At 45.9% G+C, this 71199-nt stretch overlaps 4 protein-coding genes and 1 long non-coding RNA gene across 5 annotated transcripts in view; 3 read left to right on the top strand and 2 right to left on the bottom strand.

Moving 5' to 3' along the window:
- The first annotated feature begins 43169 nt into the window (after nt 1-43169).
- On the top strand, nt 43170-48026 carry LOC144125857 (cytochrome b-c1 complex subunit 10-like). The gene is made up of 3 exons (XM_077659606.1): nt 43170-43326; nt 43494-43622; nt 47935-48026. The coding sequence occupies exons 1-2, from the start codon at nt 43268-43270 to the stop codon at nt 43609-43611; spliced, it is 177 nt and encodes a 58-aa protein (XP_077515732.1). The 5' UTR covers nt 43170-43267; the 3' UTR covers nt 43612-43622; nt 47935-48026.
- LOC144125856 (uncharacterized) lies at nt 46938-48536 on the bottom strand. The gene is made up of 3 exons (XR_013313433.1): nt 48173-48536; nt 48043-48111; nt 46938-47075 (listed from the first exon to the last, which is right to left on the bottom strand). It is a non-coding gene; the product is annotated as an uncharacterized LOC144125856 (long non-coding RNA).
- Nucleotides 48537-49104: 568 nt separating this feature from the next.
- LOC144123578 (UPF0235 protein C15orf40 homolog) lies at nt 49105-49815 on the top strand. The gene is made up of 4 exons (XM_077656391.1): nt 49105-49269; nt 49330-49438; nt 49504-49631; nt 49699-49815. The coding sequence occupies exons 1-4, from the start codon at nt 49114-49116 to the stop codon at nt 49789-49791; spliced, it is 486 nt and encodes a 161-aa protein (XP_077512517.1). The 5' UTR covers nt 49105-49113; the 3' UTR covers nt 49792-49815.
- A 7254-nt stretch (nt 49816-57069) lies between these two features.
- Nucleotides 57070-62415, top strand: LOC144125855 (uncharacterized). The gene is made up of 2 exons (XM_077659605.1): nt 57070-58404; nt 60962-62415. Exons 1-2 carry the CDS (start codon nt 57147-57149, stop codon nt 62305-62307), a joined length of 2604 nt encoding a protein of 867 aa, XP_077515731.1. The 5' UTR covers nt 57070-57146; the 3' UTR covers nt 62308-62415.
- A 2057-nt stretch (nt 62416-64472) lies between these two features.
- ND-18 (NADH:ubiquinone oxidoreductase subunit 18) overlaps nt 64473-71199 on the bottom strand; it is an 8044-nt gene continuing 1317 nt past the window's right edge. The window contains exons 3-5 of the mRNA XM_077659604.1: nt 70614-70789; nt 64769-64842; nt 64473-64676 (exon numbers count right to left, since the gene is read on the bottom strand). Of these exons, the coding sequence (XP_077515730.1) occupies nt 64573-64676; nt 64769-64842; nt 70614-70789 (354 nt within the window). The 3' untranslated portion in view covers nt 64473-64572. The remainder of the gene's footprint in view (nt 64677-64768; nt 64843-70613; nt 70790-71199) is intronic.

The raw sequence follows: 71199 nt of genomic DNA, 5'->3' as shown, positions 1-71199 counted from the left end.
CCCGTCTGGCGTCAGTAGCCCAGGTGTTGCTGAAATTGGTATTACCTAGGGGTATGCGAATACTGCTTTTTCCAAACCGAATCGAATACGAATAGTGCAGCTTTTCTACCGAATCGAATACGAATCGAATGTTTTTTTACGAATACTCGCTATTTGTGCGAACATTCAACGAGCAATAGCGAAGAACAGCGAGCGCTGCTTTCGCTGTTATAGCTGTATCTGTTAAAAGACGCAACACTTATCTCCATTTGAGGGGTCGCAACACGATCTCAGTGTAATAATTGGCATCATCATCATCAGCCGGACTACACCCACTGCGGGGCAAGGGCCTCACCCACGTCTCTCCAATTAACCTTACCCGTATCCCTGCAAAGTTCTTAACCTCATCCGCCCACCTAACCTTAGTGCCGCCCCCTGCTACGCTTGCCTTCTCTTGGTATCCAGTCCGTTACCTTTAAGGGCCAGCGGTTATCTTGCCTTTATCCTTGTCGTATTGTGCTTATAGGAAATGTACCTTTTGCAGCTGATGATGGAATATAAAAGCCATGGCCACGCTTCAGCGCGAGACAGCCAAGAGCTTACGCATGAGGCATGGCCTCCGAGGTCAGACAAAAAATTTGCAGACGAATACGCTGGTGAGTAATGCGAAATTTCGGAGGAGCTCTTCACACGCCACCTGCCACCGCTGGCAGGTGGCGTGTTACGCTGCTAGCCACCCTCTGTGATCGTCCCGGCCCTGCCACGTCATCCCATCTCGGAGGCAATGTATGAGGATTAAGAACACCGCCACGCGAATGGACCGCACCGTGGCGCTGAACCCCCCATCGCGCGCGTATACCGACCGCGGCACGGTAACGCGGCGTGCATGGTCCCTGTTTTTGGAACAGTGATGAAAGAAAAAATACGACGGCTTTATTCGAACTTCACGTCAATTATTCGAAAAGTATTCAATGACTTCACAGCATATTCAATTGGTTTCGAATAATTTTGAACATATGCACTATTTGATTCGTACGAATAATCGAATACGAGGATAATCGATTCGGTATTCGAAATTTCCGAATATTCGCACACCCCTAGCATTACCATAAGGATAAACATGCGGCCTTTTAGAGCGACAGCTGTTTAGGGTCCTTTCCCTAGGTTTAGCGTGGAGTAGAGTGTGGTAACTACGTGGTTACCATGTTACCAGTAGGTGGTTGCCATGGCAAATATCCGGAGGGTGGTTACCATGGAAGGAGAGTGTGGCTTGAGCGAAGGAGTGCGCAACCGAACGGCAGTTACCATGGAAGGGCGAGGGTGTGGTGAGAATGGACGAATGTGCACGCTCCGTCTGAGGCGGCTGCTGCGAATGGCGCAGGCAGACGAGAAGGTCTGCGGCGGCGGCGTCGCGCGCCTATAGCAGCAGACTGGAGGGGAGCGCCATGTCGGAGAAGGGGTACGTGTACAAAACTAAAAATGGTGCTCAATTTTTGCGCTAATGGTGCCCTAACAGTGCTCATGTGTACATGTCGATCTCATATTCTTCACATTTGTGCATCGCGAAATGAATACACCTGTACAGCTGTCACTGAATCTCACGTTACGAACCTGCCGCCTCGGTGGCTCGATGGTTATGGCGCGCGGCTGCTGACCCGACAGATACGGGTTCGATCCCGACCGCGGAAATAACATGGAACGTGGAAATAGCCACCTCAACTATAGCTGTTAAGCTACACACGAGCGCAAAGGATCGCCGCGCAGCTACGGATCGGCCGCGAGGTTCGCAGCTACGCGGCTACTTTCGTTGGCGCACCACGTCGCTGGGTCGCCCTGTTGCGCGTTCTTGCCCTCAGCTCGAGTCGTTCCCCGCCGACGCGATGCTTTCTTTTTTGCCGCAGAAAGCAATTAAGGAAACCTAAAACGAGAGAGGCAGCTTTAAAGGCTCACGACCGAGGACCGGACAGAGTTGAACAAAGTTGAAGAACAAATAGGAAGGGAACGCAAGCAGTGGAGGCTGGTAGTTGCGCCAAAACACGAGACGAAGATTGAACGGCGACGCAAAATGAGTTTAGGAAACTGCGCGGTTTCCGTTTTCACTGCTTTGGACAGAAGGGAGTGGCTGGCCGCTTGCCCCTCGCGGGCCAATCAAAAGCGGAGCCATCGTTAGCCAGCGCTTCGCAGCAATCCCTTATTTCTGTTTTTTTCTTTTGCTCTTGCTTTTGTTTTGCTTTATTGTCTTGATTTTTTTTAGAACTTTTAAGCGCTTCACCTGCGTACTTAATCGCGCTTTTCTCCCCAGTGCTGATCCAGCATTCCCAGGGAGGAAGAAAAATAAAATTATATTGGTTGCTCTTTTATTTTCTTGCGGCCGCTGCAGCAGGTGGGAGGAGTGAGAGGTTTAAAGCGAGTTCTTATTGGCCCAGGCCTCGTTTCGGTCAACCTGCCACGTTGATTCACCTGGATGAATTCAACTCTCCCGAGAGGGTAATCGGTCTTCTTTCAAGTTTAATTTATTGTGCGGTTGTCCAGCTATGCGTGCATATTGCACGAGCCAGCAAATTTCTGGAAGTGCTTCTGTGTACCCGGCGGGGACCTTAACGGCGCCTTAAGCTTCTCTTTTTTTTTCGAAAAGCATTAATGCTGAGAATTTGTCCGGCACTAGTTTCAGGTGGCGGTAAATTTCAACGACACATTTTCTTGATTTGTGTTGTTTTGTTCTTTTCTCTATCGCTTACATCCATCCGTTAGACTCCATTTATTAAGGTTTGTGGAGAGACTGTATTCCTTCGAAATAACAGTAAATTTCTAAATTTCATTATGTTTATCAAACAAGGTCTAAAATAATAAGTGCTGCTTTTATCCAACGACTTCAAACGCTCAGCTTGAAAACGCTTGCTTCTCTACTGCGGAATTTAGGACACAAACGACGGAGCAGATTGCATGGTTCTCTGCATTAACTGCGGTCATTATACTTCGTTCAAACCACTTATGTTGATCCCGTTTCGAGTTTGCGAGAAGCATTTTATAAGAGAGTAACTCGTCGCTTCCTTGCTGGGGCTATAATGTTGTGCACAGCTGTGCAACTACACAGACACGCTGTGGTTATTTAACTTGAAACCACCATGTAGCAGAAGGCTAGAACAGTCCGCAATGCCCAACTGTCGCAACAGATCAGACTAAAAACCGTCGGCCATATTGCCACAGACAACTGCAATGATATCCTCCGGCGCTTTTAGACGCCTACCAAGAACGAATGCTCTGCACTCGCAGTTTCAGTCAGCAGAGCCCGAACGATGCGATTAGTTTTAATGGCTGCACAGAGCGGAGCCACTGCGGCGTAACTGTGTCTGGAACCAGCCTTACGCGCGCAGACTTGAAATGATTCTTCGCCTGGCGTGGTAATTTTGTCTACATCTCGGAAACGCACGTTAGATTAGCAATTTATACACTGTTCTAACTTCTTCTAATTGCCTAGTTCATTTGTTATTCTGCCTTTAACTGAAAATGTTGGCAGCGCTATAGTCTTGAATGTGTCAGCTTTATCTTCCCGTCTTTTCGCTTACGGAGGGGTGATTTGTTCATGTTCTAACGCAAATCGTGAAACACGCTTGTACTTGACACCTACCTGCTGGTGGCAATCAAGCACAAATGTTACTGATGTCGGTCATATTATTTAAATGTTCGTAAGCAACAAAACAATGCCGCAACCACAGCGATTAAATCCTCCTTTTGCCAAACGTCGCGACACCCAATAATTAATTAAAACACAGCACAGGTCCAGGGTCCCTGCCTTATTCCAAATGCTCGAATTATATAAAACAAATTACCACAGTCATCTTCGTGTGGAGGGTCACCAACTTAACATTAAAAAAAATAAAACTGGGAAATAGGCCAGCTTCGTGTATAAAGCGACTCCCTGCGATACGTTTAACTTCGTGAAATGTAGAAGCGTCGATGTTTTTTATAGGTTTCGTGCTAAGCACTCTCATATTTCGACATTAATCCCATCACTGTCTATTTTCCCGAAGTAATCGCTGATAGAACAGCTCCTTACGACCTTGTCTTTCTGGTATAGCTACGCTCGGCCCCCGCAAGGCCCGAATGATTGATCGGCGCGCTGAGCCAAGCGCGCTCATCTGAAAGGCCCGTTCAAGAGTGAATTACCCAACTGCTCGGAATGTATGGACCTCGTATAGCGACACTCTTGAATGGAGCTCTCGTTTTTGCTTGCACTTGCCGAAGCCTTTTCTCTGGGGGCGCTGATGGCGCCAATATGGTAATGTTCAAGGACACAAGCCGCTGTCGGTCTCTTGTGCGTGCAATAATAAAATTATTTAAAATAAAGGAAACAAAGAAAGAAACTGCTCTTTTTTCAGGGAAGTAAATTCAAGCTGACGAGCTAGGTTTTAACGTTCAGAGAAGCCGTTAAATTCAGCATTTGTATTTGGGGTATGCACAGGGGGAAAAAAAACACGTTTTTCTTCGGAACCCTGCTTCGGCGTTACGTCTTAAAGTGAGCAGACAACGAGCTTGAAGAGAGCTTAGTGATACTTCTATTAAGGAATGAGCTTGCGCACTGGCATTAATAAAAACACTTCGACAGAAAGGCAAACTTTTCCGGCAGTCTACGAATTCAGTTGGGCCTTTCGAGAAAATTCGACACTTAACTCTGTATGGATGGAGGAACGCGAAATGAGGCAAACGACAAAGGAAGAGTGAATACGCAGACAAGCGCTCGTTTCTGTCATCATCATCATCGTCGTCAGTGCTCGTCTGCGTGTGCCTTTTTCCTTTGCAGTTCTTTTCGTTTCGCGCTATTCCATCCACGGTGAACTGTTACAAACTTATCGAACTTGCCCACCCGTCTACACTTATCTCCTTCTCAAGTGGCAGTGCGGAAGTGGAGCAAGCAACTTGAATGCTGGATCTGTTTCGTACCTATTTATACTCTTTTTTATTCTTTTTTGCTTTATTATTCACAACAAAATATTGACACTTTTTACAGTGAGGTTCCTCTGTTGAAGTGAAGCCCGCAGCGCAAGCAAGGAGCCTGCGCCCTCCAGAAGCAACCCACCAGCCACCTCAGCACCGCACTCCCATTAGCTAGGGGACTGCCCACCCGCCCACCCCACCCTCGATCCAGCCCCCCCCCCCCCCCCCCCCTACTTCCACCCACCTTCATACTGTCGCTTTGAGTAAAATAGCAATTGTTCTTAGACATCGACCTTGAAAAACGCTGTGACTTCGTTAACCCAGCGCTGTAGAAGCCATTGTAAGCACAACGTTAAAACACTGCTATGCACGAACGTATACAAAGTGCAGATATCTGTGCCACTTTCGAAAAATATTATTTGTGCGACGGGACTCCCATTATAGCACACGTCTAGCCACAAAGTGTTCTTATACTTTCGGATTTGTTATCTCGTCTGCGTGCAGGCCAAACACTGCCGGTTTTCAGTCTAATATATCCCGCAATTTCAGTAAAATTTTCTTCGCGTTGCGACGGTCGTATCTGTCGCAACAACGCAGTAATTTATAGTACGTTACCGCAATAATTTAGGTTATTTCGATACCCATGAGCGTCAGTCGTTCTATTCTTGGGTTTATAAAATGGGCCCATCGTCAATAGGGGCCAGCGCCAAACACTTCAGCTTTCGTTCAGAGGTGATAGGGAAGAATAATTACAAGAATCCTAAAAATGTAGTAGCAAGAATGAAAAAGATCGCCAAGTATAAAATGTTTGGAAAAACAACGTGAAAAAAAATTGATAGTTGCACCAGACCGAATGTTATGATTATACCTGATGTAGTATCAAGTCAGCTAAGGTGGCGAAACAGTGCTTGTCCCTTGTTTGTACCATGATTTCCTGTGGTATGAGTATTGTCGTCAGCGTTACGCCAATAGCTCTAACTGTGTCGAACAAGGCTAGCAGGTCGTATTTCTTAAGATAAGCTCGCCATGACGCGACGAATGCTCATCAACTAACTATTTTATGCAGCTTCAAGAGCTGCAATAACATAGATAGTCCTAAGAAACATTTGACAGCAACGTTTTGTTGGTGGGAATCGGTCATGTCATTATTTATCTTTGATCGACCAAGAACTTCCTATAATCGAAGCGTAATTCTGTTGTGGAATGCAAATGAGATATACGCAGCCCTGAGATAATACATAGTTCAATACACAGCTAGCGCACATTAAAAACAGAAGCCGCTCATTTTACATTGAACTCTTGCTACAACAAGATAGTTCAATACTTAGCTGCGCTATACCGAACTCAACTCAGCAGCGTTCAGGGCTCCACTCAAGCAGCGCTGTTTAAAATAATAAAAAGTCCTTCGAGAGGATTGTTAAAGCGAGACTTCAGGAAGCCGCGCTTTTCATGCATCACAAAGAGGTGCGCATAAAGTGAGCTCATGAGCGACAGCAACGGGAAATAAGTGAAACTGGAATATTTTATTCAAAAACACGCTCGATTGAAAAAAATTCCCAGAAACTGAGGTTGCGCCTCGGCTCTGGCTTCGAAATCTGAGCTTTTCAAAAGGAGGCTGTTCAGTCGCAATTTTTCTGCGAGTGCATGAGTATTAAGGTTCTTTTTTTTTCTCATTTTTCAGGTAAAGTTGCATAAAAAGCCTGTCATAATTTGTTCTGGCAATCAAAGGTGATACTTGGTATAGTTACAGAGTCAGCACAAAGAAACTTATCATGTTATCGCAGATAATGAGAACATTGCAACCACTTATCGAGAAAAAAAAAAACTCCGCTTGTAGGCTGCTCCAAACTCACCTGGCGGAGCAACGAGATAAATCAGCCTCGTTCAGAATAGCTTAGAAGCGGATAGTTAGGTTGCAGTAACGTAGGTATAATATAACTCGAACCCAATAAATGTAATTTTAAAGTTATTCGGATCAACTAGGCATTAAAACGGACTACATTTGCACAGACGGTTTCTAGGGCGAGGCATTAATTAGCGTATTGTGCATGAGTATCCTCATTATATCCTGAAACATCTATGCAAATAGGGGGTTTCTGTGCACGTAAAGGGCGAAACTTGTTCAGACACCGTTTCTCTCGCTCTCTTGTTCCCTCTCTCTCGTGAAGGCTGGATGGGCGCTCGACGACGCATCAGATGTTGCATGTTTTGTTTCTCCCACTCCTGCTTTCGTCTGTGTCGGGCCCCCCATCATTTAATCTGAAAGTTTAGGGAAAGATTAAGTTAGGTTTAATGAAGTTTCGCTGTATACCGTTCACGGTGTTGTCACATTTTCACAGCGATACGAATGGGCCAAGGCATTCACTGATGCGCTTTGACGTGTTTATATTAAAGCGGCAACGTAATTGGAGCCTTTTTCTCCCATTAAAGGTGATGTTGTCGCCGTCTTTTGTTATTACCAGAAACTCCGGCGTTCACATGCTGGCCATATAAAATGAAACCCAAGTGTGTGCTAGCGAGTTATGCCCTACGTAGCTGTGTGATCTACGTGTAATTGGAAGTTCTGGGCTTTTTAGGGGTCCAGATAGGAGAGTCAGGTGAAGGCCGCTGTAGAGGGTGTGCCATGTGTGATCATGTGATGCAGGTTCGTTTGGCTCATATGTGCTTTGAAGTGGGCCGGATAGTGTTACTATACAAATTCACTATCCAGACCCGGAACAGTGGGGCGGCTGTTGGGTCGGCAGACAAGCTACGACAAATTGCTTGCTTTTGTCGTCAAAGAATATTGGTTTTCCAAACTCTAGGTGATACTCAGAAAGGCACCGCTATTCGCATCTAACCAATGAAACTCCCTCTGCTTCAACTTTTTCGCTTAAACGACCTTTGGTGTCATGCATAAAAGCGAATACCCGATCCTTCGTGCTGCGTACATCCTATCACATCAGTTTCAAACTTATCCTTGTTAGTAAGTGCGTAACAAATAGGAGAAGTCAACTCTCGTACACTGAGCGTGTAAAGTTGGACATAGATGTGTCGACTACTGTACACGATGACCCTAAAGTTCTACACGTGGCCTTATAAAAGGAATCATGGGTGTAGGCTGTTTCACGTACATTGTACATTGTTTCACGTACATTGTATCGAAGCACGGCTGCAGTGCAATGTTTAGCCGTCGCGTCTGCTCGTCCCCGATATTCCACGCATGGCTACACAACGAATCACACGGAACGCCAAAAGAAAACCGGCGCATATATTCCATTCCAGCGTCAGTGGCTGCCGCAAATAACACTCCGTGCTACTTCATCAAAGGGAGGCTCACTTTGTCACCAAGCGTTGGGCGTCACCGACAACGTTTCCAAACTCCCCGAGGGACACAAAGACGTAGACACAAAATAGACCGCGCTGGTGCTTGGGCCGAGTGACAGGCGCAGCGACGACAGCCAGGCAAGCCGAGCTACAGCCAGGCCGCAAATCTCGACAGGTGTTTCGGCAACGAGCGAATAGTGCGTTATGAGACGTACACACGCGCACACGTTCCCGAAATACGCCGACAAAGTGGGAAAAGAGAGTCTGGTCACGGCGTAAGCGAATCCCACGCGCCTACCCTTACCTGGGTGCCAGAAACGCCAGAGAGGAGGAGAATTCGACTGCGGCATTGACGAAGGGGACATTCGTTTAGCGACATGCCTGTCACACAACGAACCGGCGCGTCACTTCAGGCAAATCGACAAACGGAAGGACAGGGGGGGGGGGGGGGGGGTAAGTGGGAGGCTAGAGAAAAGGGTTAGAAAGCAGGAGGAGCGGAAAAAAAATGGGTAATTGTAGAATTCAATCTAAACCGGGCCCGGTGCTGCTTATCTTGAGCGCTCAGCTGGAGCTGCAGCGGCCCACATCCGCTTTGTATACCGGGGCTTGTCGCGAGGGGTAAATTCACTCGATCTTTCAGGCATCTGCTATTTTTACCTGAAAGGTTGCTGGCCCAACAGTGGACTGCTTTCCACTGGGGGCGCGACAAAAGAACGCTGTTTTTCTTCAGTTTTATTTTATTGCACCATTTGTTTTATGGGTTTGCTCACTTTATGGCAGCCTTTTATTTTATGTCAACTGATGTGGCAAAAATTAGAGCACATTCCTCTTCGCAGTAAAGCAGCACAAGAGCGGTTGACAGTGAATTTAGGAGTAAGCTACAAAAACGAAAAACTCTGCGCCTACTTCGCATGCAGCTAACAATAAACACGGCAAGGAAATCCACACTAGAGCGTATTTGTGCTCTTTATTTTTTTCTGTCTAAACAGCACTTTATAAATGCACTTACAAGAACCTCGTTATAACGAAACGGTTTATAACGAAATAATGAATATAATGAAGGGATGACGATTCACCTTGAAAAATTAGTCATCATGGGCTATAGTAAAGCTATGGCTATAATGAAGTAATCTCCGGGCACATCCAACTTCCTTATAACGAGGTTCAACCCTACATGCACGCCAGAAATTCTGGAGGAGCAATTTTTTTTCAACGGGCAGTAGTTTATCAACGCGCTTTTTTCGCGTATCGTAAGACTGCACAATCACAATATACATCCGTAGTTACCTCCTCGGGACGCTTGTGGTTTTCTATCATTTATTCTCAGAAGCGCACCCCATTCGTTTCCTATGGCAGTCTTAGCGACTCGGTGCCAGCCCAGGACAACTTTAAACGCACAATTTTGCTACGCATAGGAATGTTAAACCTTTCCCATCAATGTATTCATAAAAGTGTCTTGCAATAGTCCTCAGTCGCCTCACAATTTAAAGTCATGCCCAAGAAGGCTGCAGGACTTCACTAATCTACTTCTTTTGCTTGCAAAGGCAATCGATAGTGCTTATCTTTATACTTAATCTGCCGCACGTATTTTAAAGCGATAGCGTTAAGGCTCCAGTCCCGCACAAACTCCGGAGCCGTCGGTGGCGGCGTTGTGAGCGAAGAGGCAGGTGCTGCACCTGCCACCTAGGTCACGTGACCTCGTGACATCATCACAACCTCCTCACTATGACAGGTGGCAACCTGCTCCAGTGGAGTTTGTGCAAAGCACTCACCGTTGCTGTTGGGAGTTAAATTAATAATCGGTCGCGAGAGGTTGCTCGGAAAGAGCAACCTGGGTCTCACAAGGTGGCTGTGTTTCAAACGGCCACCTCCCGCGGCAGTGGCGCGTCGCTCAGCTGCTGCGCCACTGTGCGAGGAGTGGCTTATGATAATAATAATTAATAATAATTGGTTTTGGGGGAAAGGAAATGGCACAGTATCTGTCTCATATATCGGCGGACACCTGAACCGCGCCGTATGGGAAGGGATAAGGGAGGGAGTGAAAGAAGAAAGAGGTTTATAATTGCAAAGTAGAGAATTGCCAATTCCGCAAACACGAATATGAGCATGTGGGCTGGCGAAGGAGACGGAGCATGTGAGCGCGCCGCCATTTGAATTTGCCTTCGCTTCATGCCGCTGTCAGTAGATGTCCATAGCTTGACAATATCAGCCAATCTCTTAGTACCATTGAAATTGAGCACATATGTATTGTCACGAAGTGGTGACTACAATCCGGGGAGCAGAAAGACAGGGAAACTGGCGTGTAAACAAAACTCTTTATTTGGGCTGACTTGCGCCCACAATAGACTGAAACATTCGGCGGCGGCGTAGCAAAAAGCGTGCTCGGCAGTCGTCGAACATTCTAGAATGCCCGCGGCTCTCGGCCGTGCTCAATTTAAAGCCGGCAGCGAACTTTCGAAATACGGCGTGCAAAGCTACTTCAACATTGTGGAACAACCTAGAATAGGCTCCGCCTGGGTGCGAACAATCGAGATAAATCTGGTCGCGTCTTGCATCGCAAACAAAGCGATAAAGCGGCATGCCGGCAGCTTTGAAGAATGAACAAACATTACAAAGATTCGCGTCATTACTTCCCCTCATAAATAAGCATCGACCCGATGCTTTAAACAAATAAGGCGGCTAGGAGCAAATAAAACAAATTGTGCAAAAATAAACACCGAGCGTGGAAACAGCGTCGTTTAGCGCGCGTAATAGGGTTTTAGACGGACGACATGGACAACTTCTGGTAGTACGCGGCGTCGCTGGGATGCAGTCATTTCACCAGGGACGTATTCATAGTCCAGTTCGCCTAGCCGACGAAGAACCTTGTACGGGCCGAAATAGCGCCGCAAGAGCTCTTCGCTCAATCCGCGTAAGCGAATGGGCGTCCAAACCAAGGCTCGAACTCCTGGCTTGTATTCAGCGTTGCGTCTTTGTAAATTGTAACGTCTGGCATCCGTCCGCTGTTGGTCTTTGATTCGCAATCGGGCAATTAGTCTTCGGGCTTCTTCTTCTTCTGCGCCTTGAAAATAGGCGGCGACGTCAACGTTATCTTCTTTGGTAACGTTGGGCAGCATGGCTTCTAGCGTACTCATGGCCTCCCTGCCATGGACGAGCCTAAAAGGTGTCATCTGGGTGGTCTCCTGCACTAAAGTGTTGTAGGCGAAGACGACGTAAGGTAGGATGACGTCCCAGGTCTTGTGCTCGGCATTTACATACATGGTGAGCATATCGGTGATGGTTTTGTTGAAGCGCTCGGCCAGTCAATTGGTCTGCGAATGGTATACAGTTGTCCTCCGGCGGCTGGTTTGGCTGTAACGCTGAATTGCTTGCATCAGATCCGCCGTGGATGTTGTTCTGTCCGTGATGAGCACATCGATCGGGGTTGCCATGTCGCAGAAGAATGCACTCCACGAACAATTTGGCGACTTCTGCTGCTGTTCCGTTCGGTAGGGCTTTTGCCTTGGCTCAGCGGGTCAGGTAGTTGGTCGCTATGATGATCCAGTCGTTTCCAGACGTTGACTTTGGGAAAGGACCAAGCAAGTCCATGCCGATCTGCTGAAAGGGCCTTGAGGGGAGGGTTTAATGGAGTTGAGAAATCCTGCCGGTCGGGTGGGAGAAGTCTTTCGTCGCTGACAATCTCGGCAGGTTTTCACATAATGTGCGACATCGGCAGACAGTCTGGGCCAGTAAAACTTGTCTTGAATGCGGCGGAGGGTATGAAGCCCGTAGAACTTCTTCGCGGAGACAAGCAGGTACAACAAGAAGGCAGGCTGTTTTGTTCGCTGCGAAGTTCTTCACGAGGACATCATTCTGTGCACAGAAGGAAGAAAGTCCTCGCTTGAATGAGGCGGGGGGCGAAGAAACTTTGCCTTCCAAGTACTCGATGAGACATTTTAGGTCGGGGTCCGAGCGCTGCTGCTGGTCAAAAGAGCTGGAGCTGATGGATCCCAGGAAGGCGTCCTCATCGTCGTCCGGCGGCGGCGCATCTACAGGGACTCGTGAGAGGCAATCGGCGACACAGTGTTTGCGTCCGAACTTGTAAACGACGGTGACGCCAAACTCCTGGAGGCGCAGACTCCATCTAGCGAGGCGGCCAGAGGGGTTCTTCAAATTGGCAAGCCAGCACAGCACGTGGTGATCGCTGACTAGCTTGAACGGTCGTCCGTACAGGTAGGGGCCGAATTTCGACGTAGCCCAGATGATGGCAAGGCACTCCTTCTCAGTCGTCGAGTAGTTAGCGTCGGCCTTGGAAAGGGAACGGCTAGCGTATGCAATTACTTTCTCGAGACCGTCAGTTTTCTGAAGGAGGACGGCACCTAGGCTCACGCTACTTGCGTCGGTTGAATGTCAGTCTCGGCATTTTCATAAAAATGCGCGAGGATCAGTGGGGACTGTAAACGACACTGAAGTTCCTTGAAGGCTTCTGCTTGCGGCGATTCCCATTGAACGGGACGTCTGCCCTTGTGAGTTGGGTCAGAGGCTCCGCGGTGCGCGAAAAGAACAGTCCGAGGAATCTGCGCACAGCTTTCTTATCGGCCAGCCTTGGAAACAGTGCGATAGCAGCTGCTTTCTGTGGGCCTGGGCGTATACTCCCTCCTTGCTAACGATGTGGCCTAGAAACAGCAGCTCTTCATAGGCAAAGTGGTACTTTTCTGCTTTCAAGGTTAAACCGGACGACTTGATAGTGTCTAGTACTGTTCGAAGCCTTTTCAGGTGCGTTTCAAAGTTCGAGCCGAAGACAGCGACGTTATCTAAATATACCGGACACATTTGTCACTCCAGCCCTGCCAGCACTGCCTCCATTACTCGCTGAAACATCGCTGGTGCGGAACAGAGACCAAATGGCATCACCTTGAGCTCGAAGAGCCCATCCGGAGTGATGAACGCGGTCTTCTCGCGATCTCTTTCATCGGCCTCAATTTGCCGGTAGCCGCTCTTGAGGTCCATTGATGAGAAATACTTGGCATTGCAAAGCCGGTCCAGTGTGTCGTCGATGCGGGGGAGGGGGTACACGTCCTCCTTTGTTATGTGGTTCAAGCGGCGGTAATCAATGCAGAATCTAAGTGCGCTGTCTTTATTCCTCACTAGAACGACTGGTGCCGCCCATGGGCGATTTGAAGGCTGGATCACGTCCTCGCGAAGCATTTCTTCCACTTGATCCCGGATGGTTTGTCGTTCTCGCGGCGACACACGGTACGGCTTTGGTAGAGGTCGATCGTGCTGGTTGGTTATAATGCGATGCTTGGCAATCGGCGTCTGTCGGACCTTCGGCGGTGACGAAAAACACTCGTTGTAGCTTCGAGGCAGATTGCGTATCTGAACTTGTCTGTTTCGGGGTAGGGCGGGGTTGATGTCAAAAGCGGGCAAGTTGTCTTGGTCAGGCGAATCTTTTGCGGATGGGTCGGAGAGTGCGAAAAAGTCTCGTACGTCGGATATTTCCCCGAAGAAAGCAATCGTCGTTCCCCTCTTAATGTGCCGGCATTCTTCGCTGAAGTTAGTCAGCAATACTTCGGCTTGACCATTGCGGAATTGTGCGATGCCGACTCCTCGCTCTAGAAACAACGCCGTGTTTCCCTCGATGAGAGCTTCAATGTTCTTAGCATCCGTGGCACCTACGGTGACCATGACGCTTGATCGAGGTGGTACGCTCACTTGCTCATCTGGGACACTTAGAGCAGCATTCTGCTCCATGGTCGTCATTGAAGAGATAGCTTCGTCCGTCGAAAGCGTGATGAGCTTGGAACGTAGGTCGATGATCGCCTGATGCTCATTAAGGAAATCGATGCCGAGTATCGCGTCGCGGGAACATTGCTGTAGTACTACGAAGGTCGCAGGATAGGTGTGTTCCTTGACGGTCACTCGCGCTATGCATCGCCCCGATGATGTAATGAATGGTGGTGGCCTCCGGCGGTGCGAATTTGTGGGCCGTCCCAGGCGGACGTAACTTTCCTCAATTGCGCGGCGAATGTTCCATTCATCACCGAGTAATCGGCGCCCGTGTCGTCTAGGGAAGTAACTTTCCGGCCGTCGATAGTCACTTCTAAGTCAGATGTCCTGGCTCTTGCATGCATTGCACGTCGCACACGGCGTCGGGGCAGGGCTTCGTCGCGTATGCGGATCGCGGGTGGGTTGTGTCGTCGAAGCTTTTCTGGGTGGCGGCGTCGTTTTGAAGGCAGTTCGCGTCCTGGTCGGGGTTATCATTTTTGCGGCGTCAGTGTAGCGAGTGTAGCGTCTTCGTGCGGCGTCGCGGGTGCAGTGTCTTCATGGGGCGTGGTCGGTGGAGGATCTTCGGCGTTTCGCTCGTGAGCAACCTCACCTCCAGAGGTTGCTATCTTTAGTTTCCCCTACGAGTGCTGGGAGACCGCCCTCGTACCGCGGCTGCGTAGCTGCGGCGTGGCGGCGCAAAGCGCGAGGTTGACGGCGATGGTGAGCGCGAAAGGCGGTTCGGCGTGTACTCCTCTCGACGCAGGTATACAGCCGTCCTGATTTTTAATAACATAGCGCGAGCGTCGACCAAACTGCTGGTCATCGCCTTATAACGGCGGTAAGCTTGCTACACGGCGAGAGTTCACGCACGCGCACGAAGGGAGAGCGTCGTCTGCTACGCTGTTCCTATCACGGGGACACACGCCCTGCCACAATACCTGCTCGCAAAGAACAGGCGGGCAGTAGAGCACATGTGCATGACTAAGATGAGACACTGAGACGTGCTCTTCCTTTTTTTTGTCCTACTACGGGAGGCCACGCTGACAAAGCAGAGTTGAGATAAGAAAAAAATAAAAAGAAGGAAATACAGCAGCACGTGGAAACCATTGCCTGGAATGCGAACCTTCTGATTTGAGCAGCCCTCTGTGAGGTGGTAACACTATAAAAGGGAATCCAACCAGCTCTTTAACCAGTATTTCAATGTCTACGCGGTATAAAAAGCATGGCAGTGTGTCAGCATCACATCTTAGTCATGCACAAGTGCTCTACTGGCCGCCTGTTCTTTGCGAGCAGATATTGTGGAGAGACGCGTGTCCTCGTGATCAGAACAGCGTAGCAGAGGACGCTCTCTCTTCGTGCGCGTGCGTGAACTCTCGCCATGCTGTACGCTTATCGCCATTATAAGTTGATTGCCAGCAGTTTAGTCGACGCTCGCGCTATGTTATTAAGAATTAGGACGGCTGTACTCGTCGATTTCCTGCGGACGTTGGCCGAAGCGTGGTCGTGGGGCGTTAACGGCAAATCCTCGAAGACCGATACGTCGGTACGGTCAGTGACGAAGAATATGGACGGCCTCGCCGCGATGGAAGCACAGCGGTCGGTTGTCGGAAGTCCTCCAGGCGTCGCATCTCCGGGGGCTTGACCGTCGTTAGTAGGCTGGGCGGGCGGGGCAGTGAGGCGGCGCTCTGGAACAAGTGGCTCATCCCGGAGAGGACGTAGTGGGTGGTGTTGGGGATGCGGAGTGCGTACTGCAGCGGCGTAGGTCATGGCCTGGGGTTCTGTGGCCGCCGAGGTGCCAAGTGCCTGTTGCACTTCTTCCCGCACCACATCCATGAGAGTCGCTGCTTGTGGCTGTGGGGAGAATGGCAGTAATCGGCTTAGCTCCTCGTGGACGATTTCGCGGATTACTTCCCGCAAGCTGTCGCTGGTGGTCGTCGTCGTGTCCGTATGCGGATTGCACAGGCAGAAGAAGGGCGGTTGTACTGTAGAGCCCGGATGTCGAGGGTCTTCTCGATCGTGCAGGCTTCTTGCATGAATTCGTCGACTGTTTTTGACGGCTGGCGAACGAGGCTGCCTAAGAGTTGTTCTTTTACGCCGCGCATTAAGAACAACTTTCTTTTCCTCGGTCATCTCGGGATCGGCGCTTCATCTCTTCGACCTAACTGCGGACGGGCTCGTTCGGAAGCTAGATTCGGGACTCAAGGAGTCGTTCGGCTCTTTCTCTCCTCACGGCACTAGTGAATATCTTCAAAAGTTCCTTCTTGAATAGCCCCCATGTCATTAGGGGCGACTCGTGGTTTTCGTACCACGTACGTGCTGAGCCCTTCAGTGGAGAAAATACGTGTCCAATTTTTTTACCCATCATCCCACTTGTTGAATAATGCCACGCGCTCAAATTGGTCCAACCATTCTTCGGGGTCTTCGCCTAGGGATCCATTGAAAGTTGGCTGCACCGCGGTCGTTGCAGTATGATCGGTGTCGACATCTTTGGCGAGGTTGTGGTGCTCGTAGCAGCGTCTTTTCGTTGTCGGGTGTGGTCTGGAAGGGTCCCGAACTCAGGCTGCTCTCCCTGGAGGCATCAGCTGGTTCGGTGAACTGGGGGCTCGTCCCCCGATGCGAAGCGCAAAGGGCTGGCGTCGCGACTTGAAGGGGGCGTTCGGAATACGTAAGGCTTCCCAGCACCTCCATTAGATGTCACGAAGTGGTGACTGCAATGCGGGGAGAAGAACGGCATGGAAAATGGCGTCTAAACAAAACTCTTCATTTGGGCCGACTTAAGCCCACAATGAACTGAATCACTCGGCGGCGGCGTACCAACAAGCGTGCTCGGCGGTCATCGAACAGAAATGACCGCCGCTTTCGGCCGTGCTCAATTTAAAGCTGGCAGCGAACTTTCGAGATACGGCGTGCAAAGCTACTACAACGTTCTGGAACAGCCTAGAATCGGCTCCGCCTGGGTGCGAACAATCGAAAAAACCGTTGCCGAATTATAAATCGCATCATTCAAAGGTAGTAAAGAGCGGAACTGTTGTTTCATCTTTGTCATCAGCGTTGTCAAAATCCTGTCACCATGCTATGAAGCAAAGCTTCGATGATCAGGCTAAGAGGCTTAAGGATGCAGGTTATTCAGATGAGCTCATCACATTTGGTTGCAATAAAATAGTTAAAAAGCTGAAAACCTCGGCTTTGCCGCCATCTTCACAGAATGAACAGAAACAGAAGTTCGCAGTCCTTCCCTATGTACACCGCCTCTCACATGGTCTTAAAAATGTGGTCCATAGGTATGAAGTTTATAAAGTTTTTTCCGCACCAAATAAGCTCAATAAAATTTATTCAATTGTTGAAAATAAGGCTCGCAATCCTAACAAATCTGTAGCGTCTTGTGGCATTAAGCATGATAAGAAATTTCTACCGTGCTTTGAGGGCGTAGTGTACACAATACCTCTGTCCTGCAGTCAAATTTACATTAGTTAAACTGGACGATGTATTAACACATGACTGAGAGAACATCTAAACTCATTAAATTCAAACCGCTCCACGAATTTAGTTGATCATTTCCAAGGGTGTCAATGATGTTTTCCTTCCTTGTACTATAGTGACGTATTGTACAAACACCCCTATCAATTGACCAGGGAAATCGTAGAAGCCTACAAAATGAGAAAGAAACCAAGATTGTGCATCAGCAAATCATCCCTGCTCCTGCGTGACAGTGAGGTTGCCTATCTTGACCCAACATAGTAGCACGTGCCTTTTGGTTTTATTGTTTGGTTGTTGCCTGTTCGCTTATATTTGCCTGTTTGGTGTGATTAAACTTTAGTTGAGAGTCACCGCTTGCCCGGTGTTTTCTACCCTTGAAGTCCCCGTATTCCGCGCTGTTATTTTTTAATATGCATCACCGACTCTCACGCCTTGCTATCGTGTTGAATCGAGATAAATCTGGTCGCGTCTTGCATCACAGACAAAGCGATAAAACGGCGTGCCGGCTTTGAAGAATGAACAAACGAACTCTGCAATGATTCACGGAAATGTCTAACCCCAAGAGGATATCGAAGTGGTTCGATTTATTAATAATTACATATATAAAACTTAGCAATAGATGTGTTTATCCAAGAAGCAAGAGTACACTGCAGCTAAGCTAGTGACGCTCTTCATGCAGCGACGTGACGCCCGCCACTGTGTTGGCAGCGCACCGCATGCTAGGCGTTGCTGGGCATAACCTGATTCGCATCGAAGCTGTTGCGGCCGCTGCTTCGGAATTGGCCGCTGCCTATAATAAGATGGCTAATGCTGTCACCAGTACACTATATAGACCAATCGCATTAAAAATAAGGTACGCTTATCTTGCGCAAAGCCTTCGGCAGCGAAGCATGCAAGGCAAAAGCCCGTGTTAAGTATTATAAGTTGGCTTCACCGCGTGACAGCGTGTATAGTGGAAAATGAGCACAAGCGTCCGAAGTGCACCATCAAGTACTTTCCACGTTCACGTCATCGTGTGTGTTCACAGTGCTAGCAAGTGCCCAAGGCCGGGCAGCTGGCCCGTCTTCGAGCACGAAAGGTTATCCAACAGCGCCGGTATAAGAATCGCAAACTGCAGGGCCACGGCACGCCGTTCGATATATCGAATGCTCCGCTGATCGCGACTTCGATAAATGTGAACAAAAGGGCTATACTTTCGCATGGAATTTTCAAGATTAAGTTCTGAGTTTTCGATATGAACAATAAATTGACATATCCGGGTTCTATATAAACGGGCTCTGCTGTATGAGAAATACTGTTTCACTCTCTTTCGATTTTCCTCTTAATAAAACGTGTCTCCCATTCTAGTACCTTCGTCGTTTACATGTGAGGTCACTAAATAATGAAAAAAAATCTGTTCAAGTCACATATATTTTCATTACTGTCGGTTTTAGCATGACTAAGTAACAATCGGTAACGTTCGGCCAACCGTATACCGCCAAGCCAACTTGTGCGCATTTAAACACTGATATTTCGCGATGGCAGCTTCAACGTGACTAAGTCTCGTACAAAGTGGTGCTGAGCGACTTGTTTTGATTTCCAGACCAATAATATTTTTAAAAATCAGGAGTATACTTTCTTAATGCCAAACTTGTTCCAAAGTCCATGGGCCCAATGGTTTGCCTTTGAACAATGCAGTCGAGCGCTTAAGACACCTTTGAGAAGCCGAAAGGGGTGAAGACAAGCCGCTTCCTTCCCTCTCGAAGATTTGGAACTTCGGGTGTGCCGCGACTCCCCAACTACACGGCGCAAAGGCAAACCCTGTGGCAGGCAAACTGCAACAGGCAGCTTGCAAAAATAGTGGTGCAACACAAAAGACTCGAAGAGCGGGGTTCGGGAGGGGCTCATGAACAAAAGACATTTCGAGTCACTATTTGAACTAACTTTCGAGCGAAATTCCGAACCACAATCCGAGGTTTGAATAATCGTCAAGATTTAATGCCGAGCTCGTAGCAGAACGGCATTAGTGCGAGCTAAAATTGTTCTGGATTTTAAAGGTCCGAGATTCGTAATATTTTCAATGTGCGCTTTCTCCTTGCACACATTTGCTATGATTAGCGCTGGTTCGTTCTGTGAATTCATTTTCACAATGAAAAAACGACAGGTAACGACAGCCGCCGCTGGGAACACACGCAGGTGTTCATCAACAAAGTTTCCTGCGAGGCAGTTCCATCAGCTCGCTTTTAGTTTTCTGTTGTTTCGTGTTACAAAAAAAAAGGGACACTAGTCACAAAGAACAGCGCTGCCGGCACAGGCTGCATTGCTTTCTCTCTTCCCGCAAACAGCACGTGTACATTGCAAAGTGCTAAACAGAAAACGATAAGCACAGCCATACACTGTGCACTGGGCAAATTTGTACCCTGTCGTGAAGAAAGAACTGAATTACGCAACGAATAACTCCGGGAGGCGTTCGTTGCATCAAATGCGGCTGTGAGTGACCGGGTGGTATATATTCCTTCTGATGAGGCGGTTCCAGAGCTGTTGATGAATGCTGGCACTTCTCTACAGATTATCCTAGATAAGATGCGACGATAAATGACAACACGGTAACGAGCACACGGGCCTCGTGATGAAGGCCGCCATAGTAACGACGTGCGTTTAAATCGCAGAAACCGTAACACATCACGCTGTAGTGTGATTTGCAACTGCATTCGTGTGCCAGTATGCAACGTCTGCAAAGCAATATTTGTTCCACGCGTGCGAGGCCCCTTGCCATGTTTTACAATGTTGCTCAATCAGTGTGTCCCTCCCGCTTATGAGAGAAAAGCAAGTTTTAGCTCATTAAAAATATTTACTTTTCAGCGACTTGCGATAATATATTTTGAAGGAACGAATGAAAAAAAAGAAGAGCATAAAAAATTCTTTTGTTTGACTTGTTTGTGATTTTTGCCTGCCTGCAATATATATCCTTATTTTTTTAACACCTAATGCACCAAAAAGAGAGCTGCTTCTGCAGTTTTTAAATGCATTTCCAATCTAGAGAAATGTCGACCGGTTTTTTACTCTAATAAATAATTATTTAGAATCGGTGTTCTAAAATACACTATAGATTACACAAATTACAGCTATTAAAGGCTCAATATCTTCCTGCCTAGTGAACACAATGCAAGCATATTTGGCACATTGCTGAATCATGCATATTTCGTTAAGTATGTGGAAGTTCCTTCAGCTGCACTTTCAGCCAAGAAAGCACGAAATACCGCCACTAGGCTTACGAAATTAGGCTGGCTTCATGCAAAGACACTAATGTGGCGTGAAAAATGAGTACACGAGATCGAAGACCCGTCAAGCCCAGCCTACGCTCACCATGTGACACGATTTCACAGCGCTGCGAAGCATTGCCAGCAGTTGCCCAAGGCCGCGTAGCTTACGCGTCTCCAAGCGCACAAAATTATCGCAGAGCTCCAATTGGAGGGGTGCGGCGCGAGTGCGATATATCGAAGCACCGGCGAAACTGGAGTTCGGTATACTGCACAACTTTCCCGTACTTTCATTACACAAGATTTTTAAGAGGATAATCTGTGCGTTCGTTATAGCCAATTTCCAAACATCCGGGTTAAATATATTCGGGTTCGAGAGTATGATGGTGAAGCTGTATTTTTTTTTTCTGGATAGGTGTGTTAGGATCTGGGCTCTGGTATGTTCCCTCTATGCTCTTAATACCAGGAGTGTTGGAATACAATTTCCCGGTTATTTTTGTTACTTTCTCATTCCTTCTTCCTTCTCTTAATCTTATTGCTCTCTCTCTTTCTTGCTCGCTCTTTCTTTTTTACTCTCTATTGTTTTCATTTGCTCTCGTCTTAACATTTACAACTCCCTCCCCTCTCGCTTTCCTCCTCCCATTATTTTCTTCCAAAGTGAGTATTAAAGAGAGTAGAAAGGAAGAGCTGAGTAAAGGTTTAAGGTGTATGTGGGTTATAAAGACCTCATTTCTGATGTTCTTATGCAATTGAGTTGGCCCGTACATCGCATTGACCAAATCTGCATATACAATATACAATACAATCTTTATTCAACATCTCAAGGATGTTTGGAGTACAGACAAAAAGCCTGACATAGGCTTGACTAGGCCCGCACCCCAATACATGGCAAACAGAGGCAGCGCATGGTAAAAATATAAAGAGGAAAAAAGAGAAAAGAAAACACAGCATTTGGATTTTGGGAACGCAATCTGCAGCTACTGCTGCAGTAATATATATATATATATATATATATATATATATATATATATATATATATATATATATATATATATATATATATATATATATATATATATATATATATATATATATATATATATATATATATATATATATTTATATATATATATATATATATAAAGTGCATAAAGCAGACTAATAAGTGACAGTGAAACATACGCCAGTCCAAGTTGTGCATACATCAATAAGACATACAGGTAATGAAATTATTACATAACATATAGAAGCGTGCACAAACCTAGACTCCCGTATAAGATAGTTGAAATATATCTGGTAAAAAGTAGAGATACAGAAGCAAATGCAAAATCTGACCACAAGGACCAATTCTGCATATCTGGGCGTTAAACCATTAGCTAACGCATCACATCGTTAACGCATACTGCGGGCCGCGGTACGGCGACGAATGCCTCCACAGAGTTAGCGCCCAGATCAGAAGAGGTGCAGCGGCGTCGGCTACGTAGAGCCATGCAGAGGTAGAATTACCAGCTGCGTGGCATCGGGTTACATCACGCCAAAGCGCGCGGTGACTGCGTTCACAAAGTGGGCGGGCGGGCTTACGCCTTCTCACGCACAAGAAGTCTTAAGTGTGTCTGTCTATTTCTTTCTTTCTTTTTCGCCACTCTGGTCCTTTGAATTTCACCTCCAGCGCACGCGAATGTTTTCTTAAGCCACGGTCGCTCCAATGGGATTTGTTTTGTAAAGGGTGCACCGCCACATATCGACAACTGTTGCGGTGAAGCCTTCACAACACGGACTAAACGCTTTGGAGTTGTGGCGAATCTACCAGCGCGAAAGACGGGGACTTGAAAGGGGACAAAAGGAGCGATGACCCGAAACTAAGGTCCTTTGAAGTGATCAAGGGTTATATAAGCAAGTCAAGCAACACAGCAAACCAAACAATCACCTAAAAGCGTACAGCATGACATAAATCATAAATTACCCAGAACACTTCCCTGATGCAGAAATTGCAACTCGCTGCTTGTTAACGCGATGGATGGCACACTCACATATTCGTCACTTAGTCGTTAGATGTGTCAGCCCTCAATAATTTCTCGGTTATTCTGTAATAAATGAACCGCCAAAATGCGCGTTGCCCAATGGAAGGGGTAGCAACCTTCGCATCCGTTACAATGCACAGCCAAATTAGAACATCTACCGATATCTAAAAACCTTCTGTCCTTTCGTATAAATAGCATTGCAGTGACGGCCTGGGTTCAGTATTGATAAAGTCGTTCTTTCACAGCGAGGCGACTAGTTTCCAAGAGCAGGTTTCAAGGCTAACGAACGCAGACTTTCCCATCATGTTATTGCTATAGCGTGCGATAAATTGCTAAAGAAGCTGAAAATGTTTCGCTGGGATCTGCGGGATCAGGCTGGGGCCAGTTACGAGATGCTAAAAGACCAGTTGTGTTACCATACGTACATAGACTATCGCATAATTGGGCAAATGTGGCCAGAAGGCATAACGTAAAAGTGGTGTTCTCGGCCCCTAATAAGTTATCAAGAATCTGTAACGGTGTTATTCTGCATGGTGTTATTCTGCAGTCGGTTATTCTGCATGGTAGCAACTGTGCCAAATGCGAATGTTCGCCACTACCCTACTCGAGCAGTGTTAAATATCTTGACCTATATCTTGATTCCAACATGTGTTGGTCATCCCAAATTGACTATTTATTAAAACGACTCCGTGCTCTTTCTGTGCAGCTTTATTGTATCAAATACACTACACCTATAAACTTGCGTCAGACTGTGTATAGATCTTTAGGGGAATCTATCCTTAGATACGGTGTTTCAGTGTATGGTTCTTGTGCACCTTGTAAGATTAAGAAGGTAGATAGCTTCCTGTGCAGAATCTCCACTAATTTATTGTATGGCACTGCTTACGAGAAGTCCGACCATAACACCAGAATGGTTAAAGCAGGAGTTATTCCTCTGCATGACTTGTACTTGCAGGTGGTAGTTCTGAGAAACTACTTTTCAGCACAGATTAAACAGCCAGATAAAAAACCAGAGTCGCTTAGGCACATAGCGCGTTATAAAGTTCCAAGGGTTTATACACATTATGGTAAAAGGACACGACAGTTCTATATACCCTACCCCTTTAACAAACTACCTGCAAAGGTGCTTGATTGTGATTCATTGACGGCTGTGAAATCTGGACTGCAAGCGTGGTTTGAAAGTTTTAAAGAAAGGAAATACTGAGTTGCTTTCTAATTTCTATCTTGTTCGTGTTCTATTTATTAACTCCAGATTTTCTTTGCGTTACATAGTTATCAATCGCTAAATTTGTTGACTGAACTATATGTAATATTTCGGCTTTGTGTTATTGCTACTTTTTTTCTTCTTCTTCTTCTTCTTTTTGCATTGTAAATTGTGCAATTTCAGCGTTTTGTATTGACCGCATGCTGTTGTGACTGCCGTGGCCCCCCCACAAGCGCTTGCGCTTCTGCGGGCACACGCTATGTACTGTATATACATATCTTGCAATAAAATTCCTGTATGTATGTATGTATGTATGTATGTATGTATGTATGTATGTATGTATGTATGTATGTATGTATGTATGTATGTATGTATGTATGTATGTATGTATGTATGTATGTATGTATGTATGTATGTATGTATGTAGAATAATGTGCGAATGTAGTTCGGGAAAAGCACACGTGTCAAGTGAAACATGAGAAGGTGTACGTGCCCTGCAAAATGAATGTGATGCATCGAATACCGTTAACTTGCTGTCGAGTTTAAGTGGGTCAAACTGGAAGGTGTAATAATAGAGAGTTATAGCATATCGTTACTGTGTTTACGCTACCGTTTACCGTGTTACTGGACGCCGGACTTTCCGGTTAGCGCGGCGCACGCCAGAAGACGTTTTAGCGTACCGTCTCTCCCGTAACAAGTTACCGTAAGGCTAAAACAAGTGATGATGATGGCAGATGCCCCGCTTTTAACGAAAAAAAATACGGATGCATTGCATTCATTTCTATGAAGTGAGATGCTACACATTAATAATCTTTTTCTCTGCATACAAAGACGTACCGACTACACTTTATCTAACAGGCGACTCAGCGGCTTTTCAAATGTGCCCGTGAAGCTAGACTCCTTTGCCTACCCTGGCCAGTAGACAATCTTACTTTGTAGACCTCAGTAAACTTGCATGCACAGTGCACGTTGCGTTGCGAGCGCTGTAAAAAAGCACAACTACGACACCTGTTTTCCGTGCCGCATCGTCGCTTCTTTGTGTGTTTGGAAGTAAACACAGTGGCGCCATCTAGGGGCAGTAAGTTAAAGCGCGCCAACTCCGGGCCGGATAAACTTATTTTCGGCAGTTACTGGTGAATATACTAAGAGAATTACCAGTCTTTTTTTTCGTGGAAAAGACATCGTGCAAATATAGAAAAAATGTTAAATCTGGCTCAAAACTGAAGAGATGCAGTGTAGTCGTTGCTATTTGGCTATGTACACGACATACAGTCAGGCTTAACTGCTCAAAAATCGGCAAATAATATCAAAAACATGGCCTAGTTGTTACGCAAACCTCAACGTATGAGTGAGAGTTTCCAAATTGAAAGCGAATGCTTTTAATTTGCAAACCAAATTCAAATACAGCACAGCCGCCGAGTTCTTCGGCGCCATTTCTCGCTATACATGAAGGCATTCGCTTTTAATTTTCAAACTCTCACTCATACGTTGAGGTTTGAGTAACAACTAGGCCATGTTTTTGAGATTATTTGCCTATTTTTGAGCAGTTAAGCCTGACTACATGTCATGTACATAGACAAATAGCAACGACTAAACTGCAGCTCTTCAGTTTTGAGCCAGATTTAACATTTTTTCTATATCTGCACAACTTCTTTTCCACGAAAAAAAAAAGACTGGTAAGTCTCTTACTATATTCACCAGTAACTGCCGAAAATAAGTTTATCCGGCCCGGAGTTGGAGCGCTTTAACATGCTGCCCCTAGATGGCGCCACTGTGTTTACTTCCAAACACACAAAGAAGCGACGATGCGGCACGGAAAACAGGTGTCGTAGTTGTGCTTTTTTACAGCGCTCGCAACGCAACGTGCGCGCTATCCTTTCCTGGCATTGCCGGAGCAGTTCAGCTGCGTTCCGGCTTATCATTCCTGTCGCACGTAATATGACGACTGCGAATCTGAGATGATAGCCATATTTTTCCTGCGTCTTGTCGTTTGCGTCGCCAGCCGCGCAGGGCTTCACTGACCCATGAACAACCGCTCAGCTGCAACGCAGCACGAGCGCTCATCTTGCACACGTGACCGCTTCGTATTCCTTGCGGCCCAAAGCGGAGCTCGCGTGGGACTAGACTATTACTGGTTCCTTTTCCGGTTGAGCGCTGTGCTGGCGGTGGCTTCGTAGCAAGATCACGTGACTAGACCGTGCGCAACTCATGCGCCCGTGGCCACTTTGTCTTCTCTGCGGCCCCTTAGTGATGGCGGACGCAGGGTAGTAGGATCAGCCAAAGTCAGCAGCCACTTCAGCTGCTTCCTTGACCGTGCCCGCGCCGTCGACAGATCTGCTGCCTGGTGAAAGCGTTCTAACAAATTAATAGCGTTCTCGCAGCGTCTGATAGCAGCGGGTGTTCCACATCAGGGAGAACTTTTCACTTCACTGTTCGTGTTAAGCAGTAGCTTAGCCGTGTAATATTACTACAAAATCATGAGAGGCATAATGATCATACGTTGGAGTTTCATAAAATGTGCGTAAGGCGCCGAGAAAGGCTTGTTCAACGTGTTAAGCTACAAAGACGGCAGTGTAAGCATCATAAATTTTATCAAAATATGACATCGGCCTTCAATAAACGTTTACTCTCTTATTCGCTCATGACATAGGCCTTGTACCACACATAACGATGATGACATAACCACGCCACACATAACCATGCCACAATAAGCACGCCGCAAATAAAGGGTCGCGTTGGGTTATTTTTAGCGTGAAAAGGCGCCAAACACCGACGAGCGGCGTCCTAAAGCGCCTCGTCATAAGGGAGGTCCCATTACGAACCATGGGGGGAACGGCAATGGTTTAGCGTCCCACGTCCGGAGATTACATTCGACTGAAGCGACAGAAGCCGACAATGTACACTGGCCACAGAGACAATAGCCCAGCTGGAAGGCAGCCTTTGAACATGAAGGAACGTTGAGGAGAATTCCGTGCAATTTTTGCTTGAGAAAATAAATTGTCTCTTTCTCGCTACCCTTATGTTTATTCGCCACCGAAAGACAGGTTATGGCTGAGGAAACTGGGACTGCTCTACATGAGCGACCAGTCATTAAATTAAATGCCACCTGCCAGGATGGGCAATTTGCTCCCTAACCGGTGGGTAGGTTGTGATGACGCCGCACAGTCAGGGGACCTAGGTGGCCCACCTGCCTCCTAGGATGCTCTCTTGGGGACCACCTGCCAGTGCCATGCCGGTGATTTTTCATTCACAACGCCGACGCCCACAACGTCCCCACCGGATTTCCTGGATAATGGGGCCTTTAAAGCTATCGCGTTAAAACAATCGCAATCGAACGCAGCGCCTGCAGGGCATTGCTTGGCGGCATTCGACGACGCATGGCTAGTTGTGGACGAAGGCAGCGCAAATTTGAAATCTCACCGTCTGTGACGTCATCAGCGGTCTTCTTCGCATCTCTTCAATGCTGTGCGGAAAAGCATAAGACTTAATAGTTAACTAGTTGTACGCAACTATTTTAAATGCTAGAGCAAAAAAGCTTGCCATGCTTTACCGGCAGGTTAGATAGATTTTAATCCTTGAATATCGTGCATTTCTCAAAAAGTGATGCAGCTGCCCTTTAGGCAAAGAAAAATAAACCAACAGTGCGAGTTCTTGACTGGCCAGCACGCGAGTGCAGGCCAATGAGCAACAAGATCCTTTTATCAAGAACCTCATCAAGAAAATGGACGGGTAGAATGCCGAATGATCATTAAGCAGACAAAAAGGCGAGGCGGAAGCCTAGCACCTGTAAAGCAAACGCGAATCGCCAAAGATGTGCACATCGGAAGGGTGTTCTTTACGGATCGGCTTTGGAAGTCGGAGTCTGCCATCGATTGCCGACGGTAAGTGCAAGCTGTCTCAAACCGCATTTCACTTCTTTTGAAAAGCGAAAGCAAAACTAAGTTGTGAATGTAAACGGCTGGTCGAAGCAGAAAGACAAGGCAGTAGTCGATGCTTGCGCAAATTCAATATATCCGCTTCGATTTTGCGAAAGCAACTAAATTGAAAATTTGAGACGTAAATTTGTATCTAAAATAGGACACCGTGGCTTTAAAACATTCATCCAGTCCGCATGCATCAACTTCAGCGCACTACAAGATCTACATAATCGAGTTCGCTCTCTCGAAAGGGTTGGGCATATTCGAAAAGGGCTTTATGCACAAAGTAAGACTTTATGTCAGTTCCTATAGTTATATACGGGCGAACAATCTAAACTGAGGCAGTACCAAACCACTCATGAATAACACCTTCGATCATAAAGCATTCCCCTCCGTTGTCTATGCACCGTGCAAAATCTGCGCACCGGAAATACTTCTAACTTATTATTTTTTTCTGAGTTGAAATTATAATGCACGTGCATAAATCACATAATTTTATTTGCTCTTTTCAGTACGACAGATGTCATCCAACGATGCAGCGGATGTCAGTCGACAGCGCGTATGCGTCTACGAGGTAATATCGACGAATCGGGGCCAGGAGTTCTCTTTTCAATCTCGCCACTTAAATTCTTGAATAGAATTGAACGGGTCTGAAAACGGCGAGAATGCTCTTTGAAATTTTGAAGCGTTGAAAACACAAGTACCAGAGTTGCCGGTTCAAATCTCATGCAGTGTGTCCCACTTTCCAAATCCGCCGCGGTGGCTCAGTGATAATGGTGCTCGGCTGCTGACCCGAAAGACGCGGGTTCGATCCCGGCAGCGACGGTCGAATATCGATGGGGTCGAAATTCTAGAGGCTCGTGTACTATGCGATGTCAGTGCGCGTTAAAGAACCCCAGGTGGTCGAAATTTCCGGAGACCTTCACTACGGCGTCGCTCATAGCCTGGGTGTCTTTTTGGGACAGTAAACCCCCATAAACCATGTCCCACTTTCCAGCTATTGAACACATTCTGCAGAGGCGGGAAAATTAAATTTAGATTCTGGCATGATCAATGATTTTCTGAAAACTTAAGTGCCCGTCATGTTAGCAACACTCACATATACGTAGGCGCGCATATTAGACCACCTCATCGTCTTTGTCCTTCAAAACGACCTGGCTCACTTAGCCGCTTTTAAGTAGGCGCGCATTAAGTTATATTCATAGATAAATTTAATGAAACAAAGGCAAAAATGTCGGCCAGAAAGACTGATACCTGGCCTGGTACTCTGCACTGGGGAAGGGGAGGATGAGAAGAAAGAGGGTACGGTACATGGCAATGAGGGTGGTTTTTTTTTTTTTTTCGCAACCCATGTCCGTCTTTTCGTCTGTCAAACAGGGGTGTCCATTATCGCCACTACTGTTCGCACTCTTCTTAGAGCCGTTCTGTATGAGCATTCTTCAAAGTAGTGTCATTCGAGGTTTCCGTATCCTAGATAGTGGGCTCAAAGTATTCGCTGATGCAGATTATCTGGCGTTTTTCTGCGCAGACAAGCTTATGGACAAAGTTGTTCGCTTAACTGAGCAGTTTGGCATAGTTTCGGGTGGCCAGATGAACTATTCCAAGAGTTCGTTGAATAGGCTGGCGTGGCATGGACATGTGTACCGCCTAAGTACCTTGGCATACGATTAAGCGCGCACAGGCATAGTTAAAACTTTTGGAAAGGTCGCATATCGACTGTACAGCGCTATGCTCAGACATTCGTCCCACATGGTTCGTCAATGTTCGGCAAGGCTACCGCCTGTAACTTGTTTTAGGCAACAAAAATTATTTTTTGCACATTATTCACTGTGCCAGGATTTCTATTCATCGCCTCTACAGAGTTTTCGCAACTTTTTGGGGGTTCTTCCATGGAAACCATGCGAGGCGATTATCTTTTCCGACCTGTCAGCGCGGGTGGGCTAGCTTTAGTACATCTGTATTCGCGGCAGATTTTGCCCGCTTTATGTATTTTCGCGACACTTCCCACGCGATGCTTACAGCATTTGTGCAGGCAAATGTAGGTAATTATTTTCCCACGCTGTTTCGCTCTCAAACTTCTCTGACCGTCCGTGTTTATGGAGGTTTTTGCACGAGGTTCCACTTTCTTTAAACGATCATCTACCTGTTGTGAATATCATTCAAAAAATAAAGTGATTGAAAGCCCGCAAAAAGAACATTCTTTGTACCTGTTGTCACAACAGGTGTAACCATTCTGCTTATTTTTTTCCTTGTGTTTGTGTTTTCGTTTAACGGCTTATGGACGTTCAATATAAAACAATACAAAGTTAACCACTCATTCTGTATTTACATTGAGTGAGTGCGTTTTCTGCACGTAATGTCTTGCGCTCCGCATCCTCAATAGGAGCAAGGGGGCAGACCCTTCGTCAGACATTTGTATGCCTTTTGGTCCGCCCCCTAGAAAACTGTAACTGTGTTGTCTAAATAAAACACTTTGACTTTGAGGTATAATTTCCTGCGCATTTTCCGGCAGTCCTTTTTCAACAGAGTTCTTATTTTCAGTGTCATGAAAACTTTTGCACAAAGACTTGATTTCGATTCTTTTCCTTCCTCCTATTTACCGCTCATTGTACTTTGGATTTCCAGGACATGATATCCTTACGCGAGTGCAAAAAATTATACCTTCACCGTGCACTAAGACTTTCTTCTATAAGATGCATACTGTAACATTTCCCGTGGAGATTTGGCTTTTATAAAAAGGGAATTTTTGTGTCATCTGTGAACTGCCGCCTCTGTGAACATTGCTTCATCCATTGTAAGGGCGCAATTCTGCTTTGGGATGCCTTGCAACAGACCTTGAAAAGGCAAATTTATGTGAATTTTCATAAAATTAGATACCTCACCAGGGGGGGGGGGGGGGGGGGTAATATGTTGACGAACCGCTTGAAATGTTTTTCCCGAATGGGCTACACAGCTTATGGAAAACTACAATGATGAACCGGCTTTGTGAATCAGTTGTTTCGTCCAAATCTCATTTCTGCCAAATAATTGTTCATCCGAGGGAAGTGTATGAGCACAGACTTTAAACCGGAGTGGCACTCCCTCTTGGTGATGTGCTCAGCCTTGCCTCCCTTATAGTGCTCTGTCGCTCTGTATTTTTGAGATGCCTATTTGTGGCGTTTCCTAAAAGCTTTGTAAATGGTTTATGTAAACAGAACATATTGTTGCGCGGCGACCAGCCGATGAACGAGGCGAGATGAACGATGGCAATGAGATGACGCCGTCTTCGTCACACTACCCGGGCTGCCGAGCGATCGCCCCGATCGTGAATAAAAGAAGACACCGATGAAGAGATGCGCCCGATGGGGATGGGTTCAGAGGACGGTACAACAGAAATGGCATGGGGTGCAGTGCTGGCCGCCACGATGAGTTATTCGGAAGGATAAGAAAACTAAATTATATTTGCATCTGCTTTCATTACGGAACGGATATATAGAGAATTAGTGTGAGATTCGAGAGGGGAAGTCACCAATCAAAAGCTTCGACGGTGTTATACAGGTTTTTCTGGCTCCGTGCTTTATTAATCTAATCAACAGGTGTCCTTGTTGGGAACCACCGGGATCACATTCTCTCGCCTGTGCCGGCTACTCCAGTTTCTCTTAAGTCAGCTTGTGATGTACAGCAGGATCACCCTTTACTCGACTGCAAGGCAAGAGCCGTGACGTCAGCGCCAGCAACGAGCACGAACACGAAACAGTCTTGCTAGGGGTCATCAGCGATGCGACAAATTTATTGCGTGCTTGTTGGGCTGAACCTATTTGTTTGCTGCATCAAACAAAGCGACCGCGGGTCAACGTGAGTTTCTTGCTTTGCGCTCTCCCGGGAGCTTGAGCCGACCGGCAGGCAGCCGGGTGCTACGCCAGCGGGGCAAGGGGGAGGGAGAGTGGCGTGCTCTGACAGTAACACTCCTTCCGGGAAGACCAGAGGGGTGCGTCTTCCTTTAGACTCGGACTGAACGGAAATCACGGCACAGCACCGGAAGCTAAGAGGGAACTGTGGCATCCGGTTGTCCAAACAGGGGAAACCGAACAACAAGCGTCATTGCATGAACACTGCGGTGATGCACTGGAACTACGCTTCGGAAGCGGCACTCGTCACAGTAAGACGTGGCAACTGCAAAAAGTCTCGACCTCAAAATTTCGACCTCACTGAATGACGACCTCATTCAACCTCAAACTCAAGCGAGAGGTTGAGGTCTGATTTGCTGACCTCAGTCACAAAATTTCGAACCGTCGCCGACCTCACCTCAACCTCACCTCACGACGTGAGGTTGAGGTCATTTTGAGGTTGAGGTCGACCTCATAAGGTCGAAACCTCATGAGGTTGCCCACCTCTGCTCAGCACCTCACAACAAATGTTATGTGACGACAAGCCGAAGAATGAGACGGGTTGACTGATGGCAATGAGATGATTTTAATGGCGGCTGGCCTAGAGCGAGCGCTCCGCCCCGCGCCACTGCCAGCGTCGTCGTCTTCATGACAATACTTTCAGTGTAATAAATACCACGTCTTAAAAAATGCGTTGATGGCGCAGTATTCTTATGAGGCGGCCAGCGAAACTGATCTGTTCGCGCTGGCCTGGGTTCGGAACCCACTTAGGAATAATTTTTATTTTTCTTTCTTTCCTAACGATCTAGACACTGTCGATGACGTCATGAGGTCTCGTGGATTTTCAGCCCGTCTGGCGTGGAGAACTACAACTCCGGATTGTCGGCCTCGTGAACCATATAATGCTTTTGCATTAATAAGTTTCCCGCACCGCATAACTGGAGAATGGAATTGTATCAATTAATGGACATCAGGTGGTTAAAACAGAGCAATAAAATTATCATTGCACATACCACTAGAGCAGCTATCGGCCGTTCATTTCAGCAGCTCTTATTCCATCTTCCTGTCGTCTAATAATCGGTACTGCGACTGGTCTTCACATTCTTTTATGGGGCGAGGCGGTGAAGGGGGGGGGGGGGTGGGGGGGGGGGGGCGACGCGTGGTGTCATTTCTTTTTTGTTACCGAAAGGACATTGCTACGGAGGGGAAAATATGTTACAGCCTGAAAGGACTGTGATAAACACTTTGCCTTTATAATTTACCACGTGTCTCGCCGCTGCCGGAATAATGTAACACTGCTTTCTTCTGCAATTCGCACTCACCGCGACTACACAAGAATGCAAATAATTTAGTGAAACTGTACAAACGCTTGGCGACTGGGCCCATTCCAAAGGCGCCTGCAGACATGTAACAAAGCCAGCGCACTACCGGAAGCGCAGCGCCATCCAGCGGAAGACCAGAAAAATAGGTGGCTCTGTGCCAGCTTTCCGTTTCTTCGTTCGCTCTCCCGTCAACGAAAAAAAAAACGGAGCAAAATTTTTTCTCCGACTCCAGCGCAAGAAAACAGACGAGCCGTGTCCGTCGATAACCGACATGCGGCGCAATAAAATGTCAGGCCCTAGATTTACCTAGCTTTCAGCAAAAGGTAAAAAACGCGGAAGGAAAAAACTTGATTTATTGCATGGAAAAGAAGCAGACTGTAGAACTATACTGAAATTGGACAAGACAAATCGGGAAGGAATTGTTTTGTGATAACTCAAGTGGCAGCGGCCAAGTCTTTGAAATTAGATCAGGGTGTCTTAGAACGCGAAGCTTAAGCACCACATTTAAGGGCAAGACGCAGCAGCGTTAATGGCTCCCTTCGGTGGTTTCCCTTCACGCAGGGTCACTGTTCTTTGTTCACATCCGCACATTTATCACAACTATCCCACACAGTTTCCACATTCTTTTCATCAGCTCTTCCACGCTACAGTTTACGCACATAATGTTACTCTAATTACTAGCTAACTAATTAAAACGTCTTTAGTTCCCTCCACTAGTTACATTATTAAGCCGCAAATTAAGCCAACGCTACGCACAAATACCCCCCCCCCCCCCCCCCCCCGCACCTCTAAGTGCATAAGGCTATATGCCTTACCATCAGACGTGGGCATTTGACCTCAAAAATCTGGACCTCACCTCGCCCTCAAAAAGAATTTGCCGACCTCACTCAACCTCAACCTCATCAGTTGAGGTTGAGGTCTCCTTAGACGCCCTCACCTCACTTTTCCTGAGGCCACTGCTGATCTCACTCAACCTCACCTCAACCTCAAATTGTGAGGATGAGGTCGGCTGCTCGACCTCAGAAAACAAACGAAAAACAAGACAAAAAGCGATTAAGAACTTTTTCATTTAAAAACAATTCTGAGAATCCTGTGAGGCATGAAAGCCAAACTGATGATGGTATTATTTAATAAAGTGTGTACAAACACTATTGATGAGCACGCAATAGGAGAAGCTTATAACCTGGGATTAACCCTCATAAAGTATATGGCCTGCGGGCAGGGGTGTACCATACGCGGTTACCACCAGTACGTCGGTGAGTACTTTCTATGTGTCAATATTTGGCAACCTGCTTCGTGGATACTTGTTCGTATTGGAATCCTCTCACTCACTCAGGAACGAACCGGCAATTGACAAATGCAGACCTTCTACACCATCTACCAGAAATTGGTAGGAGAAAAGGGGGGGAGGGAGGGGGGAGGTATTCACGATATTCTTTTCTGGCGTGAGAATAGTTACTAATATAAAGAAACTGGTCGTCGATGTTCTTTCCAATGCGACGGTTATGCAGACGCATATCAGTATATTTCGATTTTATATCTCTATCCGGCATAGCGAGAATGCTCTATTCAGTTCTCTGTATGTTGCCTGCGAAAACACTTAACAAATTGCGACTGTAGCGCACCGACAGAGGCACGTTGTATTTATGTCTGCGTAGAAGCGAGCGGCTTCTTTTATTAATGCGAAAGCATTCGATGGCTCACTTTCAAGCTCATATCCGCAAAAAAGTGTCAGCAACGGTGCCAAACGACGTCACGAGCCGACTATTCACGATACAAAGATGATGACGTCGCGTAATTAATGCTAATTAATATAATTAGGCAATGGTACGACTAATTAGTATAATTAGAGGTGACATGATATGAATGTGACGTCATACAGGTCATGTGACAGCGATGTAATGTGCCATCAAACCTAGTCACGTGACGACGCTTTAATATGACATCACACCTACTCACGTGACAACAATGTAATTTCTCGTCATACCAGGGCCCCATTCACCCCCCTTCCACCCCCATTTCAAGATACATATGGATCCCACATTACTCACATGCGCGCATGACGCATTACAAAGAGGGCCCACAACCCTATCCACATTAATGACATCCGGATTGTCCAGAAGGCGAACGCGCCAGTTATCATATATGACATACAGCAAAGATCATGCAACGACACATGCCTTTGACTCTCGAGATGATGATGATGATGATGATGATGATGATGATGATGATGATGATGATGATGCTAACAGTGTATCCTCATGAGCCCGGGGAAGTCTTATATACCGCTACAAAATTAAAAGTTGCCAGAATATTGATTAAGTATTGTACATTACCCAGTGACTGAAGACAATTATTGTGCAGGGAAATAGGAATACCTCCAGGTAATAATTAATGATGATGATGTTGATGTTCCTTGCAGGTCAAGACCCCCCCCCCCCCCCCCCGGTTCCGCCACTTCCCTCCAGGTGGCAGTGGTAAAGGTATCGAAATCCTGGGAATTCTCCGACGACTCGGTGAACCAGCGGCATTTTGAAAGAAAGGGCTAGATTACGTCTTCGAACACTATGCCAACTATTAAAATCACACGGGTCAAAACAACTGGCCCAGAGCGGGCAGCGAGAACCGTTCTTTCTATGAAGAGCACCGTGGCTCTCCGCTGAAATATCCCCGCAGCGAAATCTTTTTCCGAGCCCCCACCCCGGGGAAAAAAAAAAGACCGCCTAAGTACTCATACGCCTCAACAGAATTCTGGGTACCATTTCGTCAACCAGTCTGAGACAAGCTGCTTTAAGTCAATCACTTGTTTTCCTTCAAAACTGAACTAATCAATGGTACGCCAGCACCCTCGACGTTTTTTACCCACGAGCACCGCGCGAGCATTCTGCGAAGCCGTTTGAGGTTAACGATGGGTCTCTGCAAAACAGTTAAAGGAAAGATAACGTGTAATGCCTGGTCGTCTGCAAGGCAGGCCGCCAACCTAACGGATCCCATACGAGAAAAGAAAAAAAGAGAATCATTAGAAACATACAAGCAAAAATCACACAATACAAACAGAAGCGAACAACAGTGTGCCTCATTAAACGTCATATAAGAAGGTTTCAAACTCAGCAGCACAGCGCGAGCATGTAATCAGTCCTATTCGCATATATTTTTTAAAAAAGTTAAAGGAATCAACTACCACATCACCATACATCCATTATAGTTTTGCATTTTTTCGCCGCTGTAACACCGCTATTCCGGTGCGTTCGCCTCGTGTTGCGGTGTTTCGGCATAATAGGCGAATTTCCGAGAAGGAACAAGGAGCCGGAGACCAAAAGAGAGGTTATTCGGAAGGATAAAAAAGCGAAATTATATTTGCATCTGCTTGCATTACGGAACGGGAATATACAGAATTAGTGTGAGATTCGAGAAGCGAAGTCACCGATCAAAATCTTGGACCGTGTTATACAGGTTTTTCTGGCTTCGTGCTTTTTTAATCAAATCAGCAGGTGTCCTTGTTAGGAACCACCTGAAGCTTGTAATGTACAGCAGGATCACTCTTTACTCGACTGCAAGGCAAGGGCCGTGACGTCAGCGCCAGCAATGAGCACGAACACGAAACAGTCTTGCTAGGGGTCATCCGCGATGGGACAAATTTATTGCGTGCTTGTTGGGCTGAACCTATTTGTTTGCTGCATCAAACAAAGCGACCGCAGGTCAACGTGAGTTTCTTGCTTTGCGCGCTCCCGGGAGCTTGTGCCGACCGGTAGGCAGCCGGGTGCTACGCCAGCGGGGCAAGGGGGAGGGAGAGTGGCGTGCTCTGACAGTAACACTCCTTCCGGGAAGACCAGAGGGGTGCGTCTTCCACTAGACTCGGACTGAACGGACATCACGGCGCAGCACCGGAAGCTAAGAGGGAACTGTGGCATCCGGTTGTCCAAACAGGGGAAACCGAACACCAAACGTCATTGCATGAACACTGCGGTGGTGCGCTGCAACTCCGCTTCGGAAACGGCACTCGTCGGAGTAAGACGTGGCAACTGGAAAAAGTCTCGACCTCAAAATTTCGACCTCACTGAATGACGACATCACTCAACCTCAAACTCACGCGTGAGGTTGAGGTCCGATTTGCTGACCTCAGTCACAAAATTTCGAGCCGTCGCCAACCTCGCCTCAACCTCACCTCACGACGTGAGGTTGAGGTCGACCTCATGAGGTCGAAACCTCAAGGGTAAGTAAAAGTACATAAAGCAGTAAAATGTACACTGTGTACGATTAAAAAGACAAGGGTGCTATTATATGGCAGGTAAATTCGGATGGACATATTATGTGCTTGGACAAGAAGCCGAAAACCGTGAATACAGGTGTTAAACGCGTGCCTGCACTAAAAACAGTGTTTCCATTTGCTCTAAGTGTTTACAATTCCAAGGTCGAATCGCACCTTTAATGTCATTACATACTTAGTCACAGGTTCCACACCCGCACAGGTAAAACGGATATAGAAAATAGATATATCCTCATTTATATGTGCCTCACCATAGCCTTATACAACGCTGTAGTAAGTAAAACTATATAAATCTGAAGATGTATACGGGGTACGGTTAAAAAGACAAGGATGCTTTTATATTGCAGGTAAACTCGGATGTACCAAATTATGTTTTCGGACAAAAAGCCGGAAACCGTGAATGTATATTCTGAGCGCAGTGCCTGCATTAAAAATAGTGTTTCCATTTGCACTAAGTGTTTACAGTTCCAAGGTCGAACCGCACCTTTAATAACTTCAAAAATTTAGTCGCAGGTTAATGTGTCGAGGAAGAAGGTATATACCTTCCTACGTGCCAAAGGGGCGCTCAGGTTTCGAGGTCCGCATTTATCGTCTCACGCAAATAAAAAAATTCCACGCAGTTGACCAGACATATACGCACACAGAGATGAACGCACACACTGGGAAAAAAAATTCTACGCACATTCTCGATGTAGCGCTCCTCGTCGATATTTAATTACCCATCGGCGAGGCACAGTGGTGCGTGAGAGCTTCTACAATACTCTTCAAGAAACTGATGAAAAATTCTTGGTCAACATTTTGCCAGACGCACGTTAGCAATTTGATCGGAGCGGCGTAAGTGCGCCAGTGACTTATATATGAGCGTAAGAGTACTGCGGAGGCTATGCTCCTTATTTTCCTCGGTCAACGTTCGATGCGGAGCTGTTGCCGGGGCCCGGACTCCGCTTCGCTCGGTGCTCCTTCGCAACTCGTGGCGGTGTCGAGTTCTCGCTGCACCCGAGACTCGAGCGAACGTCATCTTCACTAAAGTGCCTCCAATCTCCCGATGGCTTAGCTGCACAGTCTCCTTCTCGAGCTACTGTAGCAGGTCAATGTAATTTTACATCGTTTCCAGGTTTCCTTACTGTTTTATTATAAGTTATCTGCAAATTACTTGCTCTTTTAATTGTTCATTTGGTTTTAGCATACATCTCCTTTCGCACTGATGCAACATAATTTTTTGACCAAGAATTTATGCGAATAAAGTATAACTTGAAAGCTGCGAGGCCAACCTGTGTGCGTACATCTGACGTGCTAGCCTCTGCGCTTTACTCAATCCGCGTCCCTCATTCCTCGCCTCTCCTGATTGAATGGCACCTGTTTTTCTTTTTGCCTTCGTCTCCGCACGTTTATACGTGTCCTAAAAGCGAGAGACCATTGCAAGCGCTGCGTTGTTCATTTCTTCACCCCTCAAAGATGAAAGAGAGAGAGCTACGGACATTCAACCAAACTCTCCATCCAGGCGTGATGCAAGACTAGAGCGTGACATTCTGGCATGTGTGGCCATCTTTAAAACCTTCTTTTCTTCAGTGCGTATAGCGTTTTAAGTGCCTTGCACTTAAAACGCTCATTGCACTGAAGCAGTTCGTTACACTGAAAACCTGGATGGTTGGACTTTTCTTTGCTCAGAGTTAACGGACTCTAGCAATACAATAGCATGAATGCGGCCGCCCGCCCGGTATGCAAAATTACTGTTTGCACACTTCAACTGCTCCAGCAGCCTTTATAGCTAGTAGGGTCGCCGTTTTGACAGCCATCTTTAACAGCAGCGATGATTAAGTCGTGTTTTAGAACATAGCCGACACGCTTTCCTTTTATTTTTAATGTCTCATCTGTGCACTCCTTTGAGTTTGCGGTACGTATACCGCGCGTGCGCCACCCGTCAAAACACACTGCCTAGCCTTGTTTGCGTTTAATCCATGTGTTCCCCTTTAAGACGCCGCACTGGCTGGCGATGGCTCCAAAAAGCTTGCTTACTGTTGTCGTCTAGGCCCTGGCATGTTTATTTATGCAGGTTTATTTTCCCCGCCGAGTTTTGTGCAAGTATACTAAGGAACTTGGTTCTTTCCGCCGCCGAGTTTAGCACTGGTCCATTCATGCACCTAAAGATCCTTGTCGCTTCACTGACTACTAATGGCGTTACATTAGGGTAAACGATGCCTCAAAGCTAGTGCAAAGCGCCGAGCAATTTGGTTAAGAACACGCGATGAGCTCAAAGCGCGTTCTTTGCCTTGATGCCGCTTGAGGTGGTGTTTTGGCTGCCACACTACCAGCAAAAAGAGTGCAGTGCAGCACATCAACAGAAAGTAGCAATATCCCTCACAGCAATTGATAAACTGTGCGGTGGATGTATAGAGTAAATTATGGCGTTAAGAAAGAATTGTAGGCCATTTTACTGTAGGATAGCATGTAGCAAAAGTGCTCACGCATCTGCATATATAGGGGTAGAAGAATAGCTTTCTCGAATTTGCACTGGCATCTTGGTTGGAATTAAAGCGCGCAGGAGTACATCTCAAGGACTCTTCTTTGCGCATGCCTGCCTTGCGCAAGTAATAACCGTGCGGTAAGCAAGCGGCCTGCAATTCGCCCCGGCGCTCTTCTCCGCTGCGGCATCGCCAGCGCACAACCGTTCATCCATCCTCATTCAGGGGCCCCATCTCGCACCGGTCTACAGCCTTGCTGCTTCGTCGACATAAAATTTATTCTTCCTCTTTCTTTCCTCTGCCGCTCGTTTGTTCTTGTTTCATTTTTTTTTCTTTCTATTTCCTATTTTCTAAAACTCTCTGCTCTATTTATTCTCTCCTGAAAGAAAGATGAAGAAAGGCAGGGTAGATGGGGCATCAGAAACGTCAGCCACAGCTGCGCGCCCGCATTGCAACCGCCTTAGCATCGAGAGTCGCACGCATGCTTCGAGTTTTTCGAAAAATTTGCTCAAGCTGTGGAATTAGGCCAGTTTCGTGCAGATGTTGTTAGCAGACGATGAAAACAGCGCAAAAGTTGGCATGGCATAACTTGCGATATATTTCTGTACATCTCCAAGAGAGAAGAAATATGTCTGTATATGGTGAATGCCTATTTCCTGTTTTTTTATGCATGCGTCTTCTCGACGTTTTGTCATAATACCGTTCAAGTAATTTTACAGCGACAGCTGTTAAGCGCCCGTTCCCTGAGTTTCCCGTCGTTGCTGTCATCATGATCATCGTCATAAGCCTGACTAAGCCCACTGCTGGTCAAAGGTTTTTCCTCTATCTCTCCAAATAACCCTGCCGTGTCCTAGCCACGGCCACCTTATCCGTGCAAACCTCTTAATCTCATCCGCCCAACTAACTTTCTGCCACCCCCTGCTACGCTTGCCTTCTCTTGGAATCCATTCCGTTACCATTAACGACCATCGGTTATTTTGCCCTCGAATTACACGCCCGGCCCAAGCCCATTCCTTCGCTTGATTTCGATTAGGATGTCTTTAACCCGTGTTTGTTCCCTGACCTACACCGCCCTCTTCCTGACTCTTAACGTTACACCTATATTATTTTCCTTTCCGCAGCTCGCCAACCATTTCCGTCAGCCTTCGCGTTTCTGCCCCATAAGTGAGTACAGCGGGGCTGAGTAAGATACAGCTGTTGTACACTTTAGTAGTAGTCCATAACCGTAGGGTGGCTTCCACGGGAACCACCCACAGTGTTGTTCCCGTGGAAGAAGGAGGCTGTAACGAGATATAGTAGGAATGCGTAACCAGAGGATAGTTGCCATAAGGGTGGTTACCGTGGAAGCAGGGTATAACGAAAGCGGAGGCTGCGTAACCGGAGGGTGGTTACCGAAACATGGCAAAAAAAAATTGGCAGTGGCTTAACTTGGCGAACCCTGGAATTAAGCGAATAGCAAGCACGCTTGCTAAGCGTCTGAGGCTTGTCCATGGCTGCTCCGCTACACGCTCGCGACAGCCGTTCTATGCATGCCCACACGGCCACGTGGCTATGACGTGTATCACATGGTCTTACGACACCCCCATCGGATGTCATCATGTGGCTTCACATCACGCCATCGGATGTTCTTAAGATCAAATATTAACCCATAGGTCACCCAATGTCAAAGGTCAACTAAAGGTCATGGATCAAAGTCGGGGTTTGGCATCTAACTGTACCACATACGGTTATACACTGCTATCCTTGGTTGGGCTGATGGTCGTTCAACATCGTTGTGCTGCCTACACGAAGACTGCTTTAGCTAGCGTAGTGAAGCTTTTCGCTTCACAGAATAGCTCTGGTTAAACCTGGAGTGACGCGATAGCTAAGCTGGCCGAGTGGAACTCGCTCAATCGAATTGCTAAGTCAGTCTTCCGCCGCTGCGTTTCTCTGGGCGTTCCTCCATCTTCGTCCCTTGACGTGGATTCACTCTCTCCCCCTCTCCACTCCTCCTCCACTCAGTTTCGCCGGCAGCTACCACGGCGCCGCCACGCTGTCATTGTGTGCGTGTGTGAGTGCGAACATATAACCTCTATAGGCGCCACGCTGAAGGCTCGAAATGCTAGCGTAATGTAGGCGCGCGGTGCGCACACCAGCTGCGTGCTCTGACGGACGTCAGTCCGCGCATGCGCACATCTGACGAGGCGGGAGGCGTTTGCTCCTCCGTTGTCGCAGCGGTGAGGCGCGCGGCGCGCACCCCAGGTGCGGGCTATGACGTCACTCCGCCCATGCGCACAACTGGCGGAGCGTTGGTGCCATGGCTCAGCGCGCAGCCACGCTGACCTCGCGAAGTGGCTGGCGTAGTGTAGCTATCGCTACAAAACTCTTAGAAACGCCACATAACGACAAAAAAAAATGTGTCGGCTTTCATCCAGCAGCGGTTGGACGGTTAGTACTGACGAGGCTGCGGAGCAACTGACCAATGCGGCAGTCAGACCTGTGACGAAAGGGAAGGTGCTAAGAATCTCTGGCTCCGGACAGGCCGTCATTAGAAATTGACCCTGGCAACGCTTAATCGTTTAACGCTAGGACATTATCCAGTGAGGCTAGCCTAGCAGTACTGTTCGAGGAACTAGCGGGTACTAAATGGGATGTCGTAGGGCTCAGTGAGGTTAGGAGGATAGATTAGGCGTACGCAGTACTAAAGGGCAGGCACGTACTGAGCTGTCGTGGATTAGCGGACAGACGAGAACTTGGTTTGGAATCCTCTTCAATCAGGATATAGCTGGCAACATAGAGTAGTTCTATATTAACGAGAGTGTGGCAGTTATCGTAATTTATTTATGCGTTGCCTCCTAGCCAGTCAGATGGTATCCTTCTAGCAGATGGAGCACGCCTGAGGGGCCTAAATAAAAGTTTTACAATCCAAATCCGCGAATCCGCATCCACAAACTTTTGTCCATGATTTTACAGGTGAACTTCACCACTGAGTGAATTCATTCAGTGGCGCAGTTAATCTGTGCATGTATACGCTACGCATAAGCACGCAAACAAAAACCGAAACCCAAGTTTCAAACTTTTTTTAATTTACACAACCAAAATTACAAGCAACATAATTTGTATAACCTCCATAGCTCCTACTTGTGATTCTTTCTCTTGTTATGGTGGTTACTCGATGAAGGAGAGGAACGAAAAGCCCACTACAGCCCACGCTCATTAAGGGCGCCATATTATCAAGGACTACACGTTAGAGTGCGCTCGGTAATGTTCACAATCGCTGATAGTCTACAATGTGTATTGCAAAAAATCTTTTGTATTGTTTATTCTTAACTAAAAACGTTTTATTAACAACATTTTTATAACATGTGGTCACAGCTTTTACATGTAGCAAGCAAAGCGCTCTGGTAGAAAATGGGTAGCAAGCCGAGCCGATCTGGTGCCGTGCGTTAGGCCGGCTCCACATTGCATTGCTTCGTGAAGGTGAAAAGGGAGAACTCGGTGTGCCGGACAGTCTCTGTACTAACTGGCCTACTATAAAACAAACTATGGTGCATCCTCCGCTGTACCCAATTGGCCCTAGACTGATCCAACTTTTCAAAGCCTGGTGCGTTGTTCGACAATATTTTTTTTGCTTGCAGACAGCCTTGCGGATGTACGCAGAGCATGTCATTGAGACCTGTGTGCCCAATGTAGACAGTAGGGGCTTCTTTTTTCTTCTTTGATGTACTGCTCTGTATTTACCTGTATCTCTTGATTTGGACATCTGTGCAGGTCTGGTTCGGCGGCCGTGTACGGAGCAACAGGCGCTGTTGCGATAACGTACTTCACCGAGTGGAAGGCGGTGCTACAGTATCTGCCGTTTTATAATGGGAAATACAAGGAGGAATAGGCAGCTTATTGGTACGTGTGCTTACGTGGTGTGCGACGCCGAGCATTGATGCTAAAGCTCGTACCAGGAACTTGTATGGCTTCTGTGCACATTCGCCCAATAATAGCCAGCGTGCTCTTATGCGCTACGCGCTTCCTTCTTTTTAAGCAGCGCCTAGTGTGTAACACCGTAAGCACTGCACAATTTAACAGTTAGGTCTGGCTTCTAAGCTAGTTCGCAAAGCTGCGCTCATAACGCGGTGCGAGACCTAGATCAGCCGTTAGTGATGTGCTGTTATCTAAAACATTGTCTCTGATAAATAATCTGAGAAAAAAAAAATCGCATCTTACACAACCTTGGCCTTCACAACACATACCTGCAAAATCTTCCCGTTTCCCTCTTTGTAGTCTTTTGTATAACCTACGTTGACCACTTTATCATTGGCTTTAACAGGTGGCAGGCCATGGCTTAAAACTCATTTTGTGCTCTGAGCTCTCCAGTGCATTAGATGGTGAGAAACGGAGCCTTTCACTTAGTGCTACAGGCTGAGAGGGAACAGTGCGATAAGAGCCCGACAGCTAGAGGTGCACTCGAACTAATTGCATAGTGGTCTGCACACTTCTGGCAGACAGCGCAACTGTTCTTGGAATTCACTACAGTTCACTGAGCACTCTCTGAAAAGTTCTGCCAGCTGCCTTGGTTCAGAATCTGCTGTATTTTTTCACATGGCCATCAGTTGACCCAGCACTACGAGACGAGGACACAAAGGAAACACATGCCACAGGATGGGTGCTAAGCAATGAACAAACTAGCCCAGGCCAGAATCCTCGTCCATCAGTTAAAGTTTTTCATAAATGTGTGAATGGGAAAAGGTTTAATGTGCACAGGATTACATCTAATTACAACAAGCATGACAAAACACACGTGCACCGGGCTTCAGCATCACATGACTAGCATCTCCCCAGGTCCAGAGTTGGCATATCATTCCTCACTGTAGCCATCTGTGGCAGAGCAGCACAGGCAGGCAATGGGGTGCAACAGCAGGAGGAGGTTCAGCAGGCAGCAGACCTCGCATGCTACCCCTCTTAAAGGGACTTCCCCCACTTTCACATCAGTCCTTGTAGTCATCCAGCCACTTTGGCTGGCGAATGTGACGACACGGTCAACTGGGAGCATGAGGTTCCGCTGATGCGGCAGGGTCTTGAACACAGGTCACGATTAGCACAGGTGAGTTCTCTGTCACATCTACTGTGCCCAGGCTCACTTGGTGGCGTAGCGGACAGTTGTGTCCTCATTTTCACTCTGCACATTCAAGTGGCGCAGTAAGCAGTGCTGCTTGTAGGTTCACAAGGGCTTGGTCAACGTACGGTGGACGAAATGGCTTGATTTCGTTTGAGTGAACTATTCTTTCGCCCCTTGGTGTGTTACTGGCAGGATGAGTGGTGGCACGACGAACCGCAAAGGCGATGGGTGTCTTTTAAGAGCTTGCATTGCATTTGCCATCTGTGATGGGCTCTTCGCGCTGAAGCCAAACATACTGACCAATTTGAAACTTTTTAATCGTAGCCGAATTTTTGTTGTTGTTAAGCCTCCACAGAGTTGGCTTGGGCTTTCTGCACAACGTTCCGTGAAGTCCACTAACCTTGCCTCAAAGTCGCTGGACGGCAGGATTTCTCTGTGGGCAATTTTGGAACGAAGTCCTAAGTTCGTGTTGATCGTGGTGTGAATATCTGTGGCACAGCCACACTCAGGGTACACGAAACGGCATCTTCCTGCTTGCATTTTCTGTTGAGGTGACGGGGCACTCCTGCTTTGAGTGGTGTCCAGGCCATGAGGCAGCATTGACTGCTGCTGCTCCTTGTGCGGATGATAATTACACGGGCTGGCGATGGCAGGAGGGGCGGGGACTACGGGCAATATTGACTGGTCGTCATAGGGCATTAAACTAGAAGGCGACGGCTTGATGTTCACTTGACCCGAGATGCCGATCTGAAGGCAATGAAGCTTGAACAGGAACAAGTGCAGAGTTGTCTGATGTGGGCCTTGTGTGATGTGACTGCTGCGACTCGTTTCCTAGTGCTTGTGATGATGAGGCGGCATCCATGAACACTGGTACGACCTCCATCGTCATGGGCTGTTCCATAAGGTTCGAAGGCTCCACCTCAAAGTATGCATTATCACCCTCCATGTCATCGCCAACAAAGTTCTAAGTATGCTGCATTGTGGCCAGAGTTTGTGGCCTTGACGCTAGAATCGAGACATGCACTTGAAAGCACGGTCGTAGAAGACACTGCCACAGTGGAAGAAGTCAGACTAGAAGGAGACTCGGCCAGAAGGGCAGGCACGCGATCACCGTGCAAACTACCCTCCTTAATAATTTCGGGACTCTTGTTGGAGTCGCTGGGTGATCACCTCAGCGTGAAAAGCAGTATGTTGTTTAACTTTCTCGGGAACAGGTTTTCGTGGCAGAGCATGACTGTGCTTGTGCTTGGGTGGTGCACTTCTGCCGGCTTGGGTGGCTTTAAACCAGTCCTTGCCGAGGATCAGAGGGAGTGGGTGCACGGGAGTACCGTCACGTCTAGTACGGCTCAGATGGGCTTGATGGAAACACGAGCTGATATTGGACCTGTGGGTGTCACTGTACCTCCGACGACAGGTATGGGTGGCTTCGTCCAAAACAACAAGGCAGAGCACATGAAGTCTTCAATCAGTACTGTCATCTTAGAGCTGCCATCTGAGCAGGCGTCAACTTTTCCGACGCCTGCGACATGAGCTTCCATCACGGCACAATGCACAAGTGATCCCTAAGAGGCAAGAATTGGCATTAATGTGGGATTTGGTGTTGCCTGGAAGATGCTAAGTGGAGCTCTGAGCTCAGTGCACTTGGCAGCCAAGTGTGTTGGCAATCGAAGCACGCTGCTCTACTCGGGTCTTGGCTTGGGCCTTGGCTCGAGTCTTGGCGGGGGCACCATGTTGGGAAAAAATTGCATCATACCTGGCCTCTTGTTTGCTGGGCGGCAAGCTGTGTGCATGTAGCTTGTCAAACAGCAGGAAGTTGGAATAAGTGTAGGCTATGGACAGTGTGGTCTTTTTGGGCGACAGGATCGGAAGATGCTGAATATCGTGGATATTGCCCTGTACGTCGCGAGAAGCAGGTGAAGCAGTCATGGGCACAAGTACTATCAAGCTCAGTCACAATGCTTAGGAACTCCTCTCTTGAGCCAACTGTGGTTGGAGCAGCACAGGCAGCAGTGTGCAACAGCAGATAGAGGTTCTGCGGGCAGCAGATTTCACAAATGTTTTACTAACAGTTTGAAAGTTTCTGGCTTAGTCTCGTTACACAGCAGTCATTCATATAAAAAATGTTTATTCTTGGTATGATGGACTCCGTATTATGGCATCATACTGGGCATCATTCTCTTGAGTCAACCTTTGGTGGATGGGTGTTTGGCATTTGTTTGTGCCATACTGTTTGTAGGTTGCAACTGTGAAAATGTTAACCAAAAGAAACTTGTTAAGTTCGCATTACTCAAGTTATTTTCACATTTTCACTGGCAGGAGCACACACAAAGACGAGGAACCAAGCATGAAATACACTATCACACTAAAACATTGAGCAGCAATGGAAGTGCCATAGTTCAGAGCTTGGAGGTCATTCATTTCTGTGCATCCAGCCTTTCATTTCTGATTATATTGTCAAGAATTTGCCCCTACATGGGTATGTGTGTGAGCCCAAGGCATTTTGAGCAGCACTTGCGGATCTACCTGCAACAAAGGGCATGCTGGCAGTGCCTCTTGTCTGCACAAATCCGTTCTTTGCTTAACCATGTGAGCACTCAAGTGTACCGGCATATTTGGGGGTCAAGGGCCTTTTCTTTGCGTCGGATGTTAATATGCTAGCATTTATGGTTGTCCCTACCATGCATACTGTAGGAAAGAGCAGTGCATGGTATTGTGAAGGCAACTGAGGTGTGACAGCATCAGATTGCAGCAGACACATGGGGTGCCCGCTACATCGAGACTGATAAAAGGCACCACCATGGCTAGTTCAACCAGAACAGAAGCTCGTGAGCTTGGGGGAAACTCGGAGTTAGCTTTGGGGACATTCAGAGCTAATCAACAATCAATGTAAAGTGTTTAGGAGAAACCCCCGAGGTGGAGTAAACTTTAAATAGGGGTCATTGAGTAACCACTTATTTTAGTCGGCAGTCATGTTTACATTTCCCACGGTGCTGAACTGCCTCCGAGAGCATTTCCTGAAAAATTCCCTCATAAGTTTGATGTTAGAATCCAAGTTTACTGTGCGCCAGTGTAACGAACCTCTCTTTTCTGCCGTGTTTGCAGGTTGAAGAGGAGCTGAAAAAATCAGAACTCATTCCCGAAGCATATAGTCATGGCCTGATGTCAAATAAAATCACGAATGAATGAGAACTGTACTGATGAAGTTTTTACTTTGCATGACAGTGCGACGTAAGAAGTGAAAGCATCGTTTCCATGCTCCCGTCGACCCGGCAAGGTCACCTGAAACATAAAAACGTGCATTTAAATGTTAGCCTTCCAATTGGGCACAGACCGTGCGTACCGTCCTTCAGAGCTTGCGACTGGGGCGCTGTTTGTAGACTGTTCATCTTTCAGCGCAGTTTCCGGCCTCTCCGCAAGAACGCTTGCACGCTTTTCTCTAATAAATGGATACCAGGTGTACAAGCTACAGCCTACACCAAGAAATACCGCCACAGCTACTTGCATTTTCGACACTCCACGTGGGACCCTTATCTTGAACATGTTTGGCGCGGCTGCTCTCACTTGCTATGGTGTCAAACAGTCAAACTCGATGCACGACGAAATTCCCTCGTCGCAGCTCTGCACTGCCGGCAGCATTGAAGCGGTAGACTACACTGACTACACCGCGACCCGCTACAGTAAACGGATAGTAGCAGCAGCGCGGCTTGCTGTAGAAATCAACAAAGCTGATGGCCGCAAGAGGCACTGCTGTCGTGTGAGGAAGTCGAAAACGGAACTGAGATGTTTTTGACTGATTCGGTGGTAGGGACGTTTCGGATTTTTTACGCTTGCTAGAGGCAAAATAAAGCGTTTAATGTTATATGCAGATTGATTGACGCTGTCATATTCACCCCCTCATGGAACTGGCAAAGTCAGTCAACCCAGTGCCTCCTCAACCTGCCAGGGCTACATCACGCATATTCACGCTCGAATTCATCCCTAAGCATTTTTATTGGTCCAGGAAGACGAATGAAAGAGGGCAAAACCAACCGAACTGTATTCTGAAAGTCTTAAGATAGGGTGGAGCGGAGAGAAAGAAACTTCCAAACAGCAACAGAAACCAAATCAGAGGACTTGAACATGCCAGCGCCACAACAGGTTACGGGGTTCCGCTACTACCACCACTTCTAAAAATATTTAATGCAACGATGGTACAGCCTTACGAACAAGGAGGATATAAACAAATTCTCCTAGTTTACGAATGATGGAAACAAAATCAGAAGTTACCCGCGGTTACCCGGCATGCTGGGAGGCAAGCTAGGCAAGCCAAGCCGCAGTCCAAAAGTGCATGCAATGCTGAGAAAAATACGTCCACTTTTGAGAAATTTGCATCTAGGCTATTCAAAAACTATGCCAAAGAACAAAGGTGGTGCGAAGAAAGCAAGCACAAGTGGAAAGGTGATACAAAACACTTGCTGCCGCCCTGTGCGCTGAATATTTGTTGTTGATCTGTCATAGGCTACCGAAACCGTGCAGCAGACAACCGATCCAGTTTACACTACGAACACCGGAGCCGTTGCAATTCGAGTGCACGCAAAGCCGGGTGCTAGCGTGAGTAGGATTACAGGTGAGTCCGGAAAAAAAGCGTGTTTTTTTTTCGGAAAAGCGTGTTTATTTAATACATTGTTGTAGACATCAGTGGCGACTCCGTGGGCATCCAGATCGCTGCTCCTCCCGTCGATGGAGAAGCAAACGCGGAGCTGATCCGCTTTTTGTCAAAGCTCCTGAACCTCCGCAAGAGCGACGTGTCACTTGAAAAAGTCAGTTCTTGTCGTTTACGTATGAATTTATTTATTTGCCCTTATACCGTCTATCTTGTCCAAACAGGGTGCTCGCTCCAAAGAAAAGGTTGTTATGGTCACGTCGCAAGTAAGAGCATCTGATGTGCTTCATGTACTCAAGGAGCAACTGGAATCTTGACATTAAAAGAAAATTTTTGCAAGATTACTGTCCTTTCTGCGCATACGCACGGAACAGGCCAGCTTTGTAGCAGAAAAGTTACTTGCATGGTCGTCTAGCTGCGTACGTCTGTCAATCGCAGGTTCATTTTCAAACGTTTTGTTGTTGTTGTTTTTTGCTGTTTATAAGGGTTCTTGTTTTTTATTGTTCTCTGTGGCCGAGTGAGAGAGAGAGATGATTTCTGCCTCTCTGCATAACAATCTTCCCAAATCTGCTCGTGCCATGGCAGCACTCGCGACCACTGCCAATCGATGTGTACACAAATTTTAATTCCGAAAGTTCAACGTAATCAAGGTCTTAATGAACTATCGATGCTTACGATGCTTATAAAACACTTTGCATATGAAGACTGTTAGAATACTGTGAATGGAATGTAAATGGAATGATAGAATGTAAATGGCTATAGCTTCTTTCACACTATGATATGCCATGATTAGCTGGCGACACGACGTTTGACCAGCCCACGACTCCACAAGAAAAAGGGTGCCGCGCTAGGAAACTGCCTGCGAAATTTTCTCACGCTTGGCTCGGTAGGAATGACCTTCCCTTTGACTGGTTCCCGGAGAAAGATGCCTGGGACAGCGACCGACGACGGACAGACGACGGGGAATAAAGGAACGGCGCCGTCAAGTAATTAGCCGCATCTAGCAGGAGCCAGCCCGACCGGAGAGAGCTCGCCGCAGTTGAGGGCCGCGGCGCCGCAAGGACACGGGTGTTTTCGATGGACATGGAGCCATTCGCAATACCGTTGCTACACTGCTACACTTGCGATTTCTCCTCGTCCGTTCCCACGGGTCGACTCTGCAACGAGTGACTCTGCTTGCTACAGTGCTGTGCAACTTTAATTGATAGGTTCCCATCTTGGAGAGATGTGCCTCGTGTTGGATTGGCCACCGCCTGATGAAAGGGCGAAACCTTAGGGGATTTAAGGAGCGTGCTGAGTGAGAAAGGACGCTCTGGGCTCTGGCGAGAAGGCTCATCCAGTTGCTCGACGCATGAACTCTTGATCTTTGACTGTCTGCTCTTTCTTAAATATGTAAATAAGTTTCGTCAAAGTGCCATTAAACCCGCTTGTTTTCATTTTCCCAAACTTCAAGTTCCATCTTTCCTCAGCTCGAAGGCTCATACACGCTACCAAATGAAGCCCGGGTTCGAGTTAGCTTGGGCACCGCGACAGAGAACAATTGCAGTGAGAAAAGCATTCAGGGATCTGAAAAGGAGCAAGAAATAGCAAACAATGTTCAAAAAAGGACTAGGTTTTGCAGTTGTGTAGATGAAGAGGAGATGTTAATAGGCATGTGATTAACAGTTAAGGGGGTTGTACTTGCCTTGTTAAAATGTGCTTCAGGGCACCTTTAATGCTCAGCAGGCATTTACGTACGATCATAATGTATAGTTCTTATTTTTTGGTTCCTGCTTGCTGCTCGAGTTAGCAACTGCTGCCGAATTGAAAGACTTTTTCATGCATAATTGTTGTACGTACATACTCGCTAGGTATGGAAAAACACGGAATCATTGGATATATTTAGAGTTAAGTATAAAGCATTAGCTTTATTTACAGCATGCATGCAGTTATTAACCTAGCGTAAAGCGCAGTGGCATTAATCGCAGCGGGGGTCCTGACCCCGCTTTTACTTAGGGTATGGAGGAGTCAGCATGTGAGCATACCCCCCTGAGATTTGTCCCGGGTCTGCTTGGTCAGCATCGAATGATACAAGTAGCACACACAACACAGAGAAGCTGCATGAGCGAGGAAGCCTCATCCTTCAACAGAATGGCTCAGTGGAACCAGGTGTTCAAAAAACTGTGCTGTCATAATTACATTCTGCCAACAATCAAATGACATGCCATGCACTAATTGTGATTTTGTTTAACTGCAAGCCTCTGCTTTTCTGGCATAGAGTCAATATGTGATTGAGACAGAGATGCTAAAGCATAGTTCTTCGTGTTCGAGGTTCGGCACCGCACAAACCCTTGACGCTTTCTTCGGGGTCTTTCTCTTGTTCAGACCTGGTGAACATTTTAGCAGTGCGCGAGACAGCCACTGACAGATGCAACTCTTGCCTTGGTGGCATGCATAAAACTACTTCATATCAGTTGGCTATCTTTATTTAAAGAAAGGAAATAAGTTAGACACACTGAGCAGTGTCTACCGCTTTCACTTTCAGTTTCTTAAAACTGGCGGTCCAATTAGAAAATTGCAACTGTCCCTTCAACTATCTCAGGCCCACACCTCCACGGAGCTAAAAATAAAGAAACACAGAGGCTGTGATTATAGAGCAAGAAAGCGATGCTGGTTAAATGCTGTAGCAAAGCACAACCACTGAACCAGAATGCTTGAACGGCATAACGTAGGCTTTAGATTCAAGGAAAGCTACAAAACATAACCTTATACTCTGTACTAGATGTCTGCACGGGCCAGTATCTGGAGTGGGCACGACCCTACCTACCACTACTTCTGTCCGGATTCCGAAACCGACCGCAGCCCGCTATCAATTTCTAATGACTGGCCTAGCCTGTCCTGGTGCTCATTTGGTCGTGCCTGTGCAGGTCGGGCCCACTTGCTTTTTATGACAAAACCTCACTTTAAAAAAAAAAAGAGAGAGAAATGCAACAAGCAGGTAGGTAACAGACATCTATGTAGCAGCTCAGAAAGTTGCAGAAAGCAAAAAGTGTAACATGGGGTTTGTACCAGCGCAAAGTGCCTACTCAAGCTGTGCACAACCGAACAAATCGGATTATAAAAAAAAGCACTGCATGCCATCATTTTCAGTGGCTCGTGAGGCAACACTTTAGGAGAGAAATTTCTAAGAACGTCATTAGTGCAAGCATAACCTGTTCCCCTCGTAAGTGCACTAGGATGCTTAGTGTTCTAGTGCACTACGAATACATTGATTACATACTTAGCTTTACTTACATTGCGAGGAGACTTCGTACAGCGGTGAGAAATATGGAATCGTAACATTTTCAAATAAGTAGAGAGCCCCCCTTTGAGCAAGTGTGGTAGCTTTACAAAGTCCAAACATCCTCGAGATCCCAAGAGGGATTCACAACCCCAAGGACCACATCCACATAGATTACACAAAAGTTGTCTGAAAATACAAAGTGTCTTCAATTATCCAGCTTTTTCGTAGGTCAGAAAAGCAGGCCAAGGTACCGCTGTACTCAAGTGGACAGCATCCGCCGTTAAACATTGTGCTGCATTTAACTGTGCACATGGAGCACTATGCAGGGTTTGTAGCTGGACAGTAAGGGTCTTTCGCTAGGGGATGTTTTGGAGCCTTATTCGTCGACAGTCCAATTTTCTTCTCTCTATCACCCCCGGTCAGCTAGGCTTCTGCTGATGGCAGCGGCTTTGTGAGCACTTCAAGCTCATCTGGAGCTTGTTTTAGGTTGGGGGGTGGGGGGCACGATAGCCATGCACCCCTCTGAAATTTTCGTGGATTTATGCCACTGTTAAAATGTACTTCAGGGCGCCTTTAATGCTCAGTAGGCATTTGCATACAATCGCTGCTCAAGTTACGTAATTGCTACAGAATTAAGAGAATTTTTGCTTATAATAGCTGTACTCATTAAGTAAGGAAAAAGCACAAAATCATTGGATATATTGAGAGTTAAGAATAATGTGTTGGCTTGATTTAGCTCCATTCATGTAGTTCTTAACCACAGCGTAAAGCATGCATGCCGGCCATATTGCAGCATCAATTCTTGTTGACATAGCAATACAATGTATCCCTTGTTACTGCCATGTATTGCACCTCACGTTGCTAACAGCCCCGTCTTGTTCTAGACTTTGCATTTCAATTGGTTAGACTGGCACTGAAGATAGCCATGAACATCGTACAGGAAATGGAGACAACTTCATTTTCCTATCTGAATGAAGATGGCGTGCATCAACAAAATTTCTCCAGAAGACCGCTGATTAAAGTGACATTGTTTTGGAAATGTGGTATGAAACTGTTGCATAGAATAGCCCGGCGATTTAAGGAACAAAATCAGAATGCATTTATTGAGCTAACTTGGGCGCAGCAAACCAAAGAAGCGCGGAAACAGAAGTGCAGTTGGTGAATTAAGGCCTAGTGATCCTGTGGTGGTGCGTTTGGTGACATGACGTGGCACATTCTAGCCACAGTGCAGCACATGCCAGCTGCATGTGACAGTATATGTTCATGAGTGATGAGCAAGTAGGGTGTAGTGTTAATAACAGTGCCTATGGCAATATCATTCTAATTGAAATTAGTTGAGGAATAATGAAAATAAATATCAGCTATTCTCACTTAACTTTTGCAATGCCACTGCCATAGCGAAGGAGCAGCAGAAAGTGTACACACACTCACAGAATGTCCAAAACATGGCAGATATTCTTTTGACTCACAGGATATTGTGTTGTTTAAGATTATTTGTTAAAGGGGTATAGACACCAGTTCTTTTGGTTCGGTATTTTTTTCTTTAAAATAATGCGCAAGACATTAGTATACATGGATCACCACGTGATATTAACCTGTGACTGAAATAATTTATACTTCAATGTGTTCTCACTTGCTTCAGTTCATTTTCAACAGCTGAGCAATGGCTATGACGTCAATGGTAAGTATAGGTCACGTGAGGCATGAAAAAAACTGCCACATAATCACTGCATTGTCGTTTTCATTCACCACAATGCTAATGCCAGCCTTCCTCATATGCTGAATCACAATTAATGAAGAAGCAGTAATTATATTGCAGTTTCTTTGATGCCTCACGTGTCCTATACTCACCTTTGAGATCATCCCCATTGTTCGGCTGGTCTTTTGTGCACATATTACACTGAAGGAGCTATTTGCATGTCAGCTTTTTATTTGATCAGGCTTAGCAGAGCAAAAGCTTGATTCTTCAAAAAACACTACAGACCATAAAAGAAGGCTTTGTCTGCTTTCGTTTCTGCTGCATCTTGTTTGCTGTAAGGCATGGTTGACACATTCTTATGTTTGTTTATGTTTCAAATTGCTTCTAAAATCTTTCTGGGAGAGAGGACAAATAAATCACAGAAAGCAACAAATTATGGCAGATAAACAAGATTGATATAACAAAATAAAAATGCATGCTGGCAAACTGAAACAGGACCCAGAAGGGGGAAAACAGGACCAATTTTAAATCAGCTATGGGTGCAATGGATAGAGAAGCAGAAATCAGCTAGCACGTACTTGGCTGGCAAAGGACAGTAGAATGAAACCTATTGTACATGAACACATCTACGCTCATGAAAGTCATTTACAGGGCATCAGCCTTTGAATGCATTTGTGCCTCCTAAAGATGAAGCTCCCAGCCTCTTTCATATCAAGAACACACAACCATTTCATTAATTACCAAGTTCGGGCAGCATTTGCTCTCATGGGGTACTAGGCAAGAATCGAAATATGAACCATATCTGTAATCTTTTAAGTGAATATTGAGTGCACAGGTTCGTTTCACTAATATTCCATAAGCGAAGGTCAAAGAAAGTGGGTTACTTTGCTGCCCGCAGCTCTTGTGTGTCACTTATACCGCTGTCTACAACATGTTGGCAGAAACTACTAGTCTACCAGTGTGAATTCTTTTAAATTTGTTTGTTTGTTTGTTTGTTGTACACCTCAAATACCTATAATAGGGTATTATTACATAAGGGAAACAATATGCAAGATAAATCATCAATGAATTGCACTGGGTTTAAGCATATTTTCGATGGCGTTCTTAAACTTGACGGTGCTGGTGTGAAGAGCAACATTGTCAGGTGAACCATTCTGGTTGACTGCTGTCTGGACAAAGAAAGAATGCAGGTATGCAATGGTGCATGTGCAAGGAAGATAAGCAGCTTTAGCCTGAACGATGCAAAAGGGAACACATTGAGCTGGTTTTATAGCTGCAGGGAATGAGTGACAAAATTCATAAAAGAAGCTCATTCTGTAGATCTTGTGCAGTCTCTTAATGTCAGGCAGGCTATAGCTCTAGTTTTCATGGCAGTGACACTAAAACAATAAGAGTAATTGCAGATATGCATATCCTAGCATTCTACAAATTAATGTTATATTGGTGAGAAACTTAACAGAAGAAGCTAATGGCAAATTACGTCATAAGTAAGGGAGAACACAAATATCTTGGTTAGTAATGGCTTTAATATGGGTAGACCAAGAAAGATCATGTGATATGTTAATGTCCACGTACCTGTATCAATAAGTGGGAGAAATAACAGTGCCACACAGTATATAGGGTTGGAGAAAGTATGTTGCCAGCAAAAAGAATTTCATGAAGTTTTTGCACGTTTAGAGACATTAACCACGATTTGCGCCTAGATTCAATGTATAAAAGGTCCGACTGGAAGGCACACACATTGGTGTTATTGTTTACAGAGCAATATACAGTGTAGTCATTAGCACATAAGTGAATGATGTATGAAATGTTTGAAGTCATGTTGCTTCTATATATTAGAAAAAAAATACGGACGGCACTTACTAAGACAGTCAAATATGCGAGGGTTAAGATTAAGACATGAAAGTTTCAAAAATAGCCTCTTGTGGGGAACCTTATGAAATGCTTTTTCAAAGTCTAAAAATCGGATGTCAGCAGGAATGTTAATATCAAGGCTAGAACTAAAGTCATTGATGAATAATGGTGTGTCTCATAAGAATGCCCTTCATGAAACCCACAATGTCAGAATGAAAGGAATAAGTTATTAGAAAATTTACTAAATGTGAATGAATTGTAAATTCCATTAGTTAATACAAGTAATGCTAATGCAAGTAACGGATATAGGGTAATAGTTACTGGGTGACTGTGAAGGACCATTTTTGGGGACTGGAGTGACATTGCCTACTTCTGCTTCCAATCTTGCAGCTATGTGAAAGGGACTGTTGAAGAATGTGTGATAAAATAATACTTGCGACATGCTTGGTGCAAATTGATATTCTTGAATTAATTCCATCCACACAAGCAGATGAAGCAAGTTTCAGTGCTTAAATAAGTTTCGTAATTCCATGGGGTTCGAATGTTAGGTCAGTGTTAGATTCTGCATACTATGACCTGCTGTAGCTCGCCAGTGAAGAAGGAAACAATATAGCGCAAGACGGTTACTGTAGAGATAGGGAAATCCTCAGGAAAACACTCCTCCGGAGCCTCCCAGGATGTGGAGATAAAGGGGTGCGTGCTACATTGAAGCTTGGCATTCTGTGAGAGAGGGGAAGAGACAGGAAGTCACTTCCTGTCAAGCAGCCTCTTGGGCCAATCCTTCTTCCTGTGTGACTGTGCCCTAGCTGCCGTTAAAACCTACGGTCGGCTGCAGGCATTGTGTCTTCTGCTTGAAAATGGCGTGCAGGGCAGTATGGCTTCTGATGCTTTTGTTCGCTGTCTCAGCCGCCCAGAATGGCACAAGCGTATCTACCACAGACTCAACGACAGACCAGACCACTTCACTTTCTTCGACTAGTGGAAAAATTGAACTTGACTGCACTTTCAACGCCCCAAGACTGGAATGCCATGGTGAGCAGGTGCACACACCACTTTTACCTCTTGTGGCCAAGAAACTCTCACAAGAAGTGCAGAGCGGGAGCCCTGTTGAAGTACTCTTCTTGGCCATAAAGTCACTTGGCCCTCTCGAAAATGGTTCTCTGTCTTTGGAGAACATACGGAAGGTTCATGTTGTGAGGAGTGATGTGTCCAATGTGGCACAAGGTGCCTTTCTGAAAGCAGCTTTATCACTTCATGCCCTCGACTTATCTGAGAACAAGCTGACATCAGTACCAAGTGCTGCACTACAAGACCTCTCCAGTCTAACTGTACTGAATCTGTCTCACAACCAGATCATAGAGCTGACTGAGTACTCGTTCAGAGACATTGAGGGCCTCAAGGTCTTGTCACTTGAGAAAAATGAAATCTCCTCAATCGCTGTGGGTGCCTTTTTTCACCTGGAGCATCTGGAAGACCTTGATTTGTCTTCTAACAAGCTGACCACATTTGATTCAACTGTGTTTGGCAAAACAGCGCTTCAAGTCTTGAAGCTCAGCTCCAACCTACTGAGATCTGTTTCGCTGGAAAGCTCCCTTGGCCGCCTCGAGCGTGTCGACCTTGGCCACAACCAGCTCACCGATGCCAGAATGAAGCTTGATCTTCCCAGCCTTATTACCCTGAATGTCAGCCACAATGCTTTGAATGAACCCAAATTTGACTCACTTACATCATTGAAGGTTTTAACTATATCTCACAATAATCGACTTGTGATGCTTTCAAGGAGCTGGCTGGCACCATTGCTGAAGATTGAAACTCTGGATGCAAGTCACTGCAAGCTCGAGAGGCTTGATAGGCAGTCATTGTCAGGACTTAGAAACTTGAGAGTTCTCAACGTTAGTGGCAACTCTATCCACACAGTAGACTCAGCGGCCTTTATGGGACTTCACTCACTCACCATGCTCAACTTGTCAGACAACCAAGTTACCTACATCAACCAGAATCATACTGCGGACCTAGCACAGCTGGAGCATGTTGATCTTTCAGCAAACAGCATAGAATATGTGTTTGCTGGTGCCTTTGCCCGAAGCCCTCACATTAGAAGCATTAACTTGAAAGGTAAGTCAGTTTCACGTTACCTTGCTTTTTTCCGACTCTTGCCTCAATTACTGTCTTAGCTCTTCTGAAAATGCAGACGAGGCATGCCAACTCGGCAGGAAGCACTCTGAGCTAATGAACAGCTTCCACGTTGGCTTTACATGTGTCATAATGTGCCACTTAACTGTTGAAGCTTTCTGCACATGCAGTTTTGTGTAACATGTCACTGAAAACTAAAAACTAGCTAGTAAAGTTAAGCACTAACTTGTCTTACAAGTTAAGAGCTACCGTATTTTTCCTGACTATACTCCACTGTACATGTTTTAAAGCTGAAATTACACATGATGCAGACTATAAATGAGTTAATTTTTAAGATAGTTTCATCGGAGCTGGAGAAGCCTACCGTGGCTGTCAAAGTAAAACAAAACATGTAACCAAACTGTGCCTGCAACATTGCACAGTGCTAAATCACAGCGAAATCAGCTTAGACATGCAAGGTACCTGGAATGGCACTTTCAGTGCTTGGATTTGTGAGCACATGTGGATAACCTTGACTAATATAAATCAATCAATAAATATGCGAACGCATAAATGTACAAGTAACGCCAGTGGTGGTGCAGTCCATCTTGAAGAATGGTTGTGATCTGACTTCTGTGTGGTCTAATAAAAGGCCTAGAGTTTTACCGCTTGACAATAAAATTTTTGTTTACCACCTGTATTCTGTTTGCAGAGCATGTAAAAAGCTTATTTTCGCCCCAAATTTTTCCCAGTGAACTATACGCTGGGTGCGGGCTATCTAAGCAAAAACTTTTTATTTGAAGCCGAAATCTGCCCCTGTGGAGATACATCAGGTGCAGGCTATAGCACTATAGCAGGAAAAATAAGGTAAATGTATTCTCCACTACTGCCAAACTTCCCGTTTTCCAGATAGTGTAATGCCACAGATTCTTTTAAATGTGTCAAAAACATTTCACATTTACAGCGGCATATTTTTTACTGAAAACCCATTGGAACATGCAAAAGTATAATCGCCATCATTCCTAGAGAAGCTGCAACCTCTTGGCACCAGTAAAGTCACTTTACATTCTAGATCATTTAATTCTTTTCTTTCGTTAGCCAGGTCGAATTGTTTACCTAGGGGCCACAGTAAGTCAGGTATAGCTTATCAAGACATGCAAGTCATTTAAAACATCACCACTTCCATACAAAATGCTTTCATAATCCTCTAGTTGATTTGCTACCATTGCACAAAACTCTGCAACCTCCATAATCCTATAGTTGATTTGTTATCACTGCACAGAACTCTGGATAGACTTCCTTGTTGCTGTTCCATTCTGTAGCTACATATACTGCTGCCTGTATATGCTCCTGGGCAGCTCCTGGACTTTCCTCTATCGCCTCGATCTTCCCTCAGGTTGGGCGCAGCACAGCCTAGGTGCCTTCATGTGTGGAAGATAATTGCACTTCCTTCTTTTTCATTCACCTAATGTTTGCACAAGAGTCGCACTTGAGGAAAGTACAGTGGCATTCACCATGTTGTGCTAAAAAGCAATGTCAGAACACACAGCTTCTCAAAGCACTTGTTTTCTGTTTAAATACTGTTTAAATACAAAGCCTTTGACTAGGCTATTATGGTGACGACACATTTATGTAGTGAAGGAATGTGGCTAATGCAAAATAAAAAGCAGGGGCTTTGTGAAGATGGTATGCGACTAAAGAACCAATTTTTTGCCCTCGAACAGTTCAGTTCTTAAATCTGCCAGACAAGCAAAGCAGACCCTTCTGTGCTATCAATTTTGGAGGCAAAATATACATATCAACAGTGATAAATGTTACATAAGAATATTTGGAGACTGCCTCTCTCTATAACCCACACATCTGGAACCAGTGTGCAAAGAGGACTTCATTTTTGCATAGCATGTGTGCTCAAAAATGCAGCACTGGCATCATAGTATTGTGCAGCTAATATTTTTACTTTTGGTAGAAACGTCATGAGATACCGAAAAATCTAAAAAAGGCAAAGCATGCAGTGGCCATAAATACAAAGGAGTTGGAAATGCAAACCAGAACAAAGGAGGAAAGCTTTCAGTGCATGCGCACACACATTTAATATATGCTACAAGCATCCAAGTTAGAAAGCAGTGTGGCAGTAATTAGTATTGTTGGATTTTGTTTGTATATTCTTTTTAAAGGTATTATGCAACAGGATTTAGTACTAGAGGAGGTGTTTGTTTGTGTGCACAATATTTTAGTATTCTGTGGTTAAATGCTTTAAATGCATAGCTACCCAGCATAAATTAAAAGCTAACATATTTAGTTACATCTTGGAACTTCTAGATGGTCTCACCATTAAGGGCTCCAATACTTGCCCGAGCACAGAGAATGCAAGGAGAGGACATGTGTTTTAAAGTAGTGGCAAAGAGTCCAGAACAATAGGAACCACAGGAGCCTCCTAGTCAGTAGCCTCTATTGAACGACTTAGCATTTATGGCAGGCCTGCCTGCCATTTGTACAACATGTGACAGTCGGTTACCAGTGTGCATAATAATTCACCTTCTTTTGTTTTCAACTCACGCAGGGAATTCCCTTGACTGCAGTTGTGAACTTCATGGTTTTGCCAACCTTCTGAAGCATGGGAAGTTTCCGGAAGAAACTTTGTCTTCTGCACTGTGCGACAATGGCTCACGCATTGTAGACTTTGATTTCGAAGCAGTTGGATGCACTACAGCTAGCATATCAACTACTAAAGCGTTGCCTTTTGAAACCACTGGATTAGCTCTCTCAACCTCCACAACTATCGTTTCAACCACAACAACTTCTGAAATGGACTCTGTGATGCTTTCAACCTCTCAGCACACAACAGCGGCACCATTTATTGGCCGGCTTACTCTAGTACATGTGGAACAAGATGACAAGAAGCTCTCTCTCACATGGAATGCGTACAGTGCCAGCGACCCACTTGACCAACTGTGGTGCCTGCTGACAGTTTACATTGTCAAAGAAAAATCTTGGACCAACCTGACTGTTCCCTGCCCTCCAAGTGCACGAAACAAAACATTCGACATTTTTGTTGCTAAACCAGGACTTAAGCAAGAAGTGTGCTTGCTTGCTTTCAGGAAAACAGTAGAAGTTGCTCGAAGCTGCAGCATCTTTAATACAAGTGAAGCTAAGCCCACAACACCAGTCCTACCAACTACTACAGGAGGATCATTCACAACGCTCCCTTATGAGAAAACAACAGCGTTCACTTTTGCCGAGAGCTCGGTAGTGACTACAGACACTGCAGTGCAGACACCGACTCAGAAAAAAGAAGACAGCGATTTCAGATATCGTCTGAGATTCCATACTAACATGTCAGTGCCACACGAGCTCAGAGTTCGCTGGTATTTTCTGCCTCCTTTCCCGACCAAATCAGGCTGTCATTTCAATGTAACGGTGCTCAAAAACAAGGGCATGCTGACACAGACTGAAGCTGCCTGCTACTCCGATGGACAGTTGATGATGGCTGACATTGCCAAAAACAATGACTATGACGTCTGTTTCAGCCAGCTTGTCCTTGACATTCCTGCCGACTGTCATGAAATTTCATTTGCAAAGCCTGTTTACAGCAGCGAAGTTACAGTCGGGGCTGCATCAGCTGGGAACCGAGGAAGGTCTAGCACTCCTGTGGCCTTGCTGGTCATGATTGCTGCCTTGGCTGTCATAGCAGTCCTCGCCATTGTTTTGTTCATCCATAGAAGGCTCAGGAGGCGTGCCATGGCCCGCAGAAAGACAAAGGACAGCGTGTTCCATCTGCAGATCAACCGTCGATCGGGCACCTACATGGTCCAGGATGCGACTGAAGCTCGAACCACACAGTCCACTTCAGTGTCCCAGGATGGAACCAAGATGTCACAGAGAGCATCATCTGTGGATGAACTTTGATAATGTTTGTGTACCTGAGACTAAGACTTTAAAGCTTCACGCATGTAATGTATATAAGCTTATTCATTTCACACTGCTGTTGTAAATAAACCCTCTTGCAATTTTTCATTGTGTTTTGTATTAAAACACAGAACTGCCTTGGAGATGTTTTGCAAAGCCTTGCTCTGCACCACATGTTGAGGGCAAGCATAACTCTATGTGTAGTAAATCACACTTGGAAGATGATGCTACTGCAGAGAATATTGTTGGTATACTGCATCAGGTAAAGCTATCTCCGCGACCTAGCATGTGTGCTTTTTCTCTGCTCTGAGCACTTTCTACAAGATCTGAAAAAAATTACTAAATCTAAACAAAATTACGGCATTGAATATATAGTACCAGCACTTATTCACTTGAGTCACAAAATCAAAGAATTACAGCACAGACCTTGAAATTACCAGCAAGATACTAAGGTTGTGAGCATGCAAAATTAAATTTCAAATCAAGTTTGAACTACTCTTATCTATAAAAAGCGAGCCCACTATGATAGCTTAGCTGCTTGGTACTTTGGCATCAGGGTGTAGAAGAGCCTTATGTGAAAATACTGGAAGATGTCTACAGCAGCTGCACACCTACCATAGTCCTCCATAAATTCGGCAATAAAACTCCAATAAGGAAGGGCGTCAGACAAGGAGTCACGTTCTCGCCAATGCTGTCCACCGCATGTTTACAGGAGGTATTCTCGAGGCCCGAGTTGGGAACAGTTAGGGATAAGAGTTAATGGAGAATACCTAAATAATCTGCAGTTCGCTGATGGCATTGCCTTGCCGAGTCACTCAGGAGATGAATCGCAACGCGTGATCATTGAGTTAGACGGGCAGAGCAGTGGGTCTAAAAATCAACATGCAGAAAACCTAAGTAATGTTCAACAGTCTAGCAAGGGAACAGCAGTTCTCAATTGGTAGCAAGGTGCTGGAAGTGGTAAAGGATTATGTCCACTTAGGGCAGGTAGTGACCGCTGATCCGGATCATGCAAGGGAAATAAATAGAATAATGGGGTGGAGCACATATGGCAGGTTCTCTCAGATCATGAATGGCAATTTATCAATATCCCTCAAGAGAAAAGTATACAACAGCTGTATCTTAGAGAACTCGCCTACAGGGCAAAAACGTGGAGGTTAACAAAAAGGGTTCAGCTCTAGTTAAGGACAACGCAGCGAGCTATGGGAAGAAAAATGGTAGGTGTAACGTTAAGAGACCGGAAGCGGGCAGAGTGGGTGAGGGAACAAACGCGGGTTAATGGCATCCTAGTCGAAATCAAAAGGGAGAAATGGGCTTGGGTAGATCATGTAATGTGAAGGCAAGACAACCGCTGGTCCTCACGGGTAACGGAGTGGATTCCAAGAGAAAGCAAGTGTAGCAGGGGGCAGCAGAAAGTTAGGTGGGCGGATGAGATTAAGAAGTTTGCGGGCATACAGTGGGCGCAGCTGGCAAAGGACAGGGTTAATTGGAAAGACATGGGAGAGGTCTTTGCCCTGCAGTGGGCATAGTCAGGCTGATGATGATGACTGAAGTACAGAACATAAAGCCTGTTAAACTTCAACGTATTTTTTGATTATATTTGTACCTTTCAGAAACAGAAATACTCAGTTCATGTTCAATTAGCAGTTGTCACTCTCTGATTTAGCTTTTGTGCAGTGCAGCAAAAACATTTAGTACCTAGATGGCAGAACATCTACACCTAGCCTTGCAGTCACTTATCACATGAAACAATTTTCACCCTTTCTTTTTCCCTAATTTATTTCCTTACATTGGTGAATGTGCATGTAAAATAATCTGTGAGTTGATTGGTCCACAGCAAGTAGAAAGTGGCAGCCATAAAGTAAATGACACCAGGGGAATGACACAACCTTGCGTCGTGTGTCCTTCCTTTGCTGTTGTTTACTTGTGGGATATTGCTCTCTATGTGCTTTAAATGCTGCACCCAAGCTGCGTGGCTTTATGGGCTTGTTGGTGCACGGTCAGTTAACAAACTGTAGTGCAGCTGAAGAAGAAAACACAGAAACGGCACTCGTACTGTTCATCTCAGTTTCCATGTCTTCGTCTTCTGTTGTGCTGCAGTTTATCGACCATAGCTGGGCCACCTCCAACAAATACTTTTAAACATGAGCAGCAAGTACTGTCAGTTTTGAGGGGTTCTGAAAATCCTTTATTTCTCAACGGTCCCTCATGCTAACTACATCTTCCCCACACAAATGTGTGCAAATCATTCAATCTGAAATCAGCCTATTTTGTAGAGACCCTTGTTCTCTTGTTCCAGGAGAAGTTGTCACCGTAGCTCTTTCGTGGAGGTCTTTTGGGTGCAGGTTCATCTACATAGTAGTCCCACCCTGGACACAAACAAAACCATGTTGAAATTGTGCCACCTCATTTTATAGGTGGCTATTTTGTCCCATCAAGTATAGCCATGAAAAGATCTTACCATTCTTCTCGCAGAATGCCATGGCTGCTTCCTTGCTTGTAAAGTCCAAATTCATGTTGGACAATGGATCACCTCTGCGGATTGATGAAAAACAACCTGTGTTTATGCAATCAGCAACACTGTCCTTCGATCAATATGCCACTGATCAATATGTCACCACAACACACCATGCAACACAGACACATGGCTAGTACCTTTTAGTGCGAAAGCACTTCTAGCCGCACTCTCCAGTTTACAGCGGTGTGTGTTTGTGCGTCTGAAGCCTCTGAGTAGCAAGTGTCACTGGTTCACTGGGTCAGTACACCTAAATCACACTGTCAGTAGGTGGCGGCACCTGCAAATTGAGGCAGTTATGTGCCTTTCATTTTCTCAATACTAGTGGAAGGCTTAAACTCTGTTTATTTCGAGGAAAGAAAAGGCACATAACTGGCTTCCTGGGTCAGTGGGCACCTCAACTGCACTTCAAGGTATAAATAAGGCAGTGGTATCCACCTGCAAAAAACTGCGCTTTCGCATAATATGTTGTGTTTAGCAACGCTAAACTGCCAGCCATTTTTTTCACACTGACTACAAGTTGCAGATATTACAATATAACCTGCCCACAATTTTAAATAAATACATATTAACCCCACTAAAGCTATGACGTCGCCCTATGTTCTTTGTCTCAGCATAAGCAGACCTTACCAATTTTCCTCACAGTTTGTTTTTTCATTTTCTCATTTAAAGCCTTAATTAACATGTATTATTTGCTTGTTATTGATTAGTGATTGTATACATATTCTTGCTAGTTAACAATGCTTGTCTATTTGATATTTTTCATGTCATTGAGGTTAGACATATATGTGCAACACATTTCCTTTAATTAGTGGTCCTGCTTGGTTATGCTTGGAGCATGTCTCAAATATTTAGTTTTCGATGTGTGTGAATACTTCCATCAGTATGTGCTGTCATATGTTGTAACGGATGCCTGGGCCTCATCAAGCTGTTTATTAACAGCTTTTAGTCCAGGCAGCCGGCCAGAACCTTCTGGGAAATAAAACTGAATTGAATTGAATTCAACCATGAGTGAACAGCTGGTGAGCGCACCATCTTTAGCGGGCATTAATCTTGATCAAGCAAACTGCAACATCTCACCACAGGAAACAAAAACTGCATCAAATTTGTTAGCACAGTGAAAGGGTTTCACAAGAACTCAAGCACTTCAAGGATACTATTAGTAGCGATATATCTGATTCAAGCTTCAAATATAGTACCATTTGGTGGATTGAATATTTCCCAATAATGTCAATGTTCAGGAGTGCTCAAAAGCAGACCTTTATTCACTACAAATTTAAAATGCTGTCAGTTAGGTTATGACATGCACATTAGAGGGGAACCATGATGTTTCTTATGTGATGATTAATCTGATTCAAAAGATTTCTTACGCACTCCAGAAACCATGCAACAAGAAATTGAAATTGGAGCATGCAAACAAAAGTTTTCCACTTTGAAAATTCAAAATAAGATCAGATGACAATGCATTTCAATCACCCATCTCACTTACTTAGTGCAGAGATTGGGCACTAACAATCAGAACCGCACTTTTGCCTTGATGGGCCGGCCCGCAGCCACCACGCATTTTGATGGTGTCACACCATAGGCACGGGAAGAGGCAACTAACTCAAAAAACAAGGCTCCCTGATGTTTCTTTGTTGGTAGGAATGGAAGGCTAAAACCAGTCCACCCCCACACCCCAACCACCCCACAATCTCGCCTCCTACCTGGCTTTTCTCTTTACATTTTTAGGAAAGGCGAACCAATCGGCTTTTCTTTCTTTATTTTTTTCGCTGCCTTCTTAGTGTAGTTTGAACAACAGCACTCACCTCCACGAAAGTATGAAGCGAAATGGAAGGTGTCACCCCTAGCGTTATCCTTATAATAGTTTTTGTTTGCTTTCACTAATTCTTTTCAGTTTTTGTGGAAAGCGAAACGCTTACAGCTCTCGAAGATGTTATACTTTGGATCCATTTCCCGGGTATGTACCTCCTGCATGTTTGCAAACAAATTAGGTGGCGCTGCAATCGCTAGAGGACTCGCAGTAGGCAAGATTCCAGGGAGAAGCGCCGCGGAGGATGTAGAGCGCAGCTTTTCAAGGCTTGTAGGCGCGTTTTCAGTTTCCGCGAATCAGAGGAATGGTTGATGCTTTGAACTTAGTAATTTCTCGTACGCAAGCTCGTGTTGGCCACGTACACAATTGCCCACTTCTACCTTGAACACCACTCTGCGTGGCCAGCGCTCCGCGGTGCGCCTCTCGTGGGCGCCTGGGGAACTAGCGCGCAAACGCAGTGACAGCTGTAATACGTCGTCTGCTTAAGCGCACCGGCTCTGCCAAGGCGCGCTTGCTTTGCGGTAAAGCTAACTTTGCTCTTGCTTTGAGCACTAAAATCGAGTTCGGCACAATCCCCGAGTGGCACCGCACTTGGTTCGATGCAACACATGGTATAACGGTGGTGGTTGCTTCTCGTGTTTTCTTTTTTTTTTTTCATGCGATCGCAAAAGTAAAGGCTGTCATGGGTAAAACTTGAACCATGCCTGAGCCAAGTCTACAAGCTGTGACAAATTAGTTGCTCAGCTGCTTCGTGCCGAGCAGGCAGAATATGCCCGCGACTCGCACTATTGTTTTCATCAGCTCACAGTTGGGCTCCGACAGGTCACTGATCAATGCATGGCGTCGTAGAGATTTATGTTAAGCGACTATGAACGCTCTAGCAGTGCGCCGGCTACAATGGCAAAAATAAGAAAATATTGATAGACAACAAAATAGACAAGTTTTATTGGTCATGTGGACAGAAATGAGGAACTCTAAAGACAAAAAAAAGGCAAGGGACAGTTAGAAATGGTCTTTCTGAATTAAATTAGGCAGTTAAAGAAGAATGGCCGCGACAGCGTTCGAATCGCAGTCACGTTTGCTGCTATTTGATTAAAAGCGGGAACTTTCAGGGCCGTTCTTAAGATTTCAGCCCCAAAAAATATGAATCACAACCAATATGCGGGCCTTCTGCCGCGCGGCGATAAAAAGAGATTGATGCTTCATTCAGCGCCCACTTGCAGAAGGTGCACTCTCATGAAAGTAGGGATGACAGCAGACACATTCAGATAATTGAAGGTGTTTGAATGGCTCAAGAAAAAGGCTTCTAATCCGTTCCGAGACCACAAGGCGAGCTGACTGCATTCGATTCGGAGTCAAATTAGCTGTGATGTTATAACTGCCTTCGGAGTTGTAATATATACTCATCACCATCCTACAGCGTGATATAATTACTCCACGCTGATTCTTGGTTGTACCGATTACCCGGTATGAACTTAACTAAACATTCAATTAGAACGTCTTTTTGTTTGTTGGCATGAAGAGCATGAAGAAAGTTGTTGCAAATGAGCAGCAGTTTAGAGCGGCGCATAAGAGAGTTAAACCCTAGCGCATGAAGGCCGTGGTGCGGGTAACACCCATATGCTACGAGACTTTTTCCCTGAAATTCCCAACTTCTTCACATTCTTGTTTTCAGGTTAGTAACGAATCAAACGTTTCGCAAATTGAAAGCTCTAAAGTTAGGCCACGCCATGAATTCATCGCTGACTTTGCGGCGCCCAACTGAGCTGATGAAAACAATCGTATGAGTCGCGACAATATTCTAGCTGCTCGGCACGAAGCAGCTGAGCAACTGAGTTGTGGAAGTGTCACCACAGCTTATAGACTTGGCTCAGGCATGGTTGAAGTTTTACCCGTGACAGCCTTTACTTTTGCGATCGCATGAAAAAAAAAAAACACAAGAAGCAACCGCCATCGATATACCATGTGCTGCACCGAACCAAGCACAGACCACTCTGGAATCGTGCCGGACTCGATTTTCGAGTGCAAAGCAAGCGTGCCTTGGCGTAGCCGGTGCGCTTAAGCAGACGACGCAGCAGAGGCCCCAGCTACAGCTGTCGCTGCGCTAGTCCACCAGGCGCCCGCGAGAGGCACTCCGCGGAGCGCTGGCCACGCAGAGCAATGTTCAAGGTAGAAGTGGACGACCGTGTACAGCATATTCGGAGAAACTGTTGAGCACTCTGTATTATATATATGGTTAGTGGTAAACAGAAAGCGTTGCTGCCGTTCATTTCTACTCTAGGCATTGAGTAAAACAACCAGTTTTTGACACTCTGTATTAACCGGAATGATTTTACTTTGGGACAGTAGTGAGGGGCAGCGCTGACGTGCTCACCGCCTTTTGACACACATTCCACGCAGTGCTGCAAAATGTGGGGACAGTGTCGTGTCCCCACTCTCCTCTGTCTCACGTAAGCGCTGTTTTTCGCCACAAGCAACAGGCAGGTCGACTTCTCCCCTTTCTAAGAAAAACTGGTCAATTTGGTGAAAATTTTTGATTTTTGAAATTATTTTCTTTCCTGGCCCTGGGGTCTTCATCTGTTTCGTGACAAAAAATCATAGCAAAATATGCAGTAGAAATTTATAAAATTACTCTTTTTAGATGTGTGGTCGTCCAAAATTGAGGTAATTGCACTTCTGATGGTCCCGGTGTGTCGTGAATTGCGTGGGTCTCCGACAACGGAGCACCACCATCTTATTATCACTACGACGAGGAAAGATCAGAGGTTCCGTTGATTTCAATGCCGCATTCTTTTCACCAAAAGCAAAAGCTACGAGGCCATAAACGAGGGAATAAAATTTAGGTTTTCTGAGCTTTCACATTTTCTGCAATCGGTGTGTTGAGGAGGAGTGTAAGAAATCTCAATTTTTTTTTTCTACACGTGCAGTAGTATGTCAAAGTTATTTTTGTAAGAAACGTTTTCATGTAAAGATTCATCCCACAGAACAGGGCTTTGTGAGCATGCTGGCACAAGAAATATGCGCACTTTCTACTTAATTATTCAAAACCCATGGCTAACTTGACGAGGGTGTTAATTATAATTACCCAAAAACTGTACCAAGCAGCTGAAAATAAACCACATTACTGTAATTAGCATCGCAATTTCATATTTGCACCAGATTTGGTTACAACTCATGCATAAATAACGAAAGCACTTTTAATTTCCGCATCCCCACTCAATATCGCTACAATATCTATGTGTCTCTGTTAGTATAGCCCGCCTGCTTCTTTCCAAGCAAGCTTCGCGATCATGCACTATCTCATGAAATAGCTTATGACACATGATGCGATGAAAAAGCATGCTTTTAGTACACTTAAAGTACGCTATTCCAAGCATGCCAATGTGACCCAGGCTGCGCCAGGAAAGTCAGGTTTATTCGTAGAAGGCAAAAGGCTTCAGGATCACACAATATTCGCTTCTAGTCCTGACATTTGCCGCATGGGCCTGGGAAGATAGCGATTTTTCTGTAACACCACTGTATAGCGCCTGCATGAGCCCTGAACGAAAATAAATGGTAATGATGATGATGGTGTTTATTATAGAATTTTTCTCGCTCCCCCAGCAGAAAAATAGATTTGATGCCACTGCTCGAATCGCATGGCTACCATAATGTAGTGTAGCCAATGAACAAGAAACAAAAGTCATACAAAGCTGGGCCAGCTCAGGTAATGAAGTCGACTTAGTGCACTGCACCATATAAGGTTAGTCAGTGATATGCAATCTTGAGTTCACATTAAATGCCCTGTAAAACAGTATGGTAACACTATCCCTAGCCTGCTGACTCATTTTGGCAATGCACAACCAGCTGGCCTTCAATAGCTTTCTTAAATGAGTGACCACTCACATTATTTCAGAGACAGCTGACAACTCTAAGCCTCTTTGATTTAAGGATTTAGGGCAGCAGTTAAGAAAGGAGACATTAGAAGCGGGAACTCACGTGGAGCACCAACCCATGAGTGGGTTCTCCCAGCGTTCACGTATGTCAAACTCCATCTTCCAATTGTGTGTGTTGTGGGTCCCAGACTGCATGGCATTGCGGGCCGGAATGAAGATGCGCACACGTCGCGTTTTTATGTGCTCTTCAGGAACTCCAGTAAGGCAGGAAATGTCCATCTGTAAACATAAACTGGATGCATCTATCACTCCAGTCTTTCTCCTGTCCATCAAGTCTACATTTATTTTCTTTTCATTTCATTTTTATCTCCTTAAAAGGCCCCTTTTCAGGAGCATTACATAAGGGGTGGGTACAATGCTTTGCATATCATACTTAGTAGTCATGTGTTATAATGATAACAGATGAAGCAGAAGCTTCACGGTACAAGACAAAAGCTGCAGTAAATTTGCGGTCACCAAACTTTCTCACATATCCACCACACATACGCAGGGCTACCTGCAATGCTAAATATAAAATAACCGTAGCTATTGCATGTGACAGCAGATGCCTATAATTGGCGTATTAAGTTCGCATGACACAATGATCCTTTTACATTCATAGAATTTATGACAAGGTGACCTCAGTGACA

This window comes from Amblyomma americanum, chromosome 3, assembly GCF_052857255.1.
Source record: "Amblyomma americanum isolate KBUSLIRL-KWMA chromosome 3, ASM5285725v1, whole genome shotgun sequence".
Taxonomy (NCBI): Eukaryota; Metazoa; Arthropoda; class Arachnida; order Ixodida; family Ixodidae; genus Amblyomma; species Amblyomma americanum.
Note: the sequence above shows the minus strand (reverse complement) of the source record. Positions and strands in the feature narration are given on the sequence as shown.

Excerpts from the sequence above, each read along its gene's own strand:
- LOC144125857 (XM_077659606.1), top strand. The coding sequence starts at position 43,268 with ATGGTGCATCCTCCGCTGTACCCAATTGGCCCTAGACTGATCCAACTT. Across the intron at positions 43,327-43,493 it reads ATCCAACTTTTCAAAGCCTG|GTCTGGTTCGGCGGCCGTGT; the intron begins GTGCGTTGTTCG and ends ACATCTGTGCAG.
- LOC144123578 (XM_077656391.1), top strand. The coding sequence starts at position 49,114 with ATGCTGGGAGGCAAGCTAGGCAAGCCAAGCCGCAGTCCAAAAGTGCAT. Across the intron at positions 49,270-49,329 it reads AAGCAAGCACAAGTGGAAAG|GCTACCGAAACCGTGCAGCA; the intron begins GTGATACAAAAC and ends GATCTGTCATAG. Across the intron at positions 49,632-49,698 it reads GCGACGTGTCACTTGAAAAA|GGTGCTCGCTCCAAAGAAAA; the intron begins GTCAGTTCTTGT and ends TTGTCCAAACAG.
- LOC144125855 (XM_077659605.1), top strand. The coding sequence starts at position 57,147 with ATGGCGTGCAGGGCAGTATGGCTTCTGATGCTTTTGTTCGCTGTCTCA. Across the intron at positions 58,405-60,961 it reads TAGAAGCATTAACTTGAAAG|GGAATTCCCTTGACTGCAGT; the intron begins GTAAGTCAGTTT and ends CAACTCACGCAG.